This window comes from Triticum urartu, chromosome 2A (assembly GCF_056163025.1).
Source record: "Triticum urartu cultivar PI428250 chromosome 2A, HENAU_Tu73, whole genome shotgun sequence".
NCBI lineage: Eukaryota > Viridiplantae > Streptophyta > Magnoliopsida > Poales > Poaceae > Triticum > Triticum urartu.
This window is the reverse complement of record NC_141874.1, coordinates 478,814,387-478,886,475: the sequence shown is the minus strand read 5'-3', so window position 1 is coordinate 478,886,475 and position 72,089 is coordinate 478,814,387. Positions and strand designations below refer to the sequence as shown.

Sequence of the window (72,089 nt, the reverse complement as noted above, 5' to 3'; positions counted from 1 at the left end):
ATTCAAGGACTCCCACGCAACCAAGCTTGGGGATGCCCCGGAAGGCATCCCCTCTTTCTTCTAACGATCATCGGTAATTTCACTTGGAGCTATATTTTTATTTGTCACATGATATGCGTAAATCTTGGAGCGTCTTTTGCATTTAGTTTTCACTTTTATTTTATGCACCATGCTGGTATGAGATAGTCCATGTTTGATTTATAGAATGCTCATTGCACTTCACTTATATCTTTTGAGTATGGCTTTATAGAATGCTTCATGTGCTTCACTTATATCATTTGAAGTTTGGATTGCCTGTTTCTCTTCACATATAAAACCGCCATTTGTAGAATGCTCTTTTGATTCACTTATATTTGTTAGAGCATGGGCATATATTTTGTAGAAATAATTAAACTCTCTTGCTTCACTTATATCTATTTAGAGAGATGACATGAATTGGTCATTCACATGGTTAGTCATAAAATCCTACATAAAACTTGTAGATCACAGAATATGATATGTTTGATTCCTTGCAATAGTTTTTCCATATAAAGATGGTGATATTAGAGTCATGCTAGTGGGTAGTTGTGGATTGTATAAATACTTGTGTTGAAGTTTGTGATTCCCGTAGCATGCACGTATGGTGAACCGTTATGTAATGAAGTTGGAGCATGAGGTATTTATTGATTGTCTTCCTTATGAGTGGCGGTCGGGGATGAGCGATGGCCTTTTCGTACCAATCTATCCCCCTAGGAGCATGCGTGTAGTACTTTGTTTCAATGACTAATAGATTTTTGCAATAAGTATGTGAGTTCTTTATGACTAATGTTGAGTCCATGGATTATACGCACTCTCACCCTTCCATCATTGCTAGCCTCTTCGGTACCGTGCATTGCCCTTTCTCACCTTGAGAGTCGGTGCAAACTTCGCCGGTGCATCCAAACCCCGTGATATGATACGCTCTATCACACATAAGCCTCCTTATATCTTCCTCAAAACAGCCACTGTCGGTGTCAAAACCGGTGGATCTCGGGTAGGGGGTCCCGAACTGTGCATCTAAGGCGGATGGTAACAGGAGGCAGGGAACTGATGTTTTACCCAGGTTCGGGCCCTCTTGATGGAGGTAAAACCCTACGTCTTGCTTGATTAATATTGATGATATGGGTAGTACAAGAGTAGATCTACCACGAGATCAGAGAGGCTAAACCCTAGAAGCTAGCCTATGGTATGATTGTATGTTATTGTGTCCTACGGACTAAAACCCTCCGGTTTATATAGACACTGGAGAGGGCTAGGGTTACACAAGGTCGGTTACAAAGGAGGAGATATACATATCCGTATTTCCTAGCTTGCCTTCCACGCCAAGTAGAGTCCCATCCGGACACGAGACGAAGTCTTCAATCTTGTATCTTCATAGTCCAATAGTCCGGCCAAAGGATATAGTCCGGCTGTCCGGAGACCCCTAATCCCGGACTCCCTAAGTAGCCCCTGAACCAGGCTTCAATGACGATGAGTCCGGCGCACAGTGTTGTCTTCAGCATTGCAAGGCGGGTTCCTCCTCCGAACATATCACAGAAGAGTTTGAATACCAGGATAGTGTCCGACCCTATAAAATAAATTCCACATACCACCGTAGAGAGAATAATATTTCCACAAATCTTAGTCTGCTGACACGTTTTGGCAACATGACATCATGCCATGGCTCGGTGATTATTCGAACCATTTTTCTTTAACCAGCTCCGCACATAACGCGAGGCGGTTTCTTGACACGTCTTGTCAAAGCAGAGATCGTGTTCCCCTAATTACGGGATTCTCATCAATACGGTTGTGGGTAACCCAACCATGTCTAGGACTCCTAGATTATAGGCAAGTCCCAAACGGCTACACAGAGGACGCTTGATGTTCACCCTCTTTATAAAGGGACAAGGCTTTTACTTTTTTCCCTCCCGTGCTCAATCGAATCCTTCCCCCGCCTCGAGTTCTAACACCCAAAGCCGAGGTCAGGTGCTTCGGACCTTCAATCATGTCCGGATCTAGCCTTCAAGGCCGGTGGATGCCCTCCTACGTTACGGAAGAGGATATTAAGAAGTTGAGGGAGGCCAGATACCTGACCGCCGAGGTTTCGCATCGGCTGCCTGCCCGAGGGCAGGTCGTCCCTACTCCCGAACCCAACGAGAACGTTGTGTTCATCTCCCACTTCCTTCGAGGCCTAGGCCTCACCCTGGATCCCTTTGTTAGGGGTTTGATGTTCAATTACGGGCTAGATTTCCACGATCTAGCCCCGGACTCCTTTCTCCACATCTCTGCATTCATTGTCGTGTGTGAGGCCTTCCTCCGCATTACCCCTCACTTCGGCCTGTGGCTCAACACCTTTGACGTGAAGCCAAAGATGGTCGAGGGGCAGTATGTAGCGTGTGGAGGCGCATTAATAAGCAAGATAGCAGGAGCTCCGTGGCCAAAAGGTTCCTTTCCAGAGGTGTCCGGATTATGGCAACAGGAGTGGTTTTACATCACAGCTCCCAGAAGTGCCAAGTGCGTGGCTGCCCCTGCTTTCCGCTCGGGCCCTCCACCACAACTGATGTCATGGATTAGCAGAGGACTGAGCTGGGGTCTAGCCAAGGACGTGCCTATACCGCAGAGCCGCATTCAAGATCTCTTCGAAGGAGATTTTAGTCTGGTTACGGTGGTGCAAGTCATGCTAGTTCGTCGAGTCCAGCCTTGCAAACGTCGGCCCCTCCGCATGTGGGAGTTCAACCCAGAAGGGCCGCGCACTATTCAGAATTTCCTCGGCCTGACGCACGAGGAGATGTACAAATCATTCTTCGGACCCCAAATAGAGTGTCCGGATACTACCGAGGACGTGGGCCTGAGCAGCAACCATGTCGCCGACCAAGTAAGTAATCCTTTAGCCGAACACACCGTCTTTCATTTACCATGACGTCATTCTGAGAAATCGCTCTTTGACCAGGACTGGCTAACAAGGGCGAAGATGATTCGGTGTTCGGCCCCCCTTCCTGAGGGTTTGGAGAATCCGGTACTGGAAAAGATGCTCGAGCTAGCACCTTGCCCGGAGCCCTCAAAGGAAGATAAAGGGGGGAATAATGAGGTCAAAAGCGGGCCCCCATCGCTACCAATTCCAACCGAGGGAATGAGCGCCTCTGTGAAGGAGGATAACCAAGGAGAAGAATCTGACCTTCTCTCGCTTCGGGGAAGGAAGAGGACTGCCTCTGAAGATCCGGAAACCGAGTCTTCCAAACGGGAGAAGAAGTCTCCACCAGAGGGTCCTACCTTGGAGGGTGCTTTTGCCGCACAAAGTTCGCGCGAGGATCAGCCCTCCAACGAGCTGTAAGTAATCAAAAAGTACTTTAATAGTGGAGATATACTACCTTACCTCTGAGGAAAATAACCAAAGTGTTTATCTTGCAGTTCGGATCTTAGCCCTTCTCAGCAGAGCTCGTCTTCGGGGGATCTTCTTCCGGAGATGATGGAGAGCGAAACGCCTCCCCCGGACTCCCCTGCTCAAGAAGCAGGCGACCTTGTAGTGTCGTCGTGGAGGGCCTCTCCGGATCCGGTGAGGCCGGAAGATAATCCTATAGTCACCCGAAGTCCCCAACGTCCGGCTCTTGAAGAGAGCAAACAAGAGAGTCCGGCACCGTCTGGTATGCGGCCGGACATACTGAGGGAGCTGTTGGAGCGAGCGGCCATCTCAAAAGAACACCATACGTTGATGGGTACAGTGATGGAAAGCATTTCGTCCGCCGAAAGTGGATTGCATGAAGCCTTTATGAGTCTACTGACGGGCTTTGAGGTACGTGAAATGATATACTTTTTGATAGTACCGCACATTTTTAGGTGTGCCCTGTGTAGATAGTAGCCCCTGAGACTCTGGTCATCGTCGAGAACAACGGCGAACAGAGGATCGTAGTCCCAGGTAATAACCATACCGCTTTATGTGTAGGTGATGGGAGCTCCGGTGGCTGGCCGGACTAATGAGTTTGCTGAACTAAAGCGGCAACTGGATGCGGCAGATGCCGACATCGAGCTTGTTAACAAGCGGCTTGAGGAGGCACAGGATAAGTAATGTTTTTCCGGTCAATGTCACATAGTAAGAGCAGCATGATGCCAGTATCTTTAATATGTTGTGACTGCAGATGGAGCTGCCGCCGTGGAGACCCTTCGGGCGGAACTTGCCCAAGCCAACGAACAAACAAGGACTAGTAATGCGGCTGCTTTAAAGGCGGCCGAAGAGTTAAGAGCCAAGAAGGCCGCGCATTGCGAGAGCAAAGAAAAGATGGCCAAGATGGATGTAAAGTTAAATGACACTGCCGACTGTTGTCGGTTCCTTGAAGAAGAAAGCCAAGCGAAGGCGACGGACCTCGAAAAGGCCACGATGGCGGCCAAAGACACCCGCTCTGCCATGAGGGAAAAGAAGGAAGAGCTGCGTGAAGCTGGTGATATTGTGGCTGGGAAGCCCTTTTTGCTGTGGAGGAAGTTCGGAGATCCGCGGTATGCCCCTCTGGATCGGCTGTGGAGTTCGGCAGACGCATATATGGATTTGACGGCGAGTACTGTCGATGCGGCTGAATACTTCCGAGATCAGACAGATCGTGAAGTGGACAAGCTATTCTGGTCGCAATTTAATGTTCCAGAGCGTCCGCTTCCCTTGACTGATCGGCTAGCCAAATGGGCCGAACTCAATAGATTGTCCGGACTCGCCATGAGGTCCGTCGTAGATCATCTGTGGCCGGTAAAACCGAAGCCGAACAGCTATTTCAGCTTAGTGCAACAGTTCCTTGGAGCGGTGGTGCGCATCAATGCAATGAAGAGGTCGGCATGTATAGAGGCTCGCGGATGGCCCTTGCCCGTGTCAAAGCATACTGGGCGGAGATGGATGCTACCACGGTTGCGGCGCAGGGTTCGGCCATAGGCCGAGTGGCTGCCGAGCACTATTTTGAAGAAGTTCTTGAGGGCGCTCGTTTGATAGAGGCCCAGTGCTCGAAGAATATTATGTTTGAGTGACATGTATTCCCATTGTAAAAACAATGTTTTTATGAAATTATCAAGGCTGTATTTATACTTTTGCCCGAAAGTAATATGATGCCTCCTGTGCGGCCGTTTATGTATACATGTGTATAACCTGAAAGATTGTAGTCGTTGGCTTCAGCCCCCACGCATATAATGCGGGGGTGTTCATAGAAGACGCGTATTCACACTTAATCCAACGTCTTGGTCCTAATAAGGAGGTGATGGTGCAGCGAACTAGGCAACCGGACTATAATGCTTTAACACTTTCACTTAGCCATAGGAGTTTGACAATGGGGCTACTATATAGCCCCTGGTGGCTCCGCACTCATCCGAATTCGGGGTGTGTACATGCCTGGCCGGGAAACGACCCTTCGTTAAGGCGGAGGAATTCTAACATTCCGATAGGTCATCGAGTGGTTGACCAGTCTCACGCTATATCATGACAGTCAGTTTTCGGCTTTCTCTACTGAGGTGCTCGTCCGGATGAACCAGAGCACAATCGCAGCAGTTCTCCTAGTGCCGCCTTAGCCGATAGAGCGAAACGTAAGGCAGCAAAACATAGGAGCCGGGCAAACCCAACATTTGACCAAAGACATGATTCGGAGCTGATGCATATAAGGCCAAACTCGCGACGCCGAACACTCCCTAAGGTATTCGGTCTTTATGGTGTAAACCGGGCCTAAACAGTGCCCTTTGTAAGAAGCCCCTAGTGTCCAGGTACGTGCATTATTCTGACGTGGCCACATGCCAAGACGCCAGCATCCTTCTCAATTGTACTGAGAATCCGAAGGATGTGTATCAATAAGAGACAGTAAAAAAGGTTTACGCAGGGTCTTAATCTAAAAAGAATCCTTGGAACGGGTCCCTGCTGCACGTCTGCGCCTGTGTATCCATTGTGCCATATCCTGGATGGGTGTAGCACGATGGTCATCTGTAAAAGAGAGAAACTTAGGTGAAAATTTGTCATGCAAAAAGGTAGGTTTAAAGAAACGATGTACAATTCAAGATGAGTAAAAATTGCCACTTGTCTGCGCGCGTTGAGCCCCTTGTATTTGTAATAGGGGTGTGGCCTATCAAACCTGTGTGAATTACATTTAGCTGCGCCGGACTCGTCTAACCGTGTCCGTGGTCTTGACGACCTATAAAATGCTTTAGTTGGTGAGGCCGTTTTTAGTGTGCGGCTGCCAAGGCAATCGCACTCTCTTCGGCGCGCAAGGATCGCTCAATATTTCCATTCACTGTAATGATGCCATGTGGACCGGGCATCTTAAGCGTGAGGGAAGCGTAATGCGGTATTGCATTGAAGCGAGCGAAAGCTTCGCGTCCAAGTAGTGCTTGATAGCCACTTTGGAACGGAGCAATGTGGAATGTTAAATTTTCGCTATGGAAGTTATCGGGGGAAGCTGAATATAACCTCTAGTAGCAGGGAGCCCGTGCAATGAGCCCCTGGGCCTGGCGTTACTCCTTTAAAGGTAGTATTGTTGTGGCAAATTTTCGTTGGGTCTATCCCCATTTTGTGGATTGTGTCCTGATATATCAGGTTTAGACTGCTGCCGCCGTCCATCAGGACTCATGTGAAATGGTATCCGTCAATTATTGGGTCTAATACCAAGGCAGCCCATCCTGCACGCCGGATACTTGCTGGGTAATCCCGATGGTCGAAAGTGATCGGTTGAGACGACCAGTGGCAGGACTCCGCGGTGATAGGCCCTTGGGCATACTTCTCTGGGAGTGCCGCTTTGTTTCTCCCCTTGATCACGTGTAACACGTTCACTGTTTTGACTTCTGGTGCAAATTTCTTTTGTTCCCCAGTGTCTTGCTTGAGAGGCTCATCCTCGTCTTCGCTTGGTGTATCCTCCCCCTTGTGTACGGCGTTGAGCTTGCCGGACTGCTTGAAGACCCAACATTCTCTGTGGGTATGATTAGTGGTTTTACCAGGGGTGCTATGGATCTGACATATTTGGTCCAGAATTTTGTTTTAGTTGGACAGTTCGTCTCTGCTGCCTTTAGAGGGCGGCTTTTGCTGACCTGGCCGAGAGCTTCTGAATCCGGCGTTTACTGCCGTGCTCTTCGGGCTGTCTTCTTTATTCCGGCGCATATTATTTTTGCTACGTCGTGATTTTCCATTTCCATCTCTAACTTTGGATGTACTTGGGTCGCTGGTGCTGCATCTGGCTAGCCGGCTGTCCTCACCCGCGCAAAAGCGGGTCACGAGGCTTGTTAATGCTGCCATTGTTCTCGGCTTTTCTTGGCTGGGGTGTCTGGCAAGCCATTCGTCGCGGACTCTATGCTTAAAAGCTGCCAAGGCTTCGGCGTTCGGACAGTCGACTATTTGGTTCCTTTTAGTAAGAAACCTGTTCCAAAGCTTTCAGGCTGACTCTCCGGGCTGTTGGGTTATATGACTCAAATCGTCCGCGTCGGGAGGTCGGACATAAGTCCCTTGAAAATTTGCCCGAAAAGCGTCTGCGAGCTCTTCCTAGCTTCCAATGGAGCTTTCGGGGAGGCTTTTAAGCCAGGGCCGAGCTGGCCCTTTGAGTTTGAGGGGTAAATACTTAATGGCGTGGAGATCATCTCCTCGAGCCATATGGATATGGAGGATATGGTCCTCAATCCAGACCCCTGGGTCTATTGTTCCGTCGTATGCCTCTATGTTTACGGGTTTGAATCCCTCTGGAAATTCATGGTCCAGCACCTCGTCAGTGAAACATAGGGGGTGTGCGGCACCCCTGTATCTGGGTGCACCGTGTTGTTCGAATGTTTGTTGTGTTGCATCGTATGCTGGAGCGCGCTTGCGTGGTCCATAGATGGATCTGGTTGCGCCGTCCTTTTGATGCGAGCCCTTGTGTGGATCGCGTATTGGCTTACGTGCGGTGTTGTTTGCCTCTCTATGTTGGCCGTGAGGTCGTCTATCTAGCCAGATGGCCGTTTTAATTTTTGGTTGCGGGGGATCTAAGGCCTCCTCCTCGAATTCGGGTAGCAACTTCCGCTTCGGGTAGCTCTTGGTGGGGTGATTACCGCCGTACTTCGCTGCTGTGTTGAGCACTTTACTCCATCTAATTCTGAGTGTGTCTTGCGCAGCCTTGAGCCTTTGCTTCTGCTTTTTTAGACTTCTCGTGGTGGCAACGAGCCTTTGTTGGGCATTCTATTGCTCCGGGTGTCTGTCCGGTGTGATGTCATCCGGACTATTATCTTTGACAGAGTTGGGTTGTTCGGTTTGATTCTCCGTGTTGCCATGGTCTGGCGATGGTTCACCCTGCTCTAACGCTGGGTCTATATGATCGTTGTTTCTGCCGAGGCAGGATTTGGAGTGGCGCTTACGTCGCCGCTTTGACTGCTTATCGAGGGGACAACCCTTCGTTGCATCCTTCCGTTCCTCGTCGTCGTCGTCTTCTTTTGGTGTGTCCACCATGTATACGTCATGTGATGAAGTGGGCGTCCAGTGCCCTGTGGGCAGTGGTTCCTATTCGTCTCCTGCATCATCGTCCATACCGTGGATGTCTTTGGAGTCGGAGTCGAGCATGTCGGTTAAGTCATTGACAGTGGCTACTAAGTGGGTGGTGGGTGGGTGACGAATTTCTTCGTCATCCGCATCCCAATCCTGCCGGACATATTTTGGCCAGGACTCTCCTGATAAGGAGAGAGACTTTAATGAATTCATTATGTCGCCGAAGGGCGAGTGCTGAAAGATATCCGCGGAGCTCCATGATTGGCGCCCAACCGGATTCGATAGGAACGGGCGCAGGCGGTTCGGAGTCCGTGGCCGGAGAAGTATCCGGCAGTTTAGCAACACGGCTATCGTGAAGGGTAAGATCGATATTCGGCTCGATCGCCGTTGGGGATGCAGCCTATGTGGCGGGTTCTATCCACCCGTCCATGGGAGGCGCAACTGGCTTCGAATTAAGGGTCGAAGCGGCTGCCGGTGTGATTTCTTGAACACTGTCCGATGGCAGAGCTAAATCGTACCCATCGTGACCGCGTGACGCACAAGGCAGGGGCTCGAATCCGTCGAAGATCAAGTCTCCGCGGATATCGGCCGTGTATTTTATGCTTCCAAACCTCACCTAGTGGCCAGGGGCGTAACTTTCGATCTGCTCTAGATGGCCAAGCGAGTTGGCCCGCAGTGCAAAGCCGCCGAACACAAAGATCTGTCCGGGGAGAAAAGTCTCACCCTGGACTGCATCGCTATCGATGATAGTAGCAGCCATCAAGCCTAATGGCGATGACACAAAGGAACTCTCAATGAAAGCACCAATGTCGGTGTCAAAACCGGCGGATCTCGGTTAGGGGGTCCCGAACTGTGCGTCTAAGGCGGATGGTAACAGGAGGCAGGGAACACGATGTTTTACCCAGGTTCGGGCCCTCTTGATGGAGGTAAAACCCTACGTCTTGCTTGATTAATATTGATGATATGGGTAGTACAAGAGTAGATCTACCACGAGATCAGAGAGGCTAAACCCTAGAAGCTAGCCTATGGTATGATTTTATGTTATTGTGTCCTACGGACTAAAACCCTCCGGTTTATATAGACACCGGAGAGGGCTAGGGTTACACAAGGTCGGTTACAAAGGAGGAGATATACATATTCGTATTGCCTAGCTTGCCTTCCACGCCAAGTAGAGTCCCATCCAGACACGAGACGAAGTCTTCAATCTTGTATCTTCATAGTCCAACAGTCTGGCCAAAGGATATAGTCCGGCTGTCCGGAGACCCCTAATCCCGGACTCCCTCAGCCACCATACCTACTGATAGGTCTCCAACATATCTATATTTTTTTTATTGTTCCATGCTATTATATTATCTATTTTGGATGTTTATGGGCTTTATTATACACTTCTATATTATTTTTGGGACTAACCTATTAACCGGAGGCCCAGCCCAAATTGTTGTTTTCTTGCCTATTTCAGTGTTTTGAAGAAAAGGAATATCAAACGGAGTCCAAACGGAATGAAACCTTTGGGAGAGTTATTTTTGGAACGGAAGCAATCCAGGAGACTTGGAGTAGACGTCAGGGAAGCTTCGAGGTGGTCATGTGGCAGGGAGGCACGCCCCCACCCTCGTCGGCCCCTTGTGGCTCCCCTCACAGACTTCTTTCGCCTATATATGTCCATATACCCTAAAAACATCATGGAGCAAAATAGATCGGGAGTTCCGCCACCAGAAGCCTTCGTAGCCACCGAAAACCAATCTAGACCCGTTCCGGCACCATGTCGGAGGGGGGAATCCTTCTCCGGTGGCCATCTTCATCACCCCGGGGCTCTCCATGATGAGAAGGGAGTAGTCCACCCTCGGGGCTGAGGGTATGTACCAGTAGCTATGTGTTTGATCTCTCTCTCTCTCTCGTGTTCTTGGGTTGGCACGATCTTGATGTACCGCGAGCTTTGCTATTATAGTTGGATTTTATGATGTTTCTCCCCCTCTACTCTCTTGTAATGGATTGAGTTTTCCCTTTGAAGGTATCTTATCGGATTGAGTCTTTAAGGATTTGAGAACACTTGATGTATGTCTTGCATGTGCTTATCTGTGGTGACAATGGGATATCATGTGATCCACTTGATGTATGTTTTGGTGATCAACTTTTGAGTTCCGTGACCTTGTGAACTTAGGCATAGAGCTTGGCACATGTTTTCGTCTTGACTCTCCAGCTGAAATTTGGGGCATCTTTGAAGTTCTTTGTGTTGGTTGAATAGATGAATCTGAGATTGTGTGATGCATATCGTATAATCATACCCACGGATACTTGAGGTGACATTGGAGTATCTAGGTGACATTAGGGTTTTGGTTGATTTGTGTCTTAAGGTGTTATTCTAGTACGAACACTATGATAGATTGAACAGAAAGAATAGCTTCGTGTTATTTTACTACGGACTCTTGAATAGATCAATCAGAAAGGATAACTTTGAGGTGGCTTCGTACCCTACCATAATCTCTTCTTTTGTTCTTCGCTATTAGTGACTTTGGAGTGACTCTTTTTTGCATGTTGAGGGATAGTTATATGATCCAATTATGTTATTATTGTTGAGAGAACTCGCACTAGTGAAAGTATGAACCCTAGGCCTTGTTTCCTAGCATTGCAATACCGTTTGTGCTCACTTTTATCATTAGTTACCTTGCTGTTTTTATATTTTCAGATTACAAAAACCTTTATCTACTATCCATATTGAGTTTGTATCACCATCTCTTCGCCGAACTAGTGCACCTATACAATTTACCATTGTATTGGGTGTGTTGGGGACACAAGAGACTCTTTGCTATTTGATTGCAGGGTTGTTTGAGAGAGACCATCTTCATCCTATGTCTCCCACGGATTGATATACCTTAGGTCATCCACTTGAGGGAAATTTTCTACTGTCCTACAAACCTCTACACTTGGAGGCCCAACAACGTCTACAAAAAGAAGGTTGTGTAGTAGGCATCAAGCTCTTTTCTGGCGCCGTTGCCGGGGAGGTTAGCGCTTGAAGGTATATCTTTAGATCTTGCAATCGAATCTTTTTGTGTCTTGTTTTAGCACTAGTTTAGTTTATAAAAGTAAACTACAAAAAAATGGAATTGAGTTTGCCTCATACGCTTCCTCTTTTTAATATCTTTCATGAGAATGATGGAAAGGAAAATTGTGCTCAAATGCTAGTAGAAGAAGTCTCTAAAATGTTTGGCACTAAATCTTTGAATGATGAGCATGATTGCAATGTTGTTAGTATGAACTCCTTGAATATCCATAGTACTTATGATGATTGCACTAGTCATGATGAAAATGTCTCTTATACGCATGTCAACTTTTGTGGAGTGCATAGAGTTTGCAAGTACACACCATATAGGGAAGATAGATTTTGCAAGAGGCATAAGTATTTGGAAACTAAGTGGTTGCAAGAGAGGCTAGATGTTTGTACTGAAAATTTAAAATTCTTCACCATACTTGTGAACTTTGCAATGAACATGGTCATTTAAATCTCCGATGCAAATTGTTCGATGATCGTATCGTGTCCAAAAATTGTGATGATTTGATTTCCCTTGCACACCATAATGAACTTAGTTTGCTTTTGGCTTATGAAGAAATGAAACGTATAACTAAGCATATTCCAGAATATAACCTTGAGAAATTCCTCGATATTGATCTAGAAGAAATTTTTATGTACTGTGCGGCGAATTGCATTGAAAATCCTTATATTGCCAATTACATAAAGAAAAGAAAACAAATAGGGGATGAAGAGAATACTAATGAAAGGGAAGAGGCTTCCCAATATCCTCGTATTATTTCTTATGATGAATCAGGTAATGAGGAGGAGCCTTCTAATCAACCAATCTCATCAATAAGGAGCTCCAAAAAGAGGATTGAACCCACACATAATGTGAATAAGAAAAGGAAAAGACGAAAGAGCAAAGGTTAAAAGGTATCCCTCCCAAATTACGTTGCCCCTATTACTCATTGTGATGATGATAATTGCTATACTATTAGTGCTATCCATACTATTAATGATGAGAGTGATTATGCTTATGATATGAAAAGGCCCAAGCTTGGGGATGCTATGTTTGATGAGAATGACATGTTTGAGAATATATTTGCTGCAATTAATGTTTGTCCCAAGCTTGGGGACTATGTTTAATGAAGATGATATTTCTAGCCTCTCAAGTTTTGATATGCAAATTTGTTATGATGATAGCATGCCTCCTACTTATGATGATTATATTGATGAAAGCGGGTTTGGAAGAGTGTCAACTTTAGGAAGTAATGATCCCACTATTTTGGAGGATGTTGAATCTAATTGTGATAATTATGAAAGTGGATTTGGAGAGGTTGAGGGAGTCCTGGATTAGGGGGTGTCCGGATAGCCGGACTATACCTTCGGCCGGACTCCTGGACTATGAAGATACAAGATTGAAGACTTCGTCCCGTGTCCGGAAGGGACTTCCCTTGGCGTGGAAGGCAAGCTTGGCGATACGGATATGTAGATCTCCTACCATTGTAACCGACTCTGTGTAACCCTAGCCCTCTCCGGTGTCTATATAAACCGGAGGGTCTTAGTCCGTAGGACGAAAAACAATCATACCATAGGCTAGCTTCTAGGGTTTAGCCTCTCTGATCTTGTGGTAGATCTACTCTTGTACTACCCATATCATCAATATCAATCAAGCAGGACGTAGGGTTTTACCTCCATCAAGAGGGCCCGAACCTAGGTAAAACATCGTGTCCCCTGCCTCATGTTACCATCCGGCCTAGACGCACAGTTCGGGACCCCCTACCCGAGATCCGCCGGTTTTGACACCGACATTGGTGCTTTCATTGAGAGTTCCACTGTGTCGTCACTTTTAGGCCCGATGGCCTCTCCGATCATCAACAGCAATGCGATCCAGGGTGAGGCTTTTCTCCCCGGACAGATCTTCGTATTCGGCGGCTTTGCACTGCGGGCCAATTCGCTTGGTCATCTGGAGTAGATCGAAAGCTACGCCCCTGGCCATCAGGTCAGATTTGGAAGTTTGAACTACACGGCCGACATCCGCGGATACTTGATCTTCGACGGATTCGAGCCACAGCCGAGCGCGCCACACTGTCACGATGGGCATGATCTAGCTCTGCCGCCGAACAGTGCCCTGGAGGCCGCACCTGTGTCCGCTCCGACCCCTAGCTCAGAGTCGATCACACCAATCGAGGATGGGTGGTTAGACACCGCCTCGGGAGCTGCAATCTCTACGACGATCGAGCCGAACATCAGCCCTATTCTCTACGAAGCCCGTGACTCCAAGGAGCCGGACTCCTCTCCTGACTCCGAGCCCTCCGCGCCCCTACCGATCGAACCCGATTGGGCGCCGATCATGGAGTTCACCGCCGCGGACATCTTTCAGCACTCGCCCTTCGGCGATATTCTGAATTCACTAAAGTCTCTCTCTTTATCAGGAGAGTCCTGGCCGGACTATGGTCAGCAAGGTTTGGACGCGGATGATGAAGAAATTCAAAGCCCACCCACTTCGTAGCCACTGTTGATGATTTAACCGACATGCTAGACTTCGACTCCGAAGAAATCGACGGTATGGACGCCGATGCAGGAGACGATCAAGAACCAGCGCCTATAGGGCACTGGAAAGCCACCTTGTCGTATGATATATACATGGTGGACACCCCAAAAGAAGGCAATGGCGATGGAACAGCGGAGGATGACCCCTCCAAGAAGCAGCCTAAGCGCCGGCGTCAGCGGCGCCGCTCTAAATCCCGCCAAAGCAAAAACGGTGATTCCGGCACGGGAGATAATAACACCTCGGATAGTGCTGAAGACAACCACCTCCAGCAAGATTCAGCATAGGAGGATAGAGAAGCCAGCCCTCATGAGAGAGCAGCAGACAGAGAGGTCGAGGATGATAATTATATGCCTTCCTCCGAAGATGAGGCAAGCCTCGACGACGACGAATTTGTCGTGCCGGAGGATCCCGTCGAACAAGAGCGTTTCAAACGCAGGCTTATGGCCACGGCGAGCAGCCTCAAGAAAAAACAGCAACAACTTAGAGCTGATCAAGATTTGCTAGCGGACGGATGGACTGAAGTCCTTGCGGCCGAAGAGTATGAACTCGAACGCCCCTCCACTCAATACGTTGGTGATGTAGGTTTAGGTGCTTCCTCCTCTAATTGGGGCGTTCGAGTTCATACTCTTCAAACAGAGAGGCCTCTCGGCCCTCCACTCAAGCCGCACCCCGGCGCCGCTCAAAAAATACCAAGGCATGGGAAAATGCACCAGACCTGTGAGATATATTGGAGGACAAGGCAAGGCAAACAAGATCGATCTACGGATCACGTGGGCGCCCCATGGCATGAGACGGTACTCGTCACGCCGTATACAGTAAATCTGGCCGGGCCGAACACAGTAGACAAAGCTCGTTTGAGCTGCGTCGTGACATAGCCCAATGCAGAGGCGCCGCACACCCACTATGCTTCACAGATGAAGTAATGGGTCACCAAATCCCCAAGGGTTTCAAACCCGTGAACATCGAATCATACGATGGCACAACAGATCCTGTGGTATGGATCAAGGACTATCTCCTTCATTTCCACATGGCCCGCGGTGATGACCTACACGCCATCAAATACCTCCCACTCAAGCTTAAAGGACCAGCCCGGCATTGGCTTAACAGCTTGCCAGCAGAATCAATTGGTTGTTGGGAGGACCTGGAAGCCGCATTCCTCGACAATTTCCAGGGCACTTATGTGCGACCACTAGACGCCAATGACCTAAGCCACATAATTCAGCAGCCAGAGGAATCGGCCAGACAATTCTGGACACGGTTCCTAACCAAGAAAAATCAAATCGTCGACTGTCCGGACGCAGAGGCCCTAGCAGCCTTCAAGCATAACATCCGCGACGAGTGGCTTGCATGGCACCTAGGACAGGAAAAGCCGAAATCTATGGCAGCCCTCACAACACTTATGACCCGCTTTTGTGCGGGAGAAGACAGCTGGCTAGCTTGCAGCAATAACATGACCAAGAGCCCTGGTAATTCGGATACCAAGGACAGCAGTGGCAGGTCGCGTCGCAACAAGCAAAAGCGCCGCATTAACGGCGACAATGCTGAGGATACGGCAGTTAATGCCGGATTCAAAGGCTCTAAACCCGGTCAGCGGAAAAAGCCATTCAAAAGAAATACTCCGGGCCCGTCCAGTTTGGACCGAATACTCGAGCGCTCATGCCAGATACATGGCACCCCCGAAAAACCAGCCAATCACACCAACAGGGATTGTTGGGTGTTCAAGCAGGCAGGCAAGTTAAATGCCAAAAGCAGAGACAAGGGGCTCCATAGCGATGACGAGGAGGAGCCCCGGCCGCCGAACAATAGTGGACAGAAAGGTTTTCCCCCACAAGCGCGGACGATGAACATGATATACGCAACCCACGTCCCCAAGAGGGAGCGGAAGCGTGTGCTAAGGGACGTATACGCGATGGAGCCAGTCGCCCCAAAGTTCAACACATGGTCTTCCTGCCCGATCACTTTTGATCGAAGGGACCATCCCACTAGCATCCGTCATGGCAGATTCGCCGCATTGGTTCTAGACCCAATTATTGACGGATTTCACCTCACTAGAGTCCTTGTGGACGGCGGCAGTAGCCTGAACCTGCTTTACCAGGATACAATGCGGAAAATGGGCATCGATCCCTCGAGGATTAAACCCACTAGAACGACCTTTAAAGGCGTCATACCAGGTGTAGAGGCCAACTATACAGGCTCAACTACACTTGAAGTGGTCTTCACATCTCCGGATAATTTCCAAAGCGAGGAGTTAATCTTCGACATAGTCCCGTTCCGCAGTGGCTATCACGCACTGCTCGGGCGAACCACATTTGCTAAGTTCAATGCGGTGCCGCACTACGCATACCTCAAGCTCAAGATGCCAGGCCCTCGAGGAGTCATCACGGTCAATGGAAACACCGAACGCTCTCTCCGAACGGAGGAGCATACGGCGGCTATCGCAGCGGAAGTACAAAGCAGCCTCTCAAGGCAATTCTCCAGTCCGGCTTTTGCTTATTGCACTATTTGTATCGTTCTGCTTTGATCGCAGCTTTTTTAAATAAACAATGCATAGCTTCCGTCTATTATTGCATTACCTTTTTTTACGAATATATGTTCATTAATGACATGTTGCACCCGTACACTTTGGTACGGCCAATACGCCAGGGGCTTAAGTACCCCACAATATGGTGTGAGAAGTCCGAACACTTTCACAAGTGCGGCACCTCGAACTTATAGCATTATATGCATCGGCTCCGAATCATGTCTTGGGCCAATAGTTGGGTTTGCCCGGCTCCTATGTTTTGGTACCTTACATTCCGTTATATCGGCTAAGGTAGCACTAGGAGAACTACTGCGATTGTGCCCCAGTTGAGCTGGGCTAAGCACCTCAGTAGAGAAAGCTAAAACTGACCGTCATGATGAGGCGAGAGCTGGTCGCTGTTCGAGAGGTTTTCGAGTCCCTAAAGACTTATGCCGCTTAGAGCGAGGAGTTGGCTTTATCTGGCCTAGGCGTGGATAGCGCCCCGAACTCGGTCTTCCGAACACTAGGGGCTTCGCCGAAATTTAAAATTATAGAATTCTATGGCTAAGTGAGAGTGTTCAAGCATTATAGTCCGATTGCCTTGTTCGTTGTATTGAGCGCCTCCCTCGAAGGACCCAAGAATAGGAAAAAGAGCGCTCATGTTTATCCCGAACACCCCAACACTCGTGGCATGGGGGTAGAAGCCGACGACTCGCCATCTCTCAAATTTGATAAACGGCCGCATAGAAGGTAATATTTTAAATTCAAAAGTGTTGCTTAGCGCATATGAACAAGTTTTCAGCGTACAGGATCACAAATGCGAGTTTACTCAAAAATTACATCTTTGGAGCATTCATCCGCTATAAGGCGGGCACCCTTCAGGACGCCCTCATAATACGCTTCCGGAACGCGATGCTCCTTGCCCGGCGGCGGCCCGTCCTTCACCAGCTTCTCTGCATCCATCTTGTCCCAGTGCACTTTAGCACGGGCAAGTGCCCTACGGGCACCTTCGATGCAGACGGAGCGCTTGATTACTTCAAGCCATGGACAGGCATCCACCAGCTGCCTCACCAGCCCGAAGTAGCTCCTAGGCAGAGCCTCTCCAGGCCAAAGCCGAACTATGAGGCCCTTTATGGCCCGTTCGGCCACCTTGTGGAGCTCGACCATTTGCTTCAGTTGGTCGCTCAAAGGCACCAGGTGTCCGGCCTCAGCATACTGAGACCAGAACACCTTCTCCGTCGAGCTCCCCTCCTCGGCTCGGTAGTAGGCAGCGGCATCAGACGCACTACGGGGCAAATCTGCGAATGCTCCTGGAGAGCTCCGGACTCGGGTAAGTAACAAGTAATTCACTTTCACGTGCTTGATTTGCATAATGAATGCCTTATCTGCCGCTATCTTCTTCATATCTCCAATTTCTTGGAGGGCTTTCTGGGCTTCGGCCATGGCAGACTTCGTGTTTTCGAGGGCTGCCGCAAGCTCGGACGCTTGCGCCTTCGAGTCAAGCTCCAAACTCTCGTGTTTTTTCACGAGAGCCTGGAGCTCTTTCTGCACCTCCTCCACTCGCGCCTCCTGCTTCCCTCTCTCTGTACGCTCCGCGGCCGCTCTGTTTTCGGTCTCAGACAGCGCTTTTTAAGGGTTGCCACCTCGGTCGTAGCCCCTATAATAGCACGTTTATCCTGTCATTTTTTGCAACCACATCTTCTCTATATACTTGCGCAAGGTATTACTTACCTTCCTTCTCCTCGAGTTGCCTCTTGGCATGGCCGAGCTCGTACTTGAACCGCGTGAGGTTTTGCTTCAGCGTATCCACCTCCGCAGTCAGTGCGGCGGAGGCCAGCAGCGAAGCCTGCATACACATATTGACTTGATTATGTTAGACTCTTGCGAATGTTATTAGATCCTCTATCCGGCTTTTCTTTCCGAACACCGAACAGAGCATCAGGGGCTACTGTCTATGCGGTAATATTTTTACATATTCTTTACTTACCTCAAAGCCTATTAGAAGGCTGGCACAGGCTTCAGTCAGTCCGCTCTTGGCGGACTGAACCTTCTGGATCACCGCACTCATAATAGTGCGGTGCTCCTCGTCGATGGAGGCGCCGTTAAGCGTCTCCAGCAAATTTTCCGGAGCCTCCGGTTGGACGGAGGTCACCAGCTCGGTAGCCTTGCTCCTCTTGGAAGGAGGCCGCCTACTGGAGTCCGGAACCGTTGAAGGTTCCGATGCGGTGTCTGGCTCAAGGCCGGACTTGGAGCCCTTGGGGGTTCTATCCCCTTTACGCCTGGAGTCCGGGAGGTTGCCTTGCGGTGCCTCCAGGACCACCTCCTCCTGGCTTGGAACCTGTTGGGACGCCACCTCGGCGCCGTCCGTAGGGTGGGGGGAGGAAGCTGTCGGAAGCGAATTCACATCTGACGAATCCAGGGAGCCGCTCGACGACTCGTCGAGCCCGGCCTTGGGTGGACTGCACAATCATATTCGGCGTAAGGAGGAGCTGTGCAAGAAAGGAACACTACGAATCGCTCTGGTGTCCGAATACTTACAATCTCGCCAGGGGCTTGGCCCTGTGCGGCCACTCCTCTTCGCCATCATCGGCGTTGGTGGAGTAGTCCGGAGGAAGGGTCTTCCCCTTCTTGGACCCTTCGGCCTCCCCGGTTGGGGCGGCCTTCCTTTTCTTCCCTTCCCCCGCTGGAGGGGGAGAGGTCTCTTCTTCCTCCTCCTCGTCTTCACGGGAGGAGTGCGCCTTGGAATCATCGGATGATGAATCCGACACCTCCTGGTGTCGGGCGCTCTTTCGAGTCCCCATGGCCTTCTTGGCCTTCTTCTCCGGCACCACATAGGGTGCCGGAACCAGCAGCCTCGCCAAGTGAGCGTCCGCTGGGCCTTCGGGCAAAGGAGCCGGACAGTTGATCTGTCCGGACGTCTCCTGCCAATCCTGTCAAAGGTAAGGGAGCTTAGATCCCGCATGGAGTCAAACTATGAAAAACTAATACCCTGTAAAAGGTAAAGACAGCTCACTGCACGAGCATGACGCTGCGTGCTGAATCCGCGATCCTCGATAGCGGATGCGGGGGCCTCGGCACCCTTGAAAAGCACCTTCCAGGCATCTTCGTATGTCGTGTCGAAGAGCCTGCTCAGAGTTCGGTGCTGCGCCGGGTCGAACTCCCACAGGTTGAAAGCCCGTTGTTGACACGGGAGGATCCGGCGGATGAGCATAACCTGAACTACGTTGACAAGTTTGAGCTTCTTGTCCACCAGGGTTTGGACGCATGTTTGGAGTCCGGTCAGCTCTCCTTTTTTACCCCACCACAGGCCCGTCTCTTTCCAGGAGGTGAGCCGCGTAGGGGGTCCGGATCGGAACTCGGGGGCTGCGACCCATTCAGGGTCGCGTGGCTCGGTGATGTAAAACCACCCCGATTGCCACCCCTTTAGGAACTCCACGAAGGAGCCCTCGAGCCATAGGATGTTGGGCATCTTGCCCACCATGGCGCCTCCGCACTCCGCCTGGGTGCCACGCACCACCTTCAGCTTGACATTGAAAGTCTTGAGCCATAGGCCGAAATGGGGGCAGATGTAGAAGAAAGCCTCGCACACGATGATAAACGCCGAGATATTGAGGACAAAGTTCGCGGCCAGATCATGGAAATCCAGGCCATAGTAGAACATGAGCCCCCGGACAAATGGGTGGAGAGGGAAGCCAAGTCCACGGAGGAAATGGGGGAGGAACACCACCCTCTCATGGGGCCTAGGGGTGGGGATGAGCTGCCCCTCTTCGGGAAGCCGGTGCGCAATGTCGTTAGACAAGTATCTGGCCTTCCTCAGCTTTTTGATGTGTCCCTCCGTGACGGAGGACACCATCCACTTGCCTCCCGCTCCGAACATGACTGGAGAAGGTTAAGGTGGGGTGTGCGGACTTGGGAGCTGGAGCTCGAGTGCGTGGAAATGGATAGGCAAACGAGGAAGAAGGCGTGGATGAAAAGGTGGATCCTTATCCCCTTATATGGGTGGATGTGACTATGCGCCCCCACCAGCCTGGTAAAACTCGCTTATCTCCCAAGCGCCGTAGTCAATGGCGCAGTTGGGTTACCCACACCCGTATTGATGAGAATCCCGAAATAAGGGGACACGATCTCTGCTTTGACAAGACGTGCCAAGAAAACCGCCTCGCTAAACGCGCTGAGGTGGAACAGTAAAACGATTCGAATAAATACTTGGCCATAGTGTGATGTCACGCTATGGAATACGTCAGCAGATTAGATTTGTGTAAATATTATTCTCTCTATGGCAATATGTGGAAACATATTTTGCAGAGCCGGACACTACCTTTGTGTTCAAAATCTTCTATGAAGTACTTGGAGGAGGAACCCGCCTTGCAATGCCGAAGACAATCTGCACGCTGGACTCGTCGTCATTGAAGCCTGGTTTAGGGGCTACTGAGGGAGTCCTGGATTAGGGGGTGTCCGGATAGCCGGACTATACCTTCGGCCGGACTCCTGGACTATGAAGATACAAGATTGAAGACTTCATCCCGTGTCCGGAAGGGACTTTCCTTGGTGTGGAAGGCAAGCTTGGTGATACAGATATGTAGATCTCCTACCATTGTAACCGACTCTGTGTAACCCTAGCCCTCTCCGGTGTCTATATAAACCGGAGGGTCTTAGTCCGTAGGACGAAAAACAATCATACCATAGGCTAGCTTCTAGGGTTTAGCCTCTCTGATCTCGTGGTAGATCTACTCTTGTACTACCCATATCATCAATATCAATCAAGCATGACGTAGGGTTTTACCTACATCAAGAGGGCCCGAACCTGGGTAAAACATCGTGTCCCCTGCCTCTTGTTACCATCCGGCCTAGACGCACAGTTCGGGATCGCCTACCTGAGATCCGCCGGTTTTGACACCGACAGAGGTCATGACTTTATTTAGTAATGATTCCACTATCTTGGAAGAGGTTTCAATCGATTATGATGAGAACAAAGTTGCTACTTATGATGATTATTGTGATGATACTTATGCTATAAAAAGTAGTGATGATTATATTAATAAAACTTTTCATGATCATGATTACCCTTTTCCTGAATATTACTCTTTTAATGTGGAAACAATTTGTAGTATTCGAGTTTCTTATGATACTTCCACTATTCCGAATGAGAAGAATTTTGCCTATGTGGAGAGTAGTAAATTTTCTATGCTTGTAGATCATGAAAAGATTGCTTTATGTGATACTTATATTGTTGAATTAATTCATGATGCTACTGAAAATTATTATGAGGGAGGAACATATGCTTCTAGGAATTGCAATAATATCAAGTTTCCTCTCTATGTGCTTAAAGTTCTGAAGTTATGCTTGTTTTGCCTTCCTATGCTAGTTGATTATTGTTCCCGTAAGTTGTTTGTTCACAAAATCCATATGCATAGGAAGTGGGTTAGACATAAATGTGCTAGTCATATTCTTCATGATGCTCTCTTTATGTTACAATTCTTATCTTTTATGTAAGCATCATTGAAATCGTCATGCCTAGCTAGGGGCATTAAACGATAGCGCTTGTTGGGAGGAAACCCAATTTTATTTTTATTTCTTGCTTTTTGATTCTGTTTAGTAATAAATAATTCATCTAGCCTTTGTGTATATGTGGTTTTATGCTTTTAATTAGTGTTTGTGCCAAGTAGAACCTTTGGGAAGACTTGGGGAAAGTCTTTGCGATCATGCTGTTAAAAATAGAAACTTTAGCGCTCACGAGATTTGCTGCCATTTTTTATTGGAGAGGGATATTTAGTTAATTATTTTTTCATATGATTAAGAGATAAATTCCTCACGTCCAGCAATTTATTTTAGAATTTTTGGGGTTCTAGAAGTATACGTTTGATCCAGATTACTACAGACTGTTCTGTTTTTGACAGATTCTGTTTTCTATGTGTTGTTTGCTTATTTTGATGAATCTATGAGTAGTATCGGATGGTATGAACCATAGTTGAGTTGGAATACAGTAGATATTACACCATTATGAATTTAGAATGAGTTCACAACAGTAACAAAAGTGGTGATTTATTTTCTTATACTAACGGACCTTATGAGTTTTCTGTTAAGTTTTGTGTTGTGAAGTTTTCAAGTTTTGGGTAAAGATTTGATGGACTATGGAATAAGGAGTGGCAAGAGCCTAAGATTGGGCATACCCCGGAATACATCCCCTCTTTCGTCTTCGTTCATTGGTAACTTTACTTGGAGCTATATCTTTATTCACCGCATGATATGTGTTTTGCTTGGAGCATCATTTTATTTTGTTTTTGTTTTGCTTTCTGTTTGAATAAAATACCAAGATCTGAAATTGTTAAATGTTAGAGAGTCTTCACATAGTTGCATAATTATTCGACTACTCATTGATCTTCACTTATATCTTTCGGAGTAGTTTGTCATTTGCTCTAGTGCTTCACTTATATCTTTTTAGAGCACGACAGTGGTTTTATTTTGAAGAAATAGATGAACTCGCATGCTTCACTTATAATTATTTTGAGAGTCTTTTTGAACAGCATGGTAGTTTGCTTTGGTTATGAATTTAGTCCTAATATGATAGGCATCCAAGAGGGATATAATAAAAACTTTCATATAAAGTGCATTGAATACTATGAGAAGTTTGATACTTGATGATTGTTTTGAGATATGAAGATGGCGATATTAGAGTCATGCTAGTTGAGTAGTTGTGAATTTGAGAGATACTTGTGTTAAAGTTTGTGATTCTCGTAGCATGCACGTATGGTGAACCGTTATGTGATGAAGTCGGAGCATTATTTATTTATTGATTGTCTTCCTTATGAGTGACGATCGGGGACGAGCGATGGTCTTTTCCTACCAATCTATCCCCCTAGGAGCATGCGTGTAGTACTTTGTTTTGATAACTAAGAAATTTTTGCAATAAGTATGTGAGTTCTTTATGACCAATGTTGAGTCCATGGATTATACACACTCTCACCCTTCCACCATTGCTAGCTCTCTAGTACCGCGCAACTTTCGCCGGTACCATAAACCCACCATTTACCTTCCTCAAAACAGCCACCATACCTACCTATTATGGCATTTCCATAGCCATTCTGAGATATATTGCCATGCAACTTTCCACTGTTCCGTTTTATCATGACACGCTCCATCATTGTCATATTGCGTTGCATGATCATGTAGTTGACATCGTATTTGTGGCAAAGCCACCTTTCATAATTCTTTCATACATGTCACTCTTGATTCATTGCACATCCTGGTACACTGCCGGAGGTATTCATATAGAGTCATATTTGGTTCTAAGTATCGAGTTGTAATTCTTGAGTTGTAAGTAAATAAAAGTGTGATGATCATCATTATTAGAGCATTGTCCCAGTGAGGAAAGGATGATGGAGACTATGATTCCCCCACAAGTCGGGATGAGACTCCGGACGAAAAAAATTTAAAAAAAGAGAAAAAAGGCCAAAAAGAAAAAAAGAGAAAGGCCCAAATAAAAAATAAAAAATTAAAAAAATGAGAGAAAAAGAGAGAAGGGGCAATGCTACTATCCTTTTACCACACTTGTGCTTCAAAGTAGCACCATGATCTTCATGATAGAGAGTCTCCTATGTTGTCACTTTCATATACTAGTGGGAATCTTTCATTATAGAACTTGGCTTGTATATTCCAATGATGGGCTTCCTCAAAATGCCCAAGGTCTTCGTGAGCAAGCGAGTTGGATGCACACCCACTTAGTTTCTTTTTGAGCTTTCATACACTTATAGCTCTAGTGCATCCGTTTCATGGCAATCCCTACTCACTCACATTGATATATATTGATGGGCATCTCCATAGCCCATTGATATGCCTAGTTGATGTGAGACTATCTTCTCCTTTTGTCTTCTCCACAACCACCATTCTATTCCACCTATAATGCTATGTCCATGGCTCACGCTCATGTATTGCGTGAAGATTGAAAAAGTTTGAGAACATCAAAAGTGTGAAACAATTGCTTGGCTTGTCATCGAGGTTGTGCATGATTTAAATATTTTGTGTGATGAAGATGGAGCATAGCCAGACTATATGATTTTGTAGGGATAGCTTTCTTTGGCCATGTTATTTTCAGAAGACATAATTGATTGGTTAGTATGCTTGAAGTATTATTATTTTTATGTCAGTATTAAACTTTTGTCTTGAATCTTATGGATCTGAATATTATTGCCACAATAAAGAGAATTACATGGATAAATATGTTAGGTAGCATTCCACAAGGTAGCATTCCACATCAAAATTCTGTTTTTATCATTTACCTACTCGAGGACGAGCAGGAATTAAGCTTGGGGATGCTTGATACGTCTCCAACGTATCTATAATTTTTTATTGTTGCATGCTATTATATTATTTGTTTGGGATGTTTATGGGCTTTATTATACACTTTTATATTGTTTTTGGGACTAACCTATTAACCGGAGGCCCAGCCCAAATTGTTATTTTCTTGCCTATTTCAGTGTTTCGAAGAAAAGGAATATCAAACGGAGTCCAAATGGAATGAAACCTTTGGGAGAGTTATTTTTGGAACAGAAGCAATCCAGGAGACTTGGAGTAGACGTCAGGGAAGCTTCGAGGTGGCCACGAGGCAAGGAGGCGTGCCTGTCCCCTGGGTGCGCCCTCCCCCCCTTGTGGGCCCCTCGTGGCTCCCCTGACCGACTTCTTTTGCCTATATATGTCCATATACCCTAAAAACATCGAGGAGCAGAATATATTGGGAGTTCCGCTGCCAGAAGCCTCCGTAGCCACCGAAAACCAATCTAGACCCGTTCTGGCACCCTGCCGGAGGGGCGGGAATCCCTCTCCGGTGGCCATCTTCATCACCCCGGCGCTCTCCATGATGAGGAGGGAGTATTCCACCCTCGGGGCTAAGGGTATATACCAGTAGCTATGTGTTTGATCTCTCTCTCTCTCTCGTGATCTTGAGTTGGCACGATCTTGATGTATCGTGAGCTTTGCTATTATAGTTGGATCTTATGATATTTCTCTCCCTCTACTCTCTTCTAATGGATGAGTTTTCCCTTTGAAGTTATCTTATCGGATTGAGTCTTTAAGGATTTGAGAACACTTGATGTATGTCTTGCATGTGCTTATCTATGGTGACAATGGGATATCATGTGATCCACTTGATGTATGTTTTGGTGATCAACTTGCGAGTTCCATGACCTCGTGAACTTATGCATTGGGGTTGGCACACGTTTTTGTCTTGACTCTCTGGTTGAAACTTTGGGGCACTCTTTGAAGTTCTTTTTGTTGGTTGAATAGATGAATCTGTGATTGTGTGATGCATATCGTATAATCATACCCACAGATACTTGAGGTGACATTGGAGTATCTAGGTGACATTAGGGTTTTGGTTGATTTGTGTCTTAAGGTGTTATTCTAGTATGAACTCTATGATAGATTGAACGGAAAGAATAGCTTCGTGTTATTTTACTACGGACTCTTGAATAGATCGATCAAAAAGGATAACTTTGAGGTGGTTTCGTACCCTACCATAATCTCTTCGTTTGTTCTATGCTATTAGTGACTTTGGAGTGACTCTTTGTTGCATGTTGAGGGATAGTTATATGATCCAATTATGTTATTATTGTTGAAAGAACTTGCACTAGTGAAAGTATGAACCCTAGGCCTTGTTTCCTAGCATTGCAATACCATTTGTGCTCACTTTTATCATTAGTTACCTTGCTGTTTTTATATTTTCAGATTACAAAAAACCTGTATCTACTATCCATATTGCGCTTGCATCACCATGTCTTCGCCGAACTAGTGCACCTAGACAATTTACCATTGTATTGGGTGTGTTGGGGACACAAGAGACTCTTTGCTATTTGATTGCAGGGTTGCTTGAGAGAGACCATGTTCATCCTACGCCTCCCACGGATTGATAAACCTTAGGTCATCCACTTGAGGGAAATTTGCTACTGTCCTACAAACCTCTGCACTTGGAGGCCCAACAACGTCTACAAGAATAAGGTTGTGTTGTAGACATCACCTACCTATCATGGCATTTACATAGCCATTCTGAGATATATTGCCATGCAACTTCCATCATATTCATACATGACTTGAGCATCATTGTCATATTGATTTGCATGATCGTAAGATAGCTAGCATGATGTTTTCATAACTTGTCCATTTTTTTGATGTCATTGCTATGCTAGATCATTGCACATCCTGGTACACCGTCGGAGGCATTCATATAGAGTCATATTTTGTTCTAGTATCAAGTTGAAATATTGAGTTGTAAGTAAATAAAAGTGTGATGATCATCATTATTAGAACATTGTCCCATGATCAAAATAAAAGTGGCCAAAGAAGCCCCAAAAAAGATAGAGGCCAAAGAAGCCTACAAAAAAAGAAAAAAAAGAAGGGACAATGTTACTATCCTTTTTCCACACTTGTGCTTTAGAGTAGCACCATGTTCTTCATATAGAGAGTCTCTTGAGTTATCACTTTCATATACTAGTGGGAATTTTCATTATAGAACTTGGCTTGTATATTCCAACGATGGGCTTCCTCAAGTGCCCTAGGTATTCATGAGCAAGCAAGTTGGATGCACACCCACTTAGTTTCAGTTTGAGCTTTCATACACTTATAGCTCTAGTGCATCCGTTGCATGGCAATCCCTACTTCTCGCATTGACATCAATTGATGGGCATCTCCATAGCCCATTGATTAGCCATGTTGATGTGAGACTTTCTTCCTTTTTGTCTTCTCCACACAACCTCCAACATCATATTCTATTCCACCTATAGTGCTATGTCCATGGCTCACGCTCATGTATTGCGTGAAAGTTGAAGAGGTTTGAGAACGTCAAAAGTATGAAACAATTGCTTGGATTGTCATCGGGGTTGTGCATGATTTGAATATTTTGTGTGGTGAAGATGGAGCATAGCCAGACCATATGATTTTGTAGGGATAACTTTCTTTGGCGATGTTAGTTTGAAAAGACATGATTGCTTTATTAGTATGCTTGAAGTATTATTGTCTTAATGTCAAATGATAGACTATTGCTTTGAATCACTTTTGTCTTAATATTCATGCCATGATTAGATTACATGATAAAGATTATGCTAGGTAGCATTCCACATCAGAAATTATCTTTTTTATCATTTACCTACTCGAGGACGAGCAGGAATTAAGCTTGGGGATGCTGATACGTCTCCGTCGTATCTATGATTTTTGATTGTTCCATGCCGATATTATACAACTTTCATATACTTTTGGCAACTTTTTATACTATTTTTGGGACTAACATATTGATCCAGTGCCCAGTGCCAGTTCCTGTTTGTTGCATGTTTTTTGTTTCGCAGAAAATCCATATCAAACGGAGTCCAAACGGGATAAAAATTGACGGAGATTTTTTTTGGAATATATGTGAATTTTGGGAAGTGAAATCAATGCGAGACGATGCTCGAGGGGCCCACGAGGCAGGGGGCATGCCCCAGGGGGACAGGCGCGCCCCTGATCCTCGTGGCCACCCTGTAAGGCGGTTGGTGCCCTTCTTTCGCCACAAGAAAGCTAATATCCAGATAAAAATCGTGTCCAAAATTCAGCCCAACCGGAGTTAAGGATCTCCGGGAATTTAAGAAACAGTGAAAGGGTAGAATCTGTAACGCAGAAACAAAGATAGAGAGAGAGAGAGACAGATCCAATCTCGGAGGGGCTCTCGCCCCTCCCATGCCATGGAGGCCATGGACCAGAGGGGAAACCCTTCTCCCATCTAGGGGGAAGGTCAAGGAAGAAGAAGAAGGGGGGCCCTCTCCCCCTCTCTCCCGGTGGCGCCGGAACGCCGCCGAGGCCATCATCATCACCGCAATCTACACCAACAACTTCACCGCCATCATTGCCAACTCTTCCCCCCTCTATGCAGCGGTGTAACCCCTCTTTTACCCGCTGTAATATCTAATTAAACATGATGCTCAATGCTATATATTATTTCCCAATGATGTATGGCTATCCTATGATGTTTGAGTAGATCTGTTTTGTCCTATGGGTTAATTGATGATCGTGATTGGTTTGAGTAGCATGTTTTATTATTGATGTTGTCCTATGGTGCTCTCCTTGTCGTGCAAGCGTGAGGGATCCCCGCTGTAGGGTTTGCAATATGTTCATAATTTGCTTAAGGTGGGTGGCGTGAGTGATAGAAACACAGACCCGAGTAAGTAGGTTGTTTGCATATGGGAATAAAGAGGACTTGATGCCTTATAATGCTATGGTTGGGTTTTACCTTAATGATCTTTAGTAGTTGCGGATACTTGCTAGAGTTCCAATCATAAGTGCATATGATACAAGAAGAGAAAGTATGTTAGCTTATGCCTCTCCCTCAAATAAAATTGCAATAGTGATTACCGGTCTAGTTATCGATTGCCTAGGGACAAATAACTTTCTTGTGTGACAACAAGCTCTCTACTAAAACTAACTTAGTTGTGTCTTCATCTAAACAGCCCCTACTTTTTATTTACGCGCTCTTTATTATCTTGCAAACCTATCCAACAACACCTACAAAGTACTTCTAGTTTCATATTTGTTCTAGGTAAAGAGAACATTAAGCGTGCGTAGAGTTGTATCGGTGGTCGATAGAACTTGAGGGAATATTTGTTCTACCTTTAGATCCTCGTTGGGTCGACACTCTTACTTATCGACAGAGGCTACAATTGATCCCCTATACTTGTGGGTTATCAGCAGCTGATGGAGTGGCTGAGAAAGGGTGAGCGATGTGGGGAGGAGTTTATATTGACACTGGTGGAGGGACACAATGACCCATTCGAGAGACATTGTTCTTAAAAGCACGGTCATATTCTGGTGGAGGCCTTCTTTGCTTTTCTTCTTTAATATATGATGTGCATATTCGAGTTATTTTTAAAAGTGCGGTCGTGAACTCTCTACAGCCACGGTTCTGTACCAAGTAGCCACATGACTTGTGGACTCACGCTAGCATGGACGGTCGTGGATGCCTGTGTTTTAATGTTAAGGGTCACAGGCATGGTGTGGTATTATATAGAGTCATGCTCGCCTGTGTTTGTGTTCCAAATGATTCCGTTGACTCGATCAGATGGAGAGGCATGGGAATTAAGCCCACAAAGGCACAGTTTGGTATTACCTACAGTCACGTTCGTTTCTTTAATTGCAGAAACCCAGCGGAATGGTTTTAGATATCAACACTCGCTATTTACTCGGTGAGGCACATAATGGCTTGTTCGAGACACGGTGCCGTGGTATATTCTTCCCACGGTCATGAGTCCCAGGAAGTCAGGGCGTGGTATCGCGAAGAGTCATGTTATGTTGTCTTCGTCTTCAAAATGATTTTGTTGAACCGTTCGCAAGGGCAGGCACATCCGTGCAGCCTGGAGAGACATGATTATGCTTTACGCACAGTTCGAAGGCCGTTTTTATAACCACAGTATGAGGAGTAGAAACAGTGCAAGGGCTCGACTGCAGCTGCATCAGTGCAAGGCTCAACTACAGCTCCTCAGTGCGTATGGCAGGTACATATGAGAAGAACTGCTCTAACTGCAACACAGGCACGGTTGTGCATGCATTGTGTGCATGACAGGTACATACGAGAGGCACTGTCGTACATACAACATAGGAACAATTACACATACATGGCGCATCTCTCCACTGAAAAAATAAATCTACTTTATGTCTTGTAACCTTGGCATAGAATTTTATAGTCCTTTGGGCCATACAAAGCCGGAAAACCCCACATTTGACACAACAGTAGATAAAAGTACGAACGGTCGTGCTTCTATTACCGAAAATGGAGAGGTCGCTCGTTAACTACAGAGAAAGAGGCACACGTTTTCTCGCACATTTCCACAGGTCCGGGAACCATGACATGTTGTAGCATCAACTCAAAAAATACAAAACTAGATAGATTTTAGCAGTTGGGAGCTCCTTCATGGCGGCACGCAACACAAAAACAGACAATCGTACACACAGTGCAAAGACTACAAGGTTGTCCGATAAAGTGTACATAAAACCCAAGCTCAAATTATAGAACACAACAACCAATAACTCGATACACCTGAACAACTAACACCTGACCTGCTTTCAGCATCCATGCCTGAATGGAACAGTCAAATCCAGGTATTCAACACTCATGTTTCTTAAAAGCGAACGCACGTGGCTGCAACTTGATGATAATCTAAGACGAACGCATTTAGAAGCCCTTCGATGCCACTCCAGAACCCTTTGTTGCTCTTAGTAAAATACTCCCGTGAACTCTACGGGAGGGGAGATAAACTTAATGGTGATGGTCTCCAGATCCTTTGCACTTAGAACAAAGAACGTCGCAAATTCAACACAACTTCCGGAGTGAACATAATGTTCCAACGATGTTGTCTTCAGACAAACGTCATGATGTTTGAGAAACTGCCGGTGCTTAAGATGCCATTTGTTTTTTTCACCACGACAAAACAACCCTCCCTAAAAATAAGCATGAAAGGTTGAAAATACTTAACAACAATAAAAAGAGATACAGAACATTGAAAAACCAAATGAAACAATTAGTTCTATCACCTCTGTAACAAAAAGTTTGACATAGACTTCTCTAGATATGGATGTATCCAGCAATAAATCATGTGTACATACGGGTGCATCAATTCCAGTCAAAATTAAGACAAGCATTTTAAAATGGAACGAGTGCTACAGTATGCATATTTCTAAAGATCATCACCTCGACAAACAAGTTCTCCAGTTTTGGAAAGCATTGCAGCAATTCAACGACGATGTCCACTTTATAAAACATTTAGATAAGCAAGGTCTTGACAGATTGACGCATTGTTGTTAGACTGACTGCCTCCAAACCCTTGATGAAAATTAACAGAAGATGGATCACAAAACTAATAGAATAAAGGTTGGATGAAATAAAACTTGTTTCCTCACAAACAAAGTGAAGCTGGAAGTACCGTGAAAACAATACCTCAAGACAAGTGAGACGACATGGATAGGGTTCAGACGCAGAAACACCGGTTACCTCCAAGTCCTGGCTCTGCATGAAGAATAGAACATAGACCATCAAATTAATAGAACAAACATCGGAACAAGTGCAGCTCTGTTCCAGTATGAAGGAAAGTCAGTACCTCAAGACACGTCGAGGGAGACACGAACACGAATTCACCCAACGTCTCCAGTTTAGGTGCAGAGACAATGGTTATCGAATAGTCGTAGACTAGACAATCAACAATCAACCGTCGAAGCGAAGGGGCATCCTCGATAATGAGTTCTCCTTGTGGACAATAAATGCCAATGCTTACAAGGTTAGACGAGTTTATTGTGATGCGACAACCTCCTCTAGTGCAAACAAGCAGGAGAGACTCGAGTGCAAGGCAACTAGAGTGGATTATGCTTTGCAGCGAGGCGTCTGATATATCAACCTCCATAAGCGAGAGCCTTTTCACCAGTGGTAGGTTAAGCGTCCCTACGTAATTGTCTGGTATTTGGCAAAGAGCAAAGCCGACGGTGTCGAGAGAGGAGGAAAACCGAAACCCGTACTCCGGTGCCGAGGGCGTAGTTGAAGTGCATAGATCCAGTAGTGTTACCTCTTGGGTCAGAAATTCTGGGAAGAGGTAGTAGAACTCAAGAACCTCGATATTGTTCAGCTTCTAGGATCGGAGCCAGGCATCAACGGTGGAGGGTCTGCACTGTAGGTAGCACGCCGGGATAGAGAGGCGGCTAACCGAGCCAGCATGGCCGGACAGAATGGATTCCGGAAGACTGACAACTTTACCGATAGGATATCGACAGAGCCGCGTTCCGAAATAGCATTTGCGGACGCGCTCTGTGGTAATCGTGGACAGCTGAGATATGGTCTCCCTATGAACTGTTTCTCCATCATTAAAAAGACGAAAGACTGAGATCTGGCGTCGGTCGAGATTCACAGGAGCGATCCCCAAGACTGAACAATCTCCAGGTGCTCGAGTTTTACTACCTATTCCCACCATGTTTAAGACAACATGACATAGTGCCATTCTCATGCCCTTCGCTGATGCCATCACCACCGGCATTCAACCCTCAGATTTCCTTCTCTCTCCAAACCAATGCTTTTTCTCTTTGCAAGTTACCAGACAATTATGTACGGGCGCTTAAATTACCACTTCTCAGGAGACTCTCGCTAGTAGATGTTGATGTATCAGACGTCTCATTACAAAGCATCATCAGCTCTACTTCTCCTACACTTGAGTCTCTGCTGCTTGTTTGGACAGTCAGGCACCATTGCATCAGAATAGACACACCTAACCTTATAAGGATTGCCATTTCCTAGTTACTATGGGAAAGTTATTATAGAGGATGCCTCGTCACTTCAACGGTTGCTTTGTGATGGTCATAGCAAGAACTTGCGGATAGTTATCACCTCTGCACCTAAACTACAGGTCATGGGCAAATTATTTGATATTTTCTGTGAATCCAGCATCGCAAATGACCGTATAATTATTCAGGTACTGACTTTCAACAATACTTTCACCTCCATTCGTTGGTACAAACAAGTTCCATGTAATCCAATCTTTATTCTACTAATATTATGTTTTATTTTATATGAAGTGTTTGTCGATAGTCAGCACATCCACGGCGGTTCATTCCATCAAGACGTTGTCTATCAGCATGGATTATGACCTGCACGCAGTCTTTGCCTTGGTGGAACACTTCCGAAGCTTGGAGAACTTGTATATCGAGGTGATCCTTCTCACACAAATTGTGAACACATACCATGCATGGTGTAGAACTCCATTCATAAAAAATGTCACTTACATTTGTATGTAATGGACAAAGTTGTATATAGTCATGGACCAGTATTAGGCACATTTGGGTGTAGACAAAACTAAAAAAATAGCTTTTATCACAACGGAGGCTATAGAATTATTCCTTCACTTGATCTCCCAACATAATCACTCTTTATGGAGCTTAACCATTTCAAATCTTCATGTTTATTTAGGGAAGAGCCTCTAATGAAGAAAGTCTTATGAACGACTATTCTTGTAAGCACTATCACGACGTTCGTTTGAAGTCACTGACGCTAGAAAGCTATGTACAACGCGAGAAAAGCATTCGATTTGTGACATTCTTTATTCTCAACGCAGCACAGCTGCAGACTATCGGGATCAAGTTTCTTCTTCAAGAAGACATCACAGAACAATTCTACAAACAGCAACAAGAGGTGCTTCAGTGGGACAAAAAGGCTTGTAAACATGCTTGCCTTAGGTTGTCGCCAAGTTGCAACCACGAGAACTTGGATCTAAGGCACGCATGCATTGAGCACCTGGATTTCAAGGATCCATTCACTTGTAAGTGCTGAAAACAGTGCTAGAGTGAGATGTTGCCGCCATTTTCCGGTTTGGGATTTACATAGGTGTGGTGAAACAATGCCCGTACCTTTTTGCTCAATCTGTAACCTTGCCAACAGGGAACGCGGTATTTCGGTCTCTGGCTAAACGGTCTTTTCCTCAAGCCGTACATTTCATTAGATAAATGGGCTTGAAGTCTCTGTAGCCACGGTTATGTAAGTTTGTGACTTTGTGTGTTTCAGTGATAAGGGTCACAGGCACGGGAGTCAAATCCTCAAAGGCATCGTGTGGTATTATATAGAGTCATGTTCACTTGTGTTTGTTTACTGAATGATTCCGTTGACTCGTTTAGATGGAGAGGCACGGACGAGAAGCCCATGGAGGCATACTTTAGTATTAGGCAGAGTCACGTTCATGCGTTTATTGCGCAATCCACACATTTCATTAGCTAAACGGACTTCAAGTCTCTGCAGCCACGGCTATGTACGTTTGTGACTTTCTGTGTTTCAGTGATAAGGGTCACAGGCACAGGCGTCAAATCCACAAAGGCATCATGTGGTATTATATAGAGTCATGTTCGCGTGTGTCTGTTTTTTGAATGATTCCGTTGAGTCGTCTAGACGGAGAGGCACGGACGAGAAGCCCATAGAGGCAAACTTTAGTATCAGGTAGAGTCACGTTCATGCGTTTATTGCGCAAGCCATACATTTCATTAGCTACATGGACTTCAAGTCTCTGCAGCCACGGCTGTCTATGTACCTTTCTGACTTTCTGTGTTTCGGTGATAAGGGTGAGAGGCACAGGCGTCAAATAAGCAAAGGCATCGCGTGGTATTATATAGAGTCATGTTCGCTTCTGTCTGTTTTCCGAATGATTCCGTCGACTCGTTTAGGCGGAGAGGCACGGACGAGAAGCCCATGGAGGCATACTTTAGTATTAGGCAGGGTCACGTTCATGCGTTTATTGTGCAAACCGAACAGAATTGGTTTCTGATACGAACACTCGTTGTTTACTTTATGAGGCAATGAGTGGCGGATTAGAGAGACGATGTTTATGAAGCGCTCAAAAGGCATGGTCGATGATATTACATAGAGCCATGCTCATGAAGATGGACGGGCATTTAGCCCACAGAGCTGAACCTTTGTCTTACGCACAGCCACGGGCGTTTACTCTGTGAAGCACGGAATGGCCTATGTGACGGACGCTGTTTTCAAAAGCTTATTTCCTTGTATTTAAAATCACAGACGTGAACTCCCTACGGACACGGTTCTGTATTGAGTTGCTTCACACTTCTTTCTTGATGTTACATATATTATTCGATAAAGGCGTGGCGCCGACGTTCGTGGCTGTTTGTGTGAAGTCTCTACAGCCACGGTGCGTGAAGTCTCTACAGCCACGGTTTTGTACCAAGTAGCGTCATGACCTATGCACTCAAAGCCATGGTGCGTTATTATATAGAGTCACGCTTGCCTGTATTTGTGTTCTGAATGATTCCGTTGACTCGATCAGATGGAGAAGCACGGGTGTTAAGCCCATAGGGGCAAAGCTTATTTTTACGCACAGTCACGTTCGTTCTTTAATTGGGGGAACCCAGCGGAATGGGTTCATATGTGAACACTCACTGTTTACTCTGTAAGGCACGAAATGGCCAATTCGTGAGACGCTGTTTTTAAAAGCTTATTCCCTTGTTATTAAAAGCACGAACATGAACTGTCTACGGACACAATTGCGTACTAAGTTGGGTCACACTTTTTTTCTTGATGTTACGTATATTATTCGTTAGAAGCGTGGAGGTTCATCGTTGTATGTGTCATAATGTTAAGGTTCACAGGCATGGGCGTAAAGCCCTCAAAGGCATGGTATTGTATTATATAGAGTCATGCTCGCCTGTCTTTGTGTTCCGAATGATTCCGTCCACTCGATCAGATGAAGAAGCATGGTCGTTAAGCCCACAAAGGCAAAGCTTTGTCTTACGCACAGTCACGTTCGTCCTTTAATTGCGGAGACCCGGCGGAATTGGTTCATATGTGAACACCCACTGTTTACTCTGTGAGGCACGTAATGGCCTATTCGAGAGACGCTGGCCTGGTATATTGCTCGCACGGTCGTGAGACCCAGAAAGTCACGGCGTGCCATTGTGTAGAATCACGTTAGTTTGTCTACGTGTTCCAAATGATTCTGTTGAACCGTCCGCGAGCACAGGCACAGCTGTGAAAACCATACAGGCATGGTTATGCTTTACACAGAGTCACATGTGTGCCTTTATTGGGGAGACCCAATGCTTCGACGGGCGTCTCCTCGAATTCGGATGTGAATGCCACATGCCATTGCTCCGGAAACCCAGTGGCCCGACGGGCGTCTCCTCTGGTGACACCGCTCCGGCTCGTCGCCCGAGGAGAAGCTCCGACTATTTAAGCCGGAAGATGTCTTGAAACCCTAGCCACATCCTACTCCTCCCTTTGTCTGCCGCCAGGCCATCCATTCCTCTTGGTGTTCTCCATCCCGACCATCTCCGCCATGGCTGGGCAGAAGGAGACTACTCCGGGGCGTCGTGTCCAGACATGGGAGGAGATCCCAACTGGCGGGGGTTCTCATCTGTAAGTTCAATCTGCTGTGCTTCATTCGTTTTTCCATTCTTTTGGGTGTGTCATGTTGATACTGATTTATAGTCAATTGGAGCTACGGTTAGGCTGCCTCACGGTCTTCAACAGTCAATTCATTTTTTTCTTTCTCATATTTTGATGAGGGTGTGTCTCGCTGATGCTGATTTTCAGTCAACTGGGGCTAGGGTTAGGCTGCGTCACAAACTCCTACAGAACTCCCCTGCCCTACAGTTAAGGAGCAACTCTGGTCGAGAAAAAGGAAGGGAGCGGTGAGCGGGGTGCCGCCAGGAAGATCTAAGAGCTCCCGCCCCGACGGTCAATTATTTGGGCCATTCTTTTGGGTCTTAGTTCAGCAGGATAATCTAGTGGACATCATCAACTTCTGGAAGAAGCAGTACGAGCGCGAAAAGGCTGAGAATGATGAGCTGTTGAAGGTCGTTGAGGGCTGTAGGGAGTTCCGCGAGGAGAGCCGTCATGAGATAGCGATGCTGGAGAAGAACCTCTACAGCTGGAAGGAGTTGTACGACGAGAGCAAAGCCAGCATCGCAGATCTTAGGTATGAGAAGGCGAAGCTCCTCATTAAGCGTGACCGTCTGGTGAATGAATTAGAGAGTTTGAGAATGGAGATCGAGGAACTGCGCGCCCAGCAACATAACGAAAAGTCTCTAGGAACTAAGTCACACAAGCAGTTTCATCTCGGAGACGATCAGCCTAAGACCTCCGCCTTTGACCAGATGAATAAGATGCTCGATGACACCATTGCCTTAATTAAAAAGAATGACGCGGTTGATGTCATCAAGTCCTCGAAGAGGCATTACAAACTAGAGGCGGCTGCGAATGGTGTGCTGTTGAGGGCCGTCGAGCACTGAAGGAAGCAAAATAAGGAGAGCAAAGCTTCCGCCGTAGATCTTATGAATGAGAAGGAGACGCTCATCATTGAGCACAATCGGATGATGGAGCAATCAGAGGGTATGAAAAAAGGAGACCGAGGGACTGCATGCCCACCAAACGAACAAGCAATCTCTGGGGACTTGGTAGATAGCAGTGACCCTGATCGTTGTACCTGAAGCAATTAAGCAGTGGACTAGAAGTTTCTTATTTTGTGTTGGGAAATTTCGTTGTTAGTAAATTTGTTAACAAATGTATTTTGGTTTCCAGGTTCATTGTAATGAGGCAACGTTTTTTTAGGGAAGGCCATCATGGCTAGCTTTATTGATTAATACATAAAGATACATCGTCAACGAGCTTGCTCACCAGATAATCTAGAGGCTCGTCAGTCCAACTCGAAGGCAATGTTAGTTCGCACTGGATTGAAGTTAGGGACGGAATGCCCGATTCGACAAACGTTGTTTCTGAAAGCACGCACATGAGGTCTCTACAGCCACGGTTCTGTGTACCAACTAGAGTCATGACTTGTGCACTCATGAAGGCGTGGACGTTCCTAGCATTCTCTGTTTCAGTGTTTCGGGTCGCGGGCTTGAAACATTAAATATAGCCACGGTTTTGATGGTACAAGATGCACTGTTGTTACACGCAAACCAGGCACGGGCGTGCCCCTCCATGTTTTAAATACTTCCGGCACAAATTCATTAAAAGATTATGTTCAACGCCAGAAGCACGGTTCTATACTCATCTTGCCTCTGTGAGCTGAATTTTTTTCCACGGGAATGTTAACCATGAAGTCACTAGAATTTGATTCAGAAATATTTATATTAATATTGATTCAGAAAAGCACACAAAAATCCGGAGTACCATACATAGATATATTCACAAATAATTTTAGAGTAGCACATGGTACCATACATATTAATTCTCATTTAGATCTTACAAAGAACACCACTTATAGATTGATAGGAAGATAGATAGATAGATAGATAGATAGATAGAGAAAACAGATTCTGTGTACCAACAGGGTAGCATGTGCTCTATATTTTAATTACTTACAGACAAGCATTGATTGCAGAAGAACGGCCGTGAGAACACGCTATTCTGTAATTGCTTCAATTATATTAGTAAACAAATGGTCATTAAGTCCTGCAGAGTGACGAGCAACTGTCTGTGTTACAATTGTTTTCATTGGGAGATTTTAACTCAAATGCACAAAGGCGACTTTCTGTGTTTAGTAGCATCACGGTCCTTCACACATAAAGGCGACTTTCTGTGTCTCAGTGTTTCAGGTCACATGCACGGTTGTCAAGCCCACAAACGCATTGACCTTTAATTATCCAGGGTCACGTTCGTGTCTCTTTGTGTTCCAAATGATTCTGCTGACTCTATCACCAGGAGAGGCATGGTTGGGTAGCCTAGGAAGGCATGCTTGCGTTTTACACGGAGCCACGCTTGTGCGTTTATCACGGAAACCCAACGGCTCGATGGGCATCTCCTTGTGTTCGGGTATGAACGCCACGTGGCGCCGCCCCGAAAACCCAAGGTTCCGACGAGCATCTCCTCCGGTGGCTCTGGCTCTTCGCCCGAGGCCAGGCTCCGGCTATTTAAGTCGGATGCGGTCTCTAAACCCTAGCCACACACTCATCCCCCCTCTGCCCACCGACAGGCCATCCATTCCTCTTGCTACTCTCCATCCTGACCCTCTCCGCCATGGCTGGGCAGGAGGAGACTATTGCGGAACCCAGTGTCCAGACACTGCAGGAGATCCAGGCTGGCGAGGGTTCCTCGTCTGTAAGTTCACTTTGCTACGCGCACAGTAGGGTGGCTCTGGAAGGCACGTTATTCAAGCAGAGAATGAACATCACGATGCCGTGACAAGGTCAAAAGCATGGTTGTGAGTCTATAGTGTCACGGCTAGAATCCTCGAGACGCATTTGGGCGTCGCCTATTGAGTAGAAAGTCGGTTGTACTGTCACCAGAGGCACTACGTAACACCCCGTGAAACAGGTTTGGTTGACCGTTGTGGTGGCTGCCTATGCTTTCAGCTCTTTTCATCTCTCATGTGTCACAGCAGAGACACATGGTTATATTCTTACACCATCCAACTTCATAAAGAAACGGCTGCGAAAATTTACAAGCAAACCTATCGCCCTTATAATATTTTCTCAGCTGAGTAATAAAAATACCTAAACAAGCAAAATTGGTTCTACTTAAATTTGTTTTGTTTCTACAACTGCACCAAATAAACTTACAAGCCATTTTTTATAACCACGGTACAAGGAGTAGAAACAGTGCAACGGCTCAAATGCAGCTCCATCAGTGCAAGGCTCAACTGTAGCTCCTCAGTGTGTATGGTAGGTACATACGAGAAGCACCGCTCTACCTGCAACACAGGCACGGTTGTGCATGCATTGTGTGCATGCCAGGTACATAAGACAGGCACTATCATACATACAACACAGCACGGTTACACATACAGCGTGCATCTCTCCACTGAAAAAATTAAATCTACTTTATGTCTCTTAACCTTGGTGCCACAGCATTTTATGGTCCTTCGGCCCATACAAAGCCGCAAAACCACACATTTCCTTCATGGCTACACGGAACACAAAAACAGACAAGCCTACACACGGTGCAAAGACTACAACGGTTGTCTGATAAAGTTTACATAAAACCCAAGCTCAAAAGAACGCAACAACAAATAACTCCATACACCTGGACAACTAACACAAGGCCTGATTTCAGCATCCACACGTGAACGGAACCGTCAAATCCAGGTATTCAACAATCCTCTTCCTTAAAAGCGGGCGCGTGTGGCTGCAACTTGATGATAATCTAAGACGTGCATGTTTAGAAGCCCTTCTATGCCACTCTAGAACCCTTTGTTGCTTTTCGTAAAATACTCCTGTGAACTCTGCGGGAGGGGAGGTAAACTTAATGGTGATGGTCTCCAGATCCTTTGCACTAAGAACAAAGAACATCGCAAATTCGGTGTAACTCCCAGAGCAAACATAATCTTCCAGCGATATTGTCTTCAAACAAACGTCGTGATGTTTGAGAAACTGCCGGTGCTTAAGACGCCATTTGTTTTTTTCACCATGATAAATCAGCAATCCCTAAAATATAAATGATAGGTTGAAAATACTTAGTGTATGTAAAAAGAGATACAGACCATAAAAACGGAATGAAACAATTAGTTCTACCACCTCCGTAACAAGAAGTTAGACATAGACTTGTCTATATATGGATGTATCCAACAATAAATCATGTGTAGATACGGGTGCATCAATTCCAGTCAAAATTAAGACAAGAATTTTGAAACGGAACGAGTACTATAGTATGCACATTTCTGAAGATCATCACCTCGACAAAAAAGTTCTCTAGTTTTGGAAAGCACTGCAGCAATTCAACGATGATGTCCACCTTATAATACATGTAGATAAGCAAGGTCTTGACGGATTGACGCATTGTTGTTAGACTGACTGCCTTCAAACCCTTTGATGAAAATTAACAGCAGATGAATCACAAAACTAATAGAATAAAGGTTGGATGAAATAAAACTTGTTTCCTCACAAACAAAGTGAACCTCGAAGTATCGTGAAAACTCAATACCTCAAGACACGTGAGACGGCATGGATACGGTTCAGACGCAGAGACACCGGTTACCTCCAAGTCCTGACTCTGCATGAAGAATAGAACATAGACCATCAAACTAATAGAATAAACATCGGAACAAGTGCAGCTCTGTTCCAGTATCAAGTAAAGTTAGTACATCAAGACACGCCGAGGGAGACATGAACACGAATTCACCCAATGTCTCCAGTTTAGGTGCAGAGACAACGGTTATCGAACGTAGACTAGACAATCAACAATCAACCGTCAAAGCGAAGGGGCGTCCTTGATAATGAGTTCTCCGTGTGGACAACAAATGCCAATTCTTACAAGGTTAGACGAGTTTACTGTGACGCGACGACCTCCTCTATTGCAAACAAGCAGGAGAGACTCGAGTGCAGGGCAACTAGAGTGGATTATGCTTTGCAGCGAGGCGTCTGATATATCAACCTCCACAAGTGAGAGTCTTTTCTCCAGTGGTAGCTTAAGCGTCCCTATGTAATTGTCTGGTATTTGGCAAAGAGCAAAGCCGAGGGTGTCGAGAGAGGAGGAAAACCAAAACACGGACTCCGGTGCCGAGGGCGTAGTTGAAGTGCATAGATCCAGTAGTGTTACCTCTTGGGTCAGAAATTCAGGGAAGAGGTAGTAGAACTCAAGAACCTGGATATTGTTCAGCTTCCAGGATCGGAGCCAGGCATCAACGGTGGAGGGTCTGCACTGTAGGTAGCACGCCGGGATAGAGAGGCATCTAACCGAGCCAGCATGGCCAGACAGAATGGATTCCGGAAGACTGACAACATTACCGACAGGATTTCCACAGAGCCGAGTACCGGAATAGCCTTTACGGACGCGCTCGTCGATGAAGGCAGACAACTGAAATATGGTCTCGATATGAACTGTTTCTAGGGCGTTAAAAAGACGTGGGACAGGGATCTCACGGCAGTCGAGATTCGTAGGAGCGATGGGCCACAAGGGACACGAGCGACGTGCGAGGATTCGAGTATGGATGCCATACTTTATGGGAAGACGAGAGATGATCTCACCTAGGATGTCGTCGGCGAGATCGCTGATGCGGTCCGCACGACACCCCTCTTCTTCCTCCTCGGATCGATAGGGAGCACGGTCTCCGCTTCCATCCCCTCCGATGACCAGCACACCACCATAAGGCGGCGTCACCAGCGGCACCACTTTCGACCTCTTGGTGCTACAAGCATGGCATTCCATCTCCACGTCCATTCCTAGGGTGGCGCCGCCCACGAGCAGTGCTTAGTGAGGTGGATCTAGAGAAATGGATAACATCCTGTCAATCCACGAAACGACTTAAATACCCACGACGGGGAGCGGACAGGTCGAGATTAATTACCTATTTTTTCTTTTGACAGGAGGGTCCGGGTTAATTACTACTCGTAGCAAGTAAATGGTAGGTGGCTGCTTGAAACATTAAATAGAGCCATGGCTTTCAAGGTACGAGATGCACGATTAAACATGCAGACAAGGCACGGGCGTGCCCCTCCATGTTTTAATTATGTACTGCACACATTACTTTAAAGAATCTTCTCGACGCCGGAAACACGATTCTACACTCATCTTGCCTTTCTAAGCTACAAAATTTTCCACGGACACGTTAACGATGAAGTAACTACAAAGACCATTTCAAAGTTAAGCAGATTCAAGGCCGTGCCTCTGCCTTGCATATGATTCTGCCGAAACACTCACAGACAAAAGCAAGCAAGTGTAGTGATGGCAGAGCCACGGTTTGTCAGGAACCAAACACAAGATGATGCCTTCGTAGGAAAGTGATACGAGACGCATTGTTCTACCTCTCACACAGGCACGGCCATGGCAGATGCACGGTTTGCCATGAACCACACAACGATCGTGAAGTGATACGTCACGCACTATTCTACATGCCACACAGGCATGCTCGTGATTCCACGTGCTTCTGTAGCATGTAAAGACATGATTCTCTCACAGGAAACGCCTTGAACCTACTGCCAGGCACTATATCCATTTGTGAAGGCACATGAGGCACAGTTGGACATGCATCGCAAGCATGATTATATGCTCTATATTTCAAATACTTACAGACATGCATTCATAACAGAAGAATAGGCATGAGAACAGGCGAGGCGCCGTTACCACGAAAGCCACGGTTATGCGGACCTAGAAGCACGACCCAGATTATGTGCTTAAAATGTTTTCGTTCCATAACGGCGACCGTGGCCATGCAACCATGAGAGTCATGGTCGAACACTCACCAGTGGCATGGCCGTGGCTACCTGTGCCCTTTGGTTATTTTTATCTGTCTGTCACACAGCACAGAAGCATGCTTGTATGCTTACAACATCCACGTTCAGAAACCGACATGGCTGCAGAAAATAACAAGGAAACATGTGCCTCTGATATTTTTTTCTGCTGAGTAAAAATACATAAAGAAGCAAAAGGAGTTCTTATTTAAATTTGTTTTGTTTCTAACTGCAGCAAGTTAACTTACAAGCCGTTCTTATAACCACGGCACGAGAAAATAAACAATCGACACCCGCCGCCCTCCCCACCGATCGCTTGCTATTTCATAGCTCCACGTGCGGCCTTGCTTTTGAGTGTTCAGTGATCCATTCTTCCTTCTCCACCCTTGTGCAACCCCACGCTTGTGCATACCTATACAACCTATTTACCTGTAAAATTAATATACATACATAAAAACAAAGCAAAAGATTGCGGTCATCACTGTTTTTTGCTTAAGTCTTGTTTAAGCTGCATTATTACCTTTTAATTTTTCTATTGGTACTATTCTCCGGTACCAAAAAGTCTCCACTCAGATCTTTCCTTTTTGGAAATGGACTGCGCAGATTCCGTGCCTTGTCCCAGGCTTCCCTGCATGCATTCTATGTGTCTGGCTTGTGTGATGTTCGATTCTAGCGTACATGCAAGACTTCGGTAAATGTCCCCTGTTGTCAGTGGGGTCGTTGGAGTTGCTGGCGTCTGATGTCTTCCTCCTAGGCTTGGAGTGCATTGTCCTGAGCCGTTTGATGTCCTCGATGGTGTTATCGGTGTTGTCGGCCATTTCATTGACCTTGCCCTCTTCTCCAGCTGTGATTTCCTATTCTCCTCTTCAATCCTCATTCTCTCCTGGACTTCTGGGTTTCCTGGGCAGTTTGTTTTCCTGTGACCCTTTACTCCCCAACGGCCGCACTTGGATGCGGCTTTGTTGCCTTTTCCTTTCTTCTCAGAACCAGCTTTGATTCGATCTCCTTTTTTCGTGCCCTTTGAGCCACTCATGGGTGGGTTCTTGAGAGTTTCGGCAAGAATGCTTGTGTCTGGTTTCCTCAGCAAGTGCCGCCATGACTTTTAATTTAATATCTACCGTACACTCACGCAGCACATTGTATGCCTTCTCTTTTCTGCAAACATTTGAATAGATATCCGACAACTCAGTGTAAGTGATACATCTCCGTCGTATCTACTTTTCCAAACACGTTTGCCCTTGTTTTGGACTATAACTTGCATGATTTGAATGGAACTAACCCGGACTGATGTTGTTTTTAGCAGAATTGCCATGGTGTTATTTTTGTGCAGAAATAAAAGTTCTCGGAATGACCTGAAAATCAACGGAGAATTATTTTGGAATATATAAAAAATACTGGAAGGAAGATCCACGTCAGGGGGGCCTCCACCTGTCCATGAGGGTGGGGGCGCGCCCTACCCCCTGGGCGCGCGCCCCTACCTCGTGGGCCCCCTGACACTCCACCAACCTCAACCTTGACTCCATATATTCACTTTTGGGGAGAAGAAACCAGGGAGAAGGATTCATTGCGTTTTACGATACAGAGCCGCCACCAAGCCCTAAACTCTCTCGGGAGGGCTGATCTGGAGTCCGTTCGGGGCTCCAGAGAGGGGAATTCGTCGCCATCGTCATCATCAACCATCCTCCATCACCAATTTCATGATGCTCACCGCCGTGCATGAGTAGTTCCATCGTAGGCTTGCTGGACGGTGATGGGTTGGATGAGATTTATCATGTAATCGAGTTAGTTTTGTTAGGGTTTGATCCCTAGTATCCACTATGTTCTGAGATTGATGTTTCTATGACTTTGCTATGCTTAATGCTTGTCACTAGGGCCCGAGTGCCATGATTTCAGATTTGAACCTATTATGTTTTCATCAATATATGAGAGTTCTTGATCCTATCTTGCAAGTCTATAGTCACCTACTATGTGTTATGATCCGCAACCCCGAAGTGACAATAATCGGGACCACTCCCGGTGATGACCATAGTTTGAGGAGTTCATGTATTCACTATGTGTTAATGCTTTGGTCCGGTACTCTATTAAAAGGAGGACTTAATATCCCTTAGTTTCCGCTAGGACCCTGCTGCCATGGGAGGGTAAGACAAAAGATGGCATGCAAGTTCTTTTCCATAAGCACATATGACTATATTTGGAATACATGCCTACATTACATTGATGAACTGGAGCTAGTTCTGTGTCACCCTAGGTTATGACGGTTACATGACGAACCGCATCCGGCATAATTCTCTATCACCGATCCATTGCCCACGAGCTTTCTATATATTGTTCTTCGCTTATTTACTTTTCCGTTGCTATTGCTATCATCACTACAAAATACCAAAAATATTACTTTTGCTACCATTACCTTTTACCACCGTTACCACTACTATCATATTACTTTGCCACTAAATACTTTGTTATAGATATTAAGTTATCCGGGTGTGGTTGAATTGACAACTCAGCTGCTAATACTTGAGAATATTCTTTGGCTCCCCTTATGTCTAATCAATAAATTTGGGTTGAATAATCTACCCTCGAAAATTGTTGCGATCCCCTATACTTGTGGGTTATCAAGACTATTTTATGGCACCGTTTCCGGGGAGCATAGCTCTATTCTTTGAGTCGCATGGGATTTATATCTTCTTATAATTATGAAGAACTTGAAAGATCCAAGAACCAAGATTTATCCCTCAACTATGAGGGGAGGTAAGGAACAGCCATCTAGCTTTGCACTTGATTCACCTTCTGTTTTGAGTAAGCTTGCGGCACCTAAACCTGCTTCTGCTATTAATTCGGACATGTCTCATGTTATTGATGATACCACTTCTACTATGCATGATAATTATGATGAAACTACTTCTATGCTTGATACTACTGTGCCACTTGGTGAATTTCTTGATGAACAACTTGCTAGGGCTAGAAAGAATGAAATTACTGAAACTGATAATATTGATGAAAGTGATGATGAAGATTGTCCCCCTAGATATGAATTACATGTTGTGCCTGAGGGCTATGTTATGAATGAAGAAACTGCTAGAGATTTTCTTGCTTGCAATGATAAGAGTGATCTTAAGAAATTATTAGCTAAGCTGAAACAAAAAAACTCTGAATGCTAGAATGAAATATGATCCCGCTTATGCTACTTCACCTATCTTTGTTACTGATAAGGATTATGAATTCTCTGTTGACCATGATATAATTACTTTGGTTGAATCTGATCCTTTCTATGGCTATGAATCTGAAACTGTTGTGGCACATCTTACTAAATTAAATGATATAGCCACCCTGTTCACTAATGATGAGAAAACTCGTTATTATTATATCCTTAAATTATTTCCATTCTCATTAAAGAGTGATGCTAATACATGGTTTAATTCTCTTGATCCTAGTTGTGTGTGTAGTCCCCAGGATATGATTTATTACTTCTCTGCTAAATATTTCCCCGCTCATAAGAAACAAGCTGCTTTAAGGGAAATATATAATTTTGTGCAAATTGAAGAAGAGAGTCTCCCGCAAGCTTGGGGGAGGCTTCTCCAATTACTTAATTCTTTGCCTGATCATCCTCTTAAGAAAAATGAAATACTTGATATCTTTTATAATGGACTAACCGATGCTTCCAGAAACCACCTGGATAGTTGTGCTGGTTGTGTTTTCAGGGAAAGAACATTAGATGAAGCTGAAATTCTATTGAATAATGTGTTGACTAATGAAAATAATTGGACACTTCCTGATCCAATCCCTGATCCAATTCCTGAGCCAACTCCTGAGCCAACTCCGAAGAAAATGGGTATTCTATTTCTTAGTCCTGAAGATATGCAAGAGGCAAAGAAATCTATGAAAGAAAAAGGTATTAAAGCTGTAGATGTTAAGAATTTACCTCCTATTGAAGAAATACATGATCTTAATTCACCGCCTGTTGAAGAAATACATGGTCTTGATAACCCGACACAGGTAGTAAAGGTAAATTCTCTATATAGATATGATAAAGCTGAAATCCCATTTACTAAGTTTGCTAGCCCATGCTTGGATGAGTTTGATGACTTTATGGTTAAACAAGAAAACTTCAATGCTTATTTTGGCAGGGAATTAAAACGCAATGCTGATATGCTTGAACACTTGGGTGATTATATGGCTAATTTTAAAGGTGAACTAAAACTTATTAGTAAACATACTTCTATGGTTACCACTCAAGTAGAACAAGTACTTAAAGCTCAGAATGATTTGCTCAATGAATTAAATAGTAAGAAGAATGATAATGCTGTTAGAGTTATGACTAGAGGTGGTAAAATGACTTAGGAACCTTTGTATACTGAGGGCCATCCTAAGAGAATTGAGCAAGATTCTCAGAGAAATAATATTGATGCACCTAGTCCTTCTAAGAGGAAGAAAAAGAAAAACGATAGGACTTTGCATGCTTCTAGTGAACCTGTTATTGACACACCTAATAATCCTAATGATATCTCTATTTCTGATGCTGAAACACAATTGGTAATGAACATGAACCTAGTAATAATGTTAATGATGATGTTCATGTCTATGCTCAACCTAGCAATAATAATGAAGTAGAAACTAAACCTACTGTTGATCTTGATAACCCACAATCAAAGAATCAATGTTATGATAAGAGAGACTTTGTTGCTAGGAAGCACGGTAAAGAAAGAGAACCATGGGTTCAGAAACTCATGCCTTTTCCTCCTAAACCATCCAATAAAAAGGATGATGAGGATTTTGAGCATTTTGCTGAAATGATTATACCTATCTTTTTGCATATGCGTTTGACTGATATGCTTAAAATGAATCCTTATGCTAAGTACATGAAAGATATTGTTACTAATAAAAGAAAGATACCGGAAGCTGAAATTTCCACCATGCTTGCTAATTATACTTTTAGGGGTGGAATACCTAAGAAACTAGGAGAACCTAGAGTACCAACTATACCATGCTCCATTAAAAGAAACTATGTTAAAACTGCTTTATGTGATCTTGGAGTCGGTGTTAGTGTTATGCCTCTCTCTCTTTATATCATAGACTTGATTTGAATAAGTTGACACCTACTGAAATATCTTTGCAAATGGCTGATAAATCAACTGGTATACCTGTCGGTATTTGTGAGGATGTGCCTGTTGTGGTTGCAAATGTTACTACTTTAACGGACTTTGTTATTCTTTATATTCCCGAGGACGATAGTATGTCTATTATTCTTGGAAGTCCCTTTTTGAATACTGCAGGGGCTGTTATTGATTGCACAAAAGGCAATGTCACTTTTCATGTTAATGGTAATGAGCATATGGTACACTTTTTGAGGAAACAACCTCAAGTCCACAGTATCAATTCTATTGGAAAAATTCCATCGATTATTTTTGGAGGTTTTGAATTTCATCTTCCTACTGTCAAGAAGAACTATGATATTCTTATTGTTGGGGATGTGCATATCCCCGTTGAGGTAACCTGGTGTTATTCGAAAGTTCTCTGGTTCCATGTTATTCGGAATGAGTTTGTTCACAAGACCTGATCAACCTTGTTAGTGGATTCCTTTTGATGAGCGTGAGATGGATGAATTTAGAAAACACAACTCTCTGTATCCTCTTTTTACTTTCTGCTGTTTATATTGAAATAAAGAAAAATAGTAATTTCTGTCTGTTTCCTGAATTATCCACGCAATAAAAAATACCTCGAAAATAAAAGTTCTCCAAATGCCCTAAAAATTAAATATGATTTTTCAGGAATATTTGAGAATATCTGGCATTGAGAACACAGCAGGGGGCAAGCACCTGGCCACGAGGGTGGAGGGCGCGCCCTACCCCCCTGGGCGCGCCCCCTGCCTCGTGGGCCCACGGTGGCTCCCCTCCACTTATTCCAGCTACCACACACTCCTTCTTCCTCCCACAAACATCACTAACCAGCTCAAACCCGAGTCCAAGCTCATTTTGCTGCCATTTTCGATCTCCTTGCACAAAGCTCCATTCACAAAACTGCTTTGCGGGATTGTTCCCTGGTATGTGACTCCTCCAATGGTCCAATTAGTTTTTGTTCTAGTGCTTTATTCATTGCATATTTTTGCTGCTTAGGTGACCCTATTCTTGAGCTTGCATGTCAAATTTATATGGTCAAAAGTAGTTTTGATGCATGATATTGCCTCTAGGCACTTGTAGGAGTAGTTACTATCAATTTTGTTGAGTTTGGTTCACTTTTATTTTGAAGTTACTAAAAATTTCAGAAATTTTCAGAAAAAGATGAAGAGATATTTGAGGGGCTCATCGAGCCGAAGCTCGAAGGATAAGCAAAGTGAGGAGGATAAGAGGCCCAAATATAATCTTCCTCGCACCGCGGAGGTTCGGCCGTGTGAATGGCCTTGTGATGATTTCTTGAGAGCAGCCGGGATTTATGATGATTTCTATGAATTGGCTGAGAATGTAGGCCTCACCGCTTTCCTCCACGACCAACACGAACAGTATCTCTTACTCAGCAATATCTTTGTGCAAAACTTTCCTTTCCATGCTAGGAGCTCACCACCTACGGTGGAAATTTATTTATATGATGAGCATAAGGAGATGTCACTTTATGATTTTTGTCGGGTTTGTTTGATCCCTTTCAAGGGCAGCGTAGAGGAACCACATCGTGACGATGTGGATGGGTTTATTGATACCATTGCTGTAGGGGAGACGAGGAAGGTTTCTGATGCACGAATTACTAGCATACACTTTCCTGTTCTACGTTACTTTGCTATATTTGCTAGTAGATGCTTAATTGGGCGCGGAAACTGTGGAAACCTGAGTGCCCATGATATTGTTATTTTGTTCCATGCCTTATTTCGTGATGACACATTCAGTATAGGCGCTATTGTTGCAAAGCGGTTAAATCTTAACCGTACTAAGGGCCTCGTCCTTGGAGGCATCTTCGCCTCGCGCCTCGCTGCACACTTTAACATACCTATTAGGCATTATGAGAAGGAAGAGAAATTGCTGCCTCTTGTTTATCTAGATTATAAGAGTATGGTAGCACATGATTTTATTGTTAAGAATAGGTAAAAGGCGTGTAACATCCCAAATTTTCAATTTGGGATGTTATACATAGATCATTCATGCATATCATATTTTATTGCATTTCGTCTCACGATCCTCGAAAATCCTAAGCAACTCAAGGACCCTCGGAGAGAGTTGGGGATTTCCCCGGTTTTCAAATTTGATTTTATCAAATTTTGAAACGAGGATTTTGGTTTTAATTATTTTTCTCTTCGAAAATATTTCATATTAAAATATATGATAGGAGATAATATGACTTCTCCAAGATAATTGAAATATTGGAGGAAAATATTAAAATCAAATATTTGTGTTTATTTGGATTTTATTGCAATTTTGTTTGCATTAGAAAAATTGCACGTTTTCAGAATTGCATTTTAGGGCCAAGAAAATGTTCATCTCGTTCTAAATATTTTATTTAGACGGTGAAAATTTGTTTTGGCATTTTTAGAAATTTTATTTTATTTTCTAGGATTTTTTTAGTTTCAGCGGAATTATTTAAAAAAATGCGCACAGGCTAGCTAGGCCGAAGCCCAACTGCCGGCCCGCCTCTCCCGCGCGCCGTCTCCTTCCAGGAGACCGGCCGCGCCGCCGCCGCCCCGACTCGGACCGGGAGTCCGAGCCGGACTCCTCCCCGCCGCCTCTTGCCCCCTCCCCAAGGCACCCCCCTCCCCTTCATATACACCGCCCCCTCCCCCCACCGCCACCACCACCCACCACCGCTGCCTCGCCCCGCCCGCAGCCGCAGCCGCCCGCTGCCACGCCGGGCCGCCGTCGCCGGCGCGTCTCGCCGGACCGACGAGGTAGCCGCTGGTTTTTTTAAAAAAGAAAACCAATCCGGTTTTTTTAAAGAAAACCCTAGTTCGTTTTTTCGGTTTGCCGGTTTTTCCCGATTTTTCTTTTTAGCGGACGTTCGTCCGTCCATTCGTTTTAACGAACGGTTTTCACTTGTTAGTTACAAACAATGAACGCTCGTTCGTTAGCCTGTTTGTTAGTTTTCTTTTATCGGATTTTTCCACGGTTATTTCTGATCCGATTTTCGTTCTAGTTTATCTTTTCGCTCATTTGTCGGAATCAGGCGATTCAAGCGCCTAGATCTTTGTCTCGAGACCCTATTTCCGTTTAACCAACTTGAACAAGCTTTTGCTACTGTAAAATTTGACCTAGGTCCAGATTAGTAAACGGATCTTGTTTTCTTTGCCGTTTGAGTTTTGTTCCTCCGTTCGATTTGATTCTTTTTGCAAACCGGAGTTCTTAAGTTGAACTTTCTGGTTAGATCTTCTTATTTGAGATTTACCCGTGCTTCTTTGCTTGATTGCTTATGTATTCTATTGTTTGTTTGCGATAGAATTCCCAGAGTGTGAAGCGTGTTATTTGGAGTCTCTAGGTTTCGCGGATCGTCAACAAGGCAAGTAATACTTTGATCATACCCCATTATCACCCAGTTTTTATGCATTAGTTCCAATCCTCAAACATTGCATGGTTAGGATGTCATTAACATGTGGGTTGGGAAGTAGTTGATGAGGTAGAACCTATTGCCCTGTTATATTCAAACCCTTGGGAGTTACTTCTACGCGTTGCTTATATTGCTATGCTATGCTCGTAGACGTGGTTTGGGTGAGTGAAATCCATGACAGATGTGAGATTGTTAATTAATGGCTCAACTTAAGGTGGCAACTTAAATACACATCTGGGTGGATTGAGGCACCTGGAGTACCTAGTGTTGCCTGTATTTTTGGAAATCCCGGAATACCCGTGTGATTTTCCTATGGACCGCCACCCAGGCTCAAAGGGAACTGAGATGATTCATGCTAGACACTTCTGTGTGCAGCCACAAGCTATTATGGGCTCTAGCATAGTTGAGTAAGTTACGTGAAGCTCTTGAAGAGGTGGATCAGTAGGTAGTGGGTTGTAGGTTTGGTATGGTCTGCCCGGAGTAGAGAGTTAATGTTTCTGAAAGACTGTGTCTCGGTCATCCGTTTCTCAAACATCATGTAGTGCGAGAAATTCAACGGAGGTGATCGAGTCTTGTGGGGAAAAGTGCGCAAACCTCTGTAGAGTGTACAAACTAATCATGGTTAGCCGTGTCCCCGGTTATGGACATCTTGAGTATCTAGTACTTGGAGTATCTTAAGTATCTCATCACTCTTAAATTAATATTGTTGGGTTGATAATTACCTTTAATTGGGATTGAGTTGGAGGAACCTTCTCAATGATGTTTCAGCTACCATGATAGTTAAATAAAATCTATTCCTTTGTTGTAGGGAAAAATTGGCTTTTCACAAAAACTATAACCATAGATCTTTCCACCAGCCAAATATGCATGTAGTGATAGCATTATTGTCCTTGCTCTACTGTGTTACTTTGCCAGCATATTCCATGTGCTGACCCGTTTTCGGGCTGCAACGTGTTATGTTGTAGACTTTTCAGACGAGGAGTAAGGTTCGTTAGGTCGTTGCCGTGCAGCTCAGCTATGCCGTTGGAGTTGATGGACTCACTTTATCTTCCAAGCCTTCCGCTGTTATTGTATTAGATGGCCTTAAGCCATATTTATTGTAATAAGTTCTCTTTGGAGACATTCGATGTAATAAGTGTGTGATTGCTACTCTGTTATAAATCCTCGAGTACTGTGTGTGTCAGCATTACCGATCCAGGGATGACACTAAAGCACAGAGACTTGACTGTTTGAGGTCGGGTCGCTACAAGGCGCTTAAGTACAAATTAATATTTGGTAAACATCATCCTGAGACTATTACCTTGCCTGCCCCTTCCTTGTTTGATTTATCTGCAGGCAAGTACCTTGTTCTGTGTGAGGCCATTCACGCCTACCGGAACCCTACATCAGCTACCGAGCCAGAGCTGGAACCACAATTTGATCCTCCACGACAGTCTGATTACCAATGGGATCCGGAGGTGATTGCCAACCAGTGGCAATCCAAAGCTTCTGCACAGTACGACCCCAATTATTACTTTGGATATCCGCCAGGCCAGCCGTGGACATAGACCAACTTAGGCCAAAAGCCTAAGCTTGGGGGAGTACGTATTTCTCACCGACATTACATTCATGTTCACACACTCATTGCTAGCTGTCGGTGCTCATACTTTTTCATTGTATCATCCATGCTAGTTTATTTCCTTTTTATGCTTTGTTCCTGTGTGTTTAATAAACCTTAAGAAAAACAAAAAAATAGTTGTAGCTTTTAATTAGTTTAGTTTCCATGCTTGTAGTAGTAATTAAAAAGAAACCCCAAAAATATTTCTCGTTCTTCTTTTGCTTGTTGGGAGCTTTCCCGAGTAAATAGTTTTATTTCTTTTCTTGTTCTTTGGGGGTCGAGAGGAGAAGGCCATAATTAAAATGTTGAAGTGGCTCTTATATGCATTATTGCTGATCTAACAAAGAGCCCATATTACCTTGTCTTCTCTCTTGAATTGAATGCTTGCAGATTCCTGCTTAGTCCAATGCACGTGCACTATTATTATTATCCACACTATTCGGTCGTGCAAGTGAAAGGCAATAATGATGATTATATGATGAACTTATTGAGATGAGAAAAGCTGGTATGAACTCGACCTCTCTTGTTTTTGTAAATATGATTAGTTCATCGTTCCTGATTCAGCCTATTATGAATAAACATGTTTGCAATGACAATTAGAGATTATAGTTGCTTATGCCATGCTTAATTAGCTAGGAGCTTATAATGGTTTACCTTGCGTGTCAACATGCTATTAAAATGGTTGTGATGTGGTATGATAGGGTGGTATCCTCTTTTGAACGATTCGAGTGGCTTGACTTGGCACATGTTCACGCATGTAGTTGAAACAAAATCAACATAGCCTCTACGATATTTATGTTCATGGTGCATTATATCCTACTCATGCTTGCATTCGGTGTTGATTAATTTTAATGCATGTTCATAAATGTTGTCGCTCTCTAGCTGGTCGCTTCCCAGTCTTTTGCTAGCCTTCACTTGTAAAGCGGGAATACTGCTTGTGCATCCAATTCCATAAACCCCAAAGTTGTTCCATATGAGTCCACCATACCTACCTATATACGGTATCTACATGCCGTTCCCAAGTAAATTTGTATGTGCCAAACTCTAAACCTTCAAATAAACATTATGTTTTGTATGCTCGAATAGCTCATGTATCAACTAGGGTTGTCTGTATCTTCCATGTTAGGCGGGTTATTCTCAAGAGGAGTGGACTCTGCTCCTCACTCACGAGAAAATGGCTGGTCACCAGGATGCCCAGTCCCATGCTTTATGCAAATCAAATCAAAATAACTACAAACAAAACTCCCTCGGGACTGTTGTTAGTTGGAGGCACTCGTTGTTTCGAGCAAGCCATGGATTGATGCCTGTTGGTGGAGGCGGGGTATAAAATTTACCATTCTATTTGGGAACCGCCTATAATGTGTGTAGCATGGAAGATATCGCCATCTCTTGGTTGTTATGTTGACAATGAAAGTATACCGCTCAAAATATTATTCATATATATTTCAAAACCGAGGTCTGGCACCTCGACAAATCCCTGCTTCCCTCTGCGAAGGACCTATCTATTTACTTTTATGCTGAGTCATCATCCTCTTATTAAAAAGTACCAGTTGGAGAGCACCACTGTCATTTGCATTCATTACTGTTAGTTTACATTGAGTATGACTTTACTGGATCTCTTTTACCATGAATTACAATGTCTAGTCAGTCCTTAATCTTTAAAGGTGCTCCGCATTTATGTTTTGCGGTCTCAGAAAGGGCTAGCGAGATACCATCTTGTTATATCATATCATGATTGTTTTGAGAAAGTGTTGTCATCCGAGATTTATTATTATTGCTCGCTAGTTGATTATGTCATTGATATGAGTAAACATGAGACCTAAATGTTATTGTGAATATGGTTCGTTCATAATCTTTGCTGAAAACTTGAATGCTGGCTTTACATATTTACAACAAGAGCAAACCGAGTTTGTAGAAGTTTTTCTTTATCACTTTAAGTTTATCAACTGAATTGCTTCAGGACAAGCAAAGGTTTAAGCTTGGGGAGTTGATACGTCTCCGTCGTATCTACTTTTCCAAACACTTTTGCCCTTGTTTTGGACTCTAACTTGCATGATTTGAATGGAACTAACCTGGACTGACGCTGTTTTCAGCAGAATTGCCATGGTGTTATTTTTGTGCAGAAATATAAGTTCTCGGAATGACCTGAAAATCAACGGAGAATTATTTTGGAATATATAAAAAATACTGGAAGGAAGATCCACGTCAGGGGGGCCTCCACCTGTCCACGAAGGTGGGGGCGCACCCTACCCCCCCTGGGCGCGCCCCCTGCCTTGTGGGCCCCCGGACGCTCCATCGACCTCAACCCTGACACCATATATTCACTTTCGGGGAGAAAAAACCAGGGAGAAGGATTCATCGCATTTTATGGTACGGAGCCGCCGCCAAGCCCTAAACTCTCTCGGGAGGGCTGATCTGGAGTCCGTTCGGGGCTCCAGAGAGGGGCATCCGTCGCCATCGTCATCATCAACCATCCTCCATCACCAATTTCATGATCCTCACCGCCGTGCGTGAGTAATTCCATCATAGGCTTGCTGGACGGTGAAGGGTTGGATGAGATTTATCATGTAATCGAGTTAGTTTTGTTAGGGTTGGATCCCTAGTATCCACTATGTTCTGAGATTGATATTGCTATGACTTTGCTATGCTTAATGCTTGTCACTAGGGCCCGAGTGCCATGATTTCAGATTTGAACCTATTATGTTTTCATCAATATATGAGAGTTCTTGATCCTACCTTGCAAGTCTATAGTCACCTACTATGTGTTATGATCCGCAACCCCGAAGTGAAAATAATCGGGACCACTCCCGGTGATGACCATAGTTTGAGGAGTTCATGTATTCACTATGTGTTAATGCTTTGGTCCGGTACTCTATTAAAAGGAGGACTTAATATCCCTTAGTTTCCGCTAGGACCCTGCTGCCACGGGAGGGTAAGACAAAAGATGGCATGCAAGTTCTTTTCCATAAGCACATATGACTATATTTGGAATACATGCCTACATTACATTGATGAACTGGAGCTAGTTCTGTGTCACCCTAGGTTATGACGGTTACATGACGAACCGCATCCGGCATAATTCTCTATCACCGATCCATTGCCCACGAGCTTTCTATATATTGTTCTTCGCTTATTTACTTTTCCGTTGCTATTGCTATCATCACTACAAAATACCAAAAATATTACTTTTGCTACCATTACCTTTTACCACCGTTACCACTACTATCATATTACTTTGCTACTAAATACTTTGTTGCAGATATTAAGTTATCCAGGTGTGGTTGAATTGACAACTCAGCTGCTAATACTTGAGAATATTCTTTGGCTCCCCTTGTGTCGAATCAATAAATTTGGGTTGAATACTCTACCCTCGAAAACTGTTGTGATCCCCTATACTTGTGGGTTATCAGTAAGCGAGGCCAAATCTCATAGTTTCATCTTCGTGTGCGGTCATGCTATCACCTTGACTTGTAGACAAAACTTTCAGACTCTCTGATAGATTCCTGGTCCATCTGGGGATGATGAAGGATTTTGGAAGTTGATCGATCATGCATGTTTGGTCCATCACCTTAAGCACATGGCAGCACTGAATGCCATCCCTACTCATTTTCTTGCAACTGAAACTATATATTTCTTTTGGCTCATCCACATCTACCCTGAACTTAGACCTAGCAAATTCCTCGCCCGGATATGGTTTCCACACTTTTTCTCCAGGCTCAGTAATCTTTTTAAAAAAATACTGCCTCCCCTTTGCCAGGTCAGAGCACTTGAAGTAAGTCCAGTTCCGTAGCTCCAGCTGGAATTTCCTGAAAATTTCATTCGTGTATACTTCACTTGCTTGTCTTTCAATTGGAAAGCCCATCTCTAGTGATGGCACCTTCTCTTCTGTTCGGTGTCATTTCTTGTCAAGTGTAGCAAGGCAATTTTGCTGAATCATGTGATACACATGAACAAACCTTTTTATAGTGTCCTTGTGGCCGACGTAATTCTTCCACATCAAATTCGTGCTCTCACTGCGAGTGGTTGTTGACGAGAAAGGATAGAAGCAGTCCTTGAAGTAGGCCGGCACCCAGAAATTTCGGAGTTCCCATAGCATGTTCAGGTGTTTGTTGCCTTCTCCCTTGTGCACGGAAATTGCTGCTTTCTAGGTACGCTGAAACTCTTCTTGATCTAGCAAGTTTTTGATGATTCGAAATAAATCATCAGACATCCCTGGGTGCTGCGCAAACACTGCTGCATTATTTTCCTTCATGTTCTTCTTAATATGCCACCAGCAGAACTTGTGCCTCGTTCTCGGAAGAGCTTCCTTTATTGCAGTCTTCATCGCCTGGTCCTGATCTGTCATTATGTATTTCGGCTCTTTTCCTCCCATTGCCTCGACAAACGTGCTTAGGAGCCACTTGAATGACCCTATTTTCTCATCCTTCAAATGGCCTAGTCCAAACAGGACGGTCGACCCATGGTTGTCGACACCTACAATTAGTGCAAATGGCAAGCCATATATATTCGTAGAGAATGTCGTGTCAAAAGACACGAAATCTCCATATAGCTCATAATTCATCTTGCACAAGGAGTCTGTCCAGAACAGGCTCCGCACTACATTGTTCTCTGTCTCCTCCACATGGTGGAATCCCGGCCTCCGCCTCTGCATATCGGCAAACAGTTTCATGGTGTCCTCAATATCAGTGCCGCGCTCTCCAGCCCTGTCCCGACATGCAATGTTGCTTATGTCAATCGTGTCGAACATAATTTCTCGCCTCGGTTTCCCCGTGGCAGTAAAAATTTGCATAACCTTCCCTGGTTCTAACCTCGCCTTCTGCAGCACTTGTATAAAGAATTTCTCCTGAGGTGTCATCTTCTTATAGCATCTCATGAACTTCAGCATCCAATCGGATGGGTGAAGTTGGTGGTTGTACTCTAGGCGCACGTTCTTTAGATACCATTTCCTCCTATCTGTATCCCTCTTGGTTGTTATTTGGACTGGGCAGCTTGTCCCGATCAAGCAGTTGCTCCTTCTCTCCTTAACATGTCTCTCAGTTGTCTTATTCTGCCCTTCCTTGGTGCACTGAAACACCTGCTTGTCAAGTTGCTGATCATATGTCGATCTTCTGCTTGTTGATCGCTTGGCAGCAAAGCCAACCCTTCTCGCATATCTGCAGAAAAAGAAAAAGCACCCATCCAATGATCCGAATAGCATACCACCCTCTGATTCGAGCACTTCGGTGACCTCCTGAATCGTTGGGTATATGCCTTCTTTGAACATGTCGTCCATTTCTTTCTCTATAATGGTCGGCGGTGCCATGATGATTCTGTCTACCGTGTCTTCATTCGTCTGATCACATTCACTTCTGACGACATCAGTTTCATCGCCAGCCACAGGTCCACTTACAGTGGAGCTGCTGCTGCTCTGTTGTTTGTCACACGCAGCAGCGTCGTTTCTACATGGCACGGTCAAATCCATAAATGAGTCTGCCTCTCCACTGTCGCATTGTGCAATGCTGCTCCCTGTTTCTCCGGCACTCATGCAACCAAGGGATTGTCCTGCTTCTACCATGCAATCCGTGCTGGCGTTGTACGCTACTTGCTGCTATGAACATTGCGTTCCCTTCGAAATGGATGGAGAACTATGATATTTCTTTGCCTCATCTGTTATCCCCTCCGCCAAATCCTGAACACATGGCACAAAACAGAATTAGATATCCAGAGCAGCAAATGCATTTTTTTAATTTCTAAACAAAAGATTTATATGACTCATTAGGGCTCATCTGGTATACCAAAACCAGTCCCGTGCCTCTTCACCAAGTATAAGCGGTACATCAGAGGCACTGTTCACATTATACCCAGCAGCACGAATGTGACCATGCTACACACACATCTGGACAAGAGGCACAGCTGTGCTTCTGTTTACACCATAAAACCGGAGAGGCACAACAACATCCTATACAAAAGAACAACTGCACATACAGCCGTACCAGATGGACAGCTGTCCTCCTGTTTTGCACTTTACCCTGTTCTTCCATAAAACTGTTTGTGTGTTGAATTGAAAAAGCATAGTTCCGACATCACCTTTGTTTCCGCATGCCTCTCTTGTCCAGCAAATCTTGGCGACAACCTTCGTGCATTGGTGATTTCGCTGACGATTCTGAATGCCATCGGAGATCCTTTGGAAGGACCCCTCATGTTGAACGCCACAGGTGATCCTTTCAAAGGACCTTGGCTTATGTTTCATTGAACCGTGGACTACCACAATACTTGCTTCCTTGCTCATACACCTAGTGTGCAAGATACTACAATTTAAATATAACAGGCGAAAACAAAGAAAAATTGCTCACAAAAAATATACATTTGCTTTAAATGTTGTTGCATGTTCATATTTGCTGTCACCTGTATTGCTTTCTGGTGCTGCTGTATGGTATAGTTTATTCCTCCTACGTTTGATTTTTTTGTTGGGTTCTTCTTGCTTGTGCAAACCGTACCAAATCCTTGAACACCAAAGCTTTTGTTGCCAATGATCCTTCTGCTTGCATCAAAGGAAATTCTGCTACATTGTACCTCTTCATTATGACTGCCTTCAAATGTTGGGCCGTCACAACGCCCGCTCTGCACCTTTGTGGACATATGTGTCTTGAAACCAAAAAATAATTAGAAGCACGTGCGAGTATTACGAAGAATTAGCACGTAAAACTTCCACGTACGTTCAAAACCAGCGTTTGAAGTTTTCGTCATTACCTGCACAATATGCTTAGTGGAGTCTGTGCTACTAAGAATGCTCCTCTTCGCAGGTGTCTGTTGCACACCATGCTACTGGTTGGGACATTTTCCAAGAACTTGTATCTCACTCTTGACTGGAATTATTCCAGCCTGCATGGAATGTGCGTGTTTGACAGCATCTGCATACTTGATCTTCTTCTTGTTTTGTAGTAAAAAAATTCTTCCACCTCTCGATACTCAACTGTAGAGTAGATGCACAAGATAAACAGATATTACAGCATTCATCCAGGATATATTAATCATTTTTGTTGTTGTTGATGATCTACTATTTGATGTTCTCAGTGGTGGCACCTTGACAGCAAACGTCCCAGAAATAAAAGACCAAACACTTACTATTACATGCCTCCCATAATCCTTGCCGATGTCGTTCAAAGACCGACCGTCCCTATTGTCCTGACCAGATGATGCACTCCTGAACATCTGCCCGAAAAAGAGACGTAATAAATATAAAGGTTATAAACCTGCAGTATCAGTGTTGAAACTGTTCGAAGTCGATCTCAATCTTTCTTACTAACCTTTTACACTTACCACGCAACAGAGATATATTTTTAGTTCTATAAAATTGAGACATATAAATATATACATATATTAATTTTTAATTAAACTGCAACCTCAACAAAAGTGAGATCCTCTTATGCCAGTTTGCTTATGCAACACTTAACACAAAGATAACCATGAAACCTAACAAAAGTAACAAGCTCGTATTACAAGGACGAGAGTACACAAAACAAAAAAACAAACTTAGTTCAGAGCTACAGTGTAAAACTAAACAGTATTATTCTATGAATCCCGACCACAACAAATTCATCAACGAATTGAATCTCGTGTATCAGGAATCGCCACGCAAAGGTGCGTTGATAAATTTTTTTAATAACCTTTGATTGCCGAATCTTATGCGCTGATTGTTCGCAACTCACACCTTTCTAAATTGTGGGGGGGTCTGCTTCCCTACAGTTTGTTAGCGATCTCCTTCAATGATTTTGAATCTGGGAGAGAGAGAAAAGAGAAAGAGAGAGGGAGAGAGAGTGTAACACCACGATGCGGCTATATCTCCCACGTGTCGAAGCACGACTTAGAGGCATAACCACATTGTAAGCAATGTCGCAAGTGAGGTAATCTTCACACAACTTATGTAAAACAATAAGGGAAAGAGATACATAATTGGCTTACACTCGCCACTTCACGCAATACATGGATAAAGCATTACAACATCCAGATACAAACAAGGTCTGACTACGGAACCAAAATAAAAGAAGACTACCCCAAAAGCTACACAGGTCCCCGATCGTCCCGACTAGGCTCCACTACTAATCAACTGGAAACGGAACAACATAACGAACACGATCTTCATCGAGCTCCTCCTTGAGCTCGGTTGCGTCACCTACACGATAATATCGGCACCTGCAAGCTGGTTTTGGAAGTAATCTGTGAGTCACGGGGACTCAGCAATCTCACACCCTCGCGATCAAGACTATTTAAGCTTATGGGTAGGTAAAAGGTATGTGAGGTGGAGCTGCAGCAAGCACTAGCATATATGGTGGCTAACATACGCAAATGAGAGTGAGAAGAGAAGGCAAAGCACGGTCCAGAAACTATGATCAAAAGGTGATCCTAGAACAACCTACGCCAAACATAACTCCAACACCGTGTTCACTTCCCGGACCCCGCCGAGAAGAGACCGTCACAGTAACACACACGGTTGATGCATTTTAACAAATTCCCATCTGCCCATAACCGCGGGCACGGCTTTCGAAAGTTCAAAGCCCTGCAGGGGTGTCCCAACTTAGCCCATCACAAGCTCTCACGGTCAACGAAGGATATTCCTTCTCCCAGGAAGACCCGATCAGGCCCGGAATCTCGGTTACAAGACATTTCGACAATGGTAAAACAAGACCAGCAAGGCCACCCAGATGTGCCGACAAATCCCGATAGGAGCTGCACATATCTCGTTCTCAGGGCACACCGGATGAGACTAGCTACGAGTAAAACTAGCCCTCAAGTTTCCCCGAGGTGGCCCCGCAGGCAGCTCAGTTTGGACCAACACTTAGAGGAGCACTGGCCCGGGGGGGTTATAATAAAGATGACCCTTGGGCAAGCCTACCCAAGTGAAAGAAAAGGCTAGGTGGCAAATGGTAAAACCAATGTTGGGCCTTGCTGGAGGAGTTTTATTCAAGGCGAACAGTCAAGGGGTTCCCATTATAACCCAACCGTGTAAGGAACGCAAAATCAAGGAACATAACACCGGTATGACGGAAACTAGGGCAGCAAGAGTGGAACAAAACACAGGCATAAGGCCGAGCCTTCCACCCTTTACCAAGTATATAGACGCATTAATTAAATAAGAGATATTGTGATATCCCAACAATAAACATGTTCCAACGAGGAACAAACTCCAACCTTCACCTGCAACTAACAACGCTATAAGAGGGGCTGAGCAAAGCGGTAACTTAGCCAAACAACGGTTAGCTAGGACAAGGTGGGTTAGAGGTTTGGCTTAACAATATGGGAGGCATGATAAGCAAGTGGTAGGTATCATAGCATAGGCATAGAAAAAAGAGCGAGCATCTAGCAAGCAAAGATAGAAGTGATTTCGAGGGTATGGTCATCTTGCCTGCAAAGTTCTCCGAGAAGACGAAAAGCTTGATCCTTGTAAACGTACTCAACGGGTCCTCGAACACGAACTCATCTCCCGGCTCTACCCAAAGCAAGAACACAAGCAAAGGGAGGCACAATCAACCACGTGCAATGCACAAGCAACATGATGCAAAACATGGCATGATATGCGGGATGTGATATGCGATGCATATGCATGCTTCGGAAAGGAATCATTGAACATGGCCTCAACTTGTAAAACCAAGAGTGCCAGTGGAAAGAGGAGTTGATTTCGCTCGAAATCGATATAAAGATCACCGGAATCGGATGCATGGTTTGGAAATGACAAGCGAAACAAATATGGCAATGGTCTGCGATTAACAGCACGTGGCCGTCTAAATGCATCAAGATAAATAAGCTACTGCACTCAAACATAGCAACAAAATACATGGCAGGGATCCACTCAAGATGCTTAAAAAAAGGTGAACACTGAGCTACGGCTAATTCACTCAATAGCAGGTTCAAACAAGCATGGCAAATGTGCAAATGATAACAGGTTACAGACTTGGTGAAAATAACAACAAGTCTGGAATTTAACATCAGGAAGCAATGTTTAGAGCATGATAACTACAAGCTACAGGAACATATCATGGCAAAGCAAGGCATGGCATGAAGCTACTCAAAGCATACAACAAAAGTCCCTTACTGACCACAAGCCAAAAGGGATCAGAAAATACAATTGCAACCACATGAACATAGCAATTAACATTAACAGATTCAGACTTAGAGAAAATCTGGAACATGGCAAAACAGACATCAAGTAGGCATGTTTACGAGCTCGATGCACTCACTACGAGGCATGGCATGACGAACTAAGCATACACCCATCAAGTAGACATGGCATAGAAGCTAAACATGGAAAGAACAACAACATAGCATGCATGGATCAACAACAACAAGCTCGGCAAAATTGCTAAACATGTTAACAATCTGCCAGGAACATTTTTTAGCAAAAGTAGAGCTCGATTGAGTCAAGCTAGGGAGCTCCATAATTGCAAACAAAGACATGGATGGATAGAGCACAACATTATCTACAAAACATCCTTACTTATCATGCTCAAAAGAGGCATAGATCTCTCGGTAGCAACATGAACACATGGCATAAAAATAATAGCAGGACAAGGACTTAGAATATTTCTAAGCCCCTGAAATCAGCAACATTAAGTAAGCTACTTTGCATGCTTGTGCAAGTCACCACAAAGATCACAAAAATACATGGCATACACCCCTGTAAAGATGGCATGGCATACTTCAAAACACATGTAGAGCTCAGGATCATAGCATGCACACATTAATCATGGCAAAAAAATGACAAATGAGCAAATGCTGATAACAGATCTGAAACTAACATCACATGGCCCTCTTCCAACAGCATTTCGGGCATCAAGATGAGCTCAAATGAAAATGATGCAATGAGAAGAAATGGAGTACTTGTTGAGACGAACATTTCGATATGCTACACGCACGAATAGGAGCAACGGTGATGAAGTTATGATGCGATGAAAGTGGCATGAAAAAACTGGGATCTGGGGACTTAGAGATATTTCGACCTCAGAGAGGGTGGGCATGTCCGGTCTAGGGCGGACACGTCCGACGTGGCCAGGTCGTCTTCCAACTCCAGGAGGTCAACGGCGGGGTCGGCGAAGCAGGAGTCGCCGTTCCGGCGTCGTTGGGGCACGGGAGGAGCTGGAGGAGGCCGGGGACGGGCAGATCCGGCCGCGGGGCATCCATTCCCGGCCGGATCTGGCCAGAGTTGGCGGGGATCAGCGATGGTAGGGGCGGCGGCGAGCTTCAAGCCATGGCGTCGCGGCGGCGAGGTAGACCGAGCGAAGCTCCGGCGATGGTGGCGTCCCCTGCGAAGCTCGCCGGCAGGGGCGGCGCACTGGATCGGGACGAGGCACGAAAGCGGCGCCGGCGGGAGTGGAAGAGGCGGCGCGGCTTCCGGTGATGAAGGCGGCGGTGGCCGGCGTCTCTCCGGCGAAGTCCGGCGAGACTCCGGCGGGCAGCGAGCGGGGCGGATGCGAACGCTGGCGAGGACGTGAGGCGCTGGACGGCGGGGCAGGTGCGGGCCGAGCGGCGGCACGGTCGGGCTCGCGCGGGCCCGAACTGGGCTCCGCGGGCCGGCGGCGGGGCTGGAGGAGAGAGGGGCCGGAGTTGCTGACGTGTCGCACTATGGTTGGCTGTGGCAGGCGGCGCAGACATGTCCGTCGGCGGGGAAGAAATGTCCGGCGGCGCGCAGAGGAGGAGGTTAGGGTTTGCACCGCGAATTTCGGAGGGGGTCACATATATATAGGTAGAGGGAGCTAGGAGAGTCCAAATGAGGTGCGGTTTTTGGCCACACGATCGTGATCGAACGGCCTAGAAGATGGAAGGGGTTTAGGTGGGTTTTGGGCCACTATGGAGGGGTGTTGGGCTGCAACACACACGAGGCCTTTTTGGTCCCTCGGTTAACCGTTGGAGTATCAAACGAAGTCCAAATGGCACGAAACTTAACAGGCGGCCTACCGGTAGTAAACCAAGGCCGCATGACAAGTCTCGGTCCAATCTGAAAACATTTGACACCCACACACGAAAAGAGGTAGAAAGGGACACTGGAGGACATAGGAGCGCCGGAATGCAAAACGGACAACGGGGAAAATGCTCGGATGCATGAGACGAACACGTATGCAAATGCAATGCACATGATGACATGATATGAGATGCATGACACGCAAGCAATGACAAGCCAACAACAGTGAATAACTGGAGGACACCTGGCACATCGGTATCGGGGCGTCACAGAGAGAGAAAGAAAGAGAGAGGGTACTTCGATTTTTTGCGTGTGGGACAAGAATAACCTGATAGGTGGGGTGAGTTTTGCGACGCATGAGAGATGCACATGTTTTTTTGGCGTGACGAGATGTGGTAGGTCGACTTCACCTGACCGTCGACGAGGCTGACAAGTGGGCTCTCAGTTACTAATTCCTCTAAGTCTCTCACTAACTTGTGGGGTCGGCCTTATATGAGTCCTACAAGGGGTACCTCCATCTGGGGTGAAAATATGTGGTAGGTGGATGTCAGGACCCCGATTCTAAGTCACATCGATCTAGCCGGTAACACCTCATATCACTTTGCGGCCTCACGCACGGTATTCCCACGGGTGTCGCCTTACCATGGCCCGAGACCGTTTGCGCCTTTTGGCTCACGTATATGATAGGTGTCTCTAGCATCCATATGACACAGAACCCGGGCCGACATGACTAGTCATGAACCCAAAGTGGCACTAACTTACGGGGACATGCATACATGAATCAACATCGAGCATGTCGGTCAGCAGCGTGCGAATCCGGGCTGTAGCACTGGGCTAACAGGACTCCGGGAACCCAGGTTGTAGCAGGCTAGGCAGGACTCCGGATGTCACCGCGTGACATTTCCCCAAAGGGACAGACACATGAACGAAGTGAATCACATGCCGGCCAGTCAAGTGTTCCGGAGTAGTAATGCTGGGCTAGCAGGACTCCGGTAAACCGGGCTGTAGCGGACTACTATGGCTCATGGAAGCACAAGACTACATTTCCCCATAAGAGAGGCTACCAAGGATAAACAACTAGGTTGTCGGATCCCACACATACCAAGAATTTCAATCATACACACAATATGCTCGATATGTGTAAATACAACATGGCATCACAACATAACTCTACGACTCAAGTATTTATTCATTAGGCTCCGAAGAGCCAAGAATTACAATCATGGGTCTCATGACCCAACATACAGAGCATACAAGCAACAAGCACATACGGAAGGATAACTTGTCTGAGTACAGACAACTACAAATGAAAAAGGCTGAGAAGCCTGACTATCTACCAGATCCTGCCGAGGGCACAAGAAAGTAGCTGAGGTATCAAGCTAAACATCAAAGTCCACACGGAACTACTAGCGAGACTGACGTCTCTCTGCAAAACATAAAATAGGCAAACGTGAGTACAAATGTACCCAACAAGACTTACATCAGAACTAGCTACATATGCATCGGTATCAACAAAGGGGGTGGTGGAGTTTAACTGCGGCAAGCCAGCTTTGACTCGGTGGCTAACCTGAACTACGACTGCAAGCAACTCTTTTGAGGTGGCACACACGAGTCCACAAATTCACCATACCAATACACCACTATGGATCCGCTCCCTGCGAGAACGCCATCCATAGCACTCACACTTATCTTGCGCATTTTAGAGTATCCACTTTCACTTGTCTATGAACAATGCAAGGGGTCCAAGTTTCCATATCCGAGGAATCCAGCTATTCGAATAGATAATGATAACCCTGCAGGGGTGTACTTCTTCACACACGCTCTCGCCACTTACCACCATGTACACATCGTGTATCTCGGCAACCTTCAAGCGGAAGCCTGGTGAGGGAGTCGGCCACGACCTGACTAATCACACAAGTCTCTCGTCCAGGTTCGCCTATTCGGGTTCCATCCGCAAGGAGATCCGGCCAGGGTGTCGCTTACGGCCCCAAACGATGTGTAAAGGGTTCCCAAGCCCACCATCCGGGTGCCACTTGGTACACCAGGCCACTGTGCCTAGTCTATCCCAAGCCCACCTGTACCGGGTGCCACTTGGTAGACTACTAACACTACCTACAAACACCAGAAACTAGTTGCAACTCCTGGACAGAGATCGAGTTGATTAATAAGTCGAGAGGGATCGAGTTACCGGAACCCAATGTGTGGTAGTAACTGTTCATGGATCACAAACACAGAACTCAGTTCCTGAGGACGGCTGCAATGAGACAACCCACCATGTACTCCTACATGGCCTCTCACCACTACCTTTACCAAATCGTGTTCACACACTTAGCTCTCAACAGTAGGACGTGTTCACCACATTCCAATTCATCCTCGATGAATCAGACCTGACTCAACTCTAAGCAGAAGCAGGAATGACAAACAAGCATGAATGAGTAGGTACATCAGGGCTCAAACAACTCCTACTCATGCTAGTGGGTTTCATCTATTTACTGTGGCAATGACAGGTCATGCAGAGGAAAAGGGTTCAACTACCGCAGCATGTAACAGTTGGATCGCTGTTGTCCTAATGCGGTAAAAGAGAGCAAGAGCGAGAGAGTGGGATTGTATCGGAATGAACAAGGGGGTTTTGCTTGCCTGGCACTTCTGAAGATAGTATAGTTCTTCATCGGTGTCATCGAACTCATCTCTAGATCAACGTCTACTGAGGGGGGACAAACACCGGCAATTGAGAAAGAACACAATCAACACATGACGATATGCAACAATATGATGCATGCTATGACATGGCAATATGAATGTGTTTTGGGCTAATGCGAGCTAGAATATATTGAAATGAGTCCATTTGAACCAAAGATTCAAATGCAAACCCATTTTATGAAGTCATATTAGTGCATTAACTTGTTTCACCTAAACAGCAAGGTTAAATTGTTCTAACATGCATGAAACTAGTACAGATGGAAGGATTGGATTTTTCTGATCAGTTTTCATATATAATTTATTTCAATCTGAGTTATAGATTATTTTCTATGAATTTTTGAAGTTTATACTTTTTTCTGGAATTTCCTGAATAAGAATAAATCCAGTAAATGCTTATTGCGTCAGCATTAGGTCATGCTGACCTCACCAGGTCAACAGGCGCCGTCCAGGTCAAACCTGACCGGTGGGGCCAACTGGTCAGTGACTCAATTAACTAACAGGGTTAAATAGGATTAACTAATCAAATTAACAGGCATTGGGCCCACTGTCAGTGTCAGAAGTGGGGTAATTAGTCCTAAACTAAACGAGTTAGGGGTGGGGCCCACATGTATTGACCCCAGGGAGGTCAAACCCCGGGTCGAACGGGTCAAACTCGTCGGCGTTGAGTCGCCGGCGAGGTCAGCGGCGGCGAGGGGCTTCGGAGAACCCCTCTGGTGCACCGTTCGGCACGCGATTGGGCTCTCTAGGACGCTGGCGAAGCGGCGCATCGAACGATGATGGGCTCTGGGCCTGGGGTGGCCGGAAACACCGACGGCGAGCAGTGCAGCGGCGGCCAAAGCTCGGGACCGCTCGGGTTAGGTGCAACGACACGCAAACGCGCGAACTAAAGCTCGGGGGCTACTCTACATGAGGCTGCTAACGCGTTGCACACTGGTGCATGACCAAATGGTCACCGGAGTGTCGCCGGCGTCGAGCTTGTGCGGCGGAGCGTCTCGGCTCCGGTGGAGGAGGCGGCTAGAGCTCGAAGTCGGGCATAGAGTTAGGGGGAAATGAAGCAGGGGCTCACATGGAGTCGGTAGGGCGGCTCAGCAAGCTCGGGGAGGTCCGGACGGCGGCGGAATCACGGCGGCGATCGTCGGGACCCTAGGATGAAGATGACATCGATGGTGGCACTCCGAGGCCTTCCAGTCGCGTGGATCGGTGGGGACGGCGTAGCGGATGACGGCGGAGTTCGTGGGCCGGTCGGGGGAGCGAGGGGGATGTGGTGGAGACGGCGGCAGCAAACGACGGCGACGGCTGCGCTCGGTGTGCTCGGGAGAGAGAAACAGAGGAGGGGGAGGAGCACAGGGAGAGTGAGAGGGGTCGGGGGGTTGCGTGGCGTCGCAGAAGACGTCCAGGACGGCGAGGGGACAGCCAGGCAGGCAGCTGCCGGCGTGGCACGCCGCGGCGCTGTGGCTAGCTTCTCCTCTGCCTTCTGGCAGGAGGAAGAGGACGCCCCTGCCCTCGGTGGGCCGGCCAGGTGGCTGGGCTGCCAGGTGGGCTGGACCTGTTGGAGGAGCTGGGCCAGGTAAGTGGCCCAGGTGGGCTTCCTCTCTCTCTCTTCGTTTATTTGTTTCTGTTTTCTATTATTTCTGTAACTTTGGGGCTTTATTAAAAATGCCAGGGTATTTACAAAAATCATGAAACTAATCATGGCTACTGTTTAGAATATATCCAACAGTAACATTTTAGTTTATGATTATTTGAGCATTTAAAATATTTTATAGCATTTAAATGCCCAAATGCAAATACAATATGAATTAATTCAAAAATCCAGAATGGCCTAGAAATATGTGCATGACTTTTGGCAGAGGTTTTCACCTTTAACAAAAATCATGAACTTTTCTAAAGGGCATTTGGGATCATTGAAAATATTTTCATTGAACCTAGTTGAATTCATTTGGTGCTAGGGTTTCAACAATCCCTATTTCAAATTTCAAGAAATTTAAACATGATGCATGGATGCAATGCCACTAGTTACAAGCAAACTCTAGGGCTGTGACAACTCACCCCCACTAAACAAGAATCTCGTCCCGAGATTCAGGCGTGGGTAAAAGAAGAGGGGACTCGAACTATCACAATCTTCATGATCCAACTGCTCTTCTCGAGGATGTTGATTCATTGCTTCAAATTTGACCTTGACATCTTTGCTTTCAAAATCTTCGTGCAACTCGATGACGACAAAAAGAGATTCTACAGAAAACGATCTTCTTGAAGATCGAGCAATTCACGATCAACTCACAGAATGAGACACAACAATTCTCTCGAGTTGAGACACAAACATACCTCAAGAGGGATGGAAGAAACAGACGACGATGTTTGATTTGGTGGGCAACAATCCCACGCTTAAATAGATGGTGAGGGGGTTTCAAGGTAGCGAGGAGTTAAGTTGCCCATGATACCATAACGAGACATCTTAGGGGAGTTGACTCATAGAGTTATTCCCTTAAGTGGCAAAAAGAATTACTTTTGATACGGAGATCATTGAAACTCTCTATACTAGCCTAAGGCAATTCACCAACAATCGTTTGGTGGAGTTCAGAGAAATGGCATGCCCGGACTAGAATGGATGATGTGGACTACCTTGTTGAAGACAACGCAATGGATGATTTTGCTTGTGCGTGCTCTCAAGAGCTTGAGCATTTCCATATTCATCAAGATTCTACCAACATCTGTGTCAAGGATCCTGGCAACACAACATACTACCATGATGAATAGTGATGGACGATGCAGATGCAAAGGAAGATAACACCTTCTCAGATTTCACCTTAGCGAGGCCAAGGAAACAAAATCTGGGTGATTAACTGAGAGACATTTAGCACTCCGCTTCTAATGTTCTCCTTGATGTACTAGGTACCACGGTCAATGCTTAAAAGCATCGCCAACATGGCCATCAAGTAAAGGTCAGACTTCGGGAGCACAAAAATCCATAAGGAACAACTTGTGGAATAAGTCATACCAAATCCTCATGGAGAAGATGGTCGAATTGCTCATTCAAGATACTACCGTCATAGATCTTCCGACTAGGTGTGTCGGCCAGAGCATCAACCTCGTCGGGACCTACATCATAGATCTTGGAGATGTTCCAGCCATCATATCTTCCTGAGATTCAGATCTGACTGGTAACATGATTTTTTCAAACAACATGTCTAGAAAAGAAAGGTTGCAACACAAATCGACGAGATAACGTTGCAAGACTCTCGGGAGATGAACTACGATAGCAAGCTCCAAAACATGAGCTGGTTCTGCTACACACATGTGAGCATGTTGTCCAAGACAAGAATGACCACATAGTAGTATTATAATAAAACACTACCGAGTTCAGGTGGGGAACCATCAATGAGGATATCGGAGTCTTGTGCATGATCTAGAATTAACACAACAGACTCCTTTTCCTTGAGCAAATCAATCAGTGGCTTGGTGTGCTAGGGAATACATATGGAGTGGAGGTAATTAATCTACCAAACCATAGAATACATTTGCACATGCATAACTGACTTGGGATGGTACCAGAGGAATTAGAAACAAACCTTTCTCAAATTCATGGCGGCAACTTACACCTAATGCACGTGAACTTGGAGAAAGTCACTTCTTTCACCCAAACATATACCTCATGAGCAGGACACGAAGGCAATGCTTACAAAAGTTTCCAACACTAGCTCAATGTTCAACACGAATCATGGAGGAGACAAGATGCTGCTGATGGGCTGAACAGCAACTCATCGTAATTTCCATATCATTGGAATTCCACCATTATGTGATCAATGTGATAGTATTGGTCAGACCAAAAGATATAATGGTGTATGCTCAAGGAATCAACCACGAGTGAGACAACATTATGAACATCGTTGGTACTAATTTGATTTGGTGATAGCCCATACTCAAATCAAGTTTTGATAAGACAATAGGTCCAACAACTGATCACAGGGACCAATCGATGAAGATATCATCTTTCTTCAACTAACACACAACACAAGGATATCCTTGTGAAACGAACTAAATTAGGTAAGCTTTTATCTTCCAACTCTCCAAGTTGTTGTTTAGCTTAACCAACTAGCTCAGGGGTATCCAACATGGATCCTTGGAGAAGGAGTGGTTTACAAGAAACCAACTTGATCACGAACTCAACATAGCGGTCAGGT

At 45.4% G+C, this 72,089-nt stretch overlaps 1 pseudogene; it reads right to left on the bottom strand.

Annotated features, from left to right (window-relative positions):
• Positions 1-43,583: 43,583 nt before the first annotated feature.
• On the bottom strand, positions 43,584-60,467 carry LOC147985526 (uncharacterized; annotated as a pseudogene).
• Between the last annotated feature and the right edge of the window lie 11,622 nt (positions 60,468-72,089).